The 72,089-nt window shown below is 41.9% G+C and overlaps 2 protein-coding genes across 3 annotated transcripts in view; both read right to left on the reverse strand.

Annotated features, from left to right (window-relative positions):
* Positions 1-14,103, reverse strand: part of PTGER3 (prostaglandin E receptor 3) — a 26,732-nt gene extending 12,629 nt beyond the window's left edge. The window contains exon 1 of one of the 2 annotated variants that reach the window (XR_009763576.1): positions 7,877-8,079. Coding sequence is in view for 1 of the 2 variants with exons in the window: in XM_061633420.1 (XP_061489404.1) it covers positions 13,035-13,949 (915 nt within the window). In the remaining variant the exon portion in view is untranslated. Of the gene's footprint in view, positions 1-7,876; positions 8,080-13,034 lie in introns of those variants that run through there. The other variant, XM_061633420.1, reaches the window with a different exon arrangement.
* Positions 14,104-24,743: 10,640 nt separating this feature from the next.
* ZRANB2 (zinc finger RANBP2-type containing 2) lies at positions 24,744-49,754 on the reverse strand. The gene is given in 11 exon segments (XM_061633421.1): positions 24,744-26,698; positions 27,156-27,300; positions 27,302-27,317; positions 31,266-31,346; positions 33,019-33,194; positions 34,395-34,532; positions 40,927-41,003; positions 43,849-43,931; positions 44,909-45,017; positions 45,116-45,168; positions 49,466-49,754. Coding segments are annotated over 11 exon segments (1,086 nt in total). The 5' UTR covers positions 49,522-49,754; the 3' UTR covers positions 24,744-26,546.
* Positions 49,755-72,089: the final 22,335 nt, after the last annotated feature.

Consider the following 72,089-nt stretch of genomic DNA (forward strand, 5'->3'; position numbering starts at 1 on the left):
GCACTGTAGCCTACGGGTCGCTAAACATTTTGAGGTCTTAAGGTGTATATGCAAACCAGAGAACCACGCACATTACCATCTATTCTGTGGGCTACAAAAGCTTCTTTCAAGCCTAATTTCAGCAGGGAAAAGGGTGGGGAAGGAGATCCTGCAGCCCCAGGAAAAACCTGCAGGCATCTCATTGGCAACCCCTCCTGCAGCCCACATTTGGAGCTTCTTTCTCCAACTAGCACATTGATGCTGAAAGGGGACCAAATACTATCTATTATCAAATGGCCATTTTTAGTTTTCAGAACCATTTTAAGGGGTAAGCTGTGTGTCTGCTGCTCAGTCTGTTTCTACTGATGACTGGCAACATCAAGGGCCCTACAAATTATTCGTATGGATGTTTTTCTTTAAACCAGACAGAGGGCTCATGACTACTTTACTCAGTAAAGTAGGGCATATGACCACCCTACAATAGGCAAGTTTTTCAGGCCATTAAGTACTGCCCACACCAGCTGCTGCTGAACTTTTTCAGTCTCAAGACTTCAAACTAAAAGAATCAATGCTTTGACCCTCTCATTTCACATGATAGGCAAGGGTATAGGCCATGATTACAAGCAAGTAGGATAAAGGACCAGATTTCAGGGGGAGGGGGGATACTGGCTGTTAAACATCTTATCTATTTAAATAACTTTTAAAACATTACCCCCTATGTAAGGGGTTGATCACTGTACTCTGCTAGTGAGGGCGTCCTGCATCTTATCGGGAGGTCAATTCTGCACAACATGGGAAGTGGACCTTTGATGTTGTGGCACCGAAACTTTGGAATTAAGATGTTTTTAAGATGATTTAAGATGTTTTTAGTGTTTTGTCTCATTTGCCACCCTGGGCTCCTTCTGGGAGGAAGGGCAGGATAGAAATGTAATAAATAATAATAAATAATAACATAATTAACTCACCCATGTCATGAAGTTTGGTTGTTACGTACTAGGGATTGGGGAGAAATTTGATCAGTTCACATTTAAAGCCAAATTTATCAAATGTGTACTTCTGAAACAATATGAGAACTAAAACACAGACATCCTCTGAAATTTGCACTTATTCAAATGTTGAGATGCAGTTCTCTAATGAAACAATGTTTACAAAAAAATATATGTTAGGGGAAAGTGCGCATAAAAATGAATATATTAGTGACGAGAACATACAAAAATGCATTAAATTAGAAGAAATCACTTGCAAAAATATGCATTAGTTAAAACTGCATACAAAAATGTGTTCATTAGGAGAAATTCACACTAGAATGATGAAAACATTTAATGAGTGTTTTTTTAAAAAAATGCAAATTGCTGCAGAAATGTAGAGAACTGAATTTAAGATTGGAAAAATGACAAACTGAAATTGATAGATCGTTCAGTTCCTATTACACATTCTTTATGAACAGGTCACTGTTGAGATCTGTATTTTTCTGTACTTCATTTGCATCTGGTCTCACTTTTAGGGCCCAGGATGTAACAGAAGGGACAAAGCCACTCTTTGGTTATGAACCTAAAGGAGGCTGTCGTATTTATGTATCTGAACATAGCACAAATATCTGGCATACCTAATATATGTCAGCGTGTAAAAATTCATACTAACCACAAGGCAATGAACATAAGAAGAGTCTTGCTGGATCAGACCAAAGGCCCATTTGGTTCAGCAACCTGTTATCACAGTGGCCAACCACATGTCTATGGAAAGCTCACAAGCAGAACATGGATGGCAACAGCACTCTCCCCGCTTGAGATTCCCAGAAACTGATATTTAGAGGACGTCTTACACTGGCTGATTTCCAAGCCTTACATGAAGAAGTAATACAGTGAAAAGACTTTTCCAGCACAATGAATCCCAACACCATTTGAGTCTATCTAGCAGAGATGGGGAACCTGTGGCCCTCCAGATATTATTGGGCTACAACTTCCATCAGCCTCATCCAGCTTGGCCAGTGGTCATGGCTGATGAGTGCTGAGTGCAGCAACTTCTGGAGGGCCACAGGTTGGTCACTGCCGCTCAATAGGATATCCTTCTGATCTTCTTCAAGAAAAGACCAAGACTACTTATGTCAAACCCCTACACCTGCATTTCCAGTTATCTTTCAAACATCATTTAATATGCTTGATAAAAGTGCTTAAATCTAATCCAATAGTTGGCAAATAGTTTAGTAACATCAATTCCATCATATTCATTAGTTCTGCACGCTAAACCCTTTGGAAAATTAGGGTTGTAACACAGTTTGGTCAACTGGCAAATGTGATTAATTTATCAAAAACCCTATGAGTAACTTTTAAAACTTTTTAGACCAAAGATAAAAAACCCACAAGAACTAACAAGTAGCCCTCCCCACTTCTCTCACCCACAGTAGTGTAGTGGCAAATTCAGAAGTGCAGGGACCCAGCCACGCTCCCTTTCTACTGTCCATCGTCTCCTTTATTCTCTGTGTCATCTCTGGGTCCACAGTACACTATGACAGACATTCCTAAGAGCCAATCATAATGAAAAGGGAGCGTGTATGTTAGCTACTGAAAAGAGGATTTTCAGTACAGTAGCTGACTCACCTGCTCTCACTCTGATTGGCAATGACCAAGGCTCTGACAAGGACTCTTCTCAGTGGGTAACACTTCCCTTTCATGATGATTAGCTTGTATATAGGGTTCTGGCTGGAACCCTGCTCCCAAAAAAGCAAGGGGTCTACAACCCCCTCAACCCCAGATGACTACACCCCTGCTCACCCATGAGGGAAAGTGCAAAATGGTGCTGGCTGTGACAAGTGTGTGTGTGCGTGTGTGTGTCTCATCTAAAAACAATGCACACCCTTTTCTTCAAAGAGTCATTTTAATATGTAAATGTATGCAGAATTCATTCACAAAGCCAACTGACAAAAAAGATCATATGCTTAATCAACTAAGATTTAAATCATTTTATAGAAGCTCTATGGAAATTTTTTTGTAATCTCTGTGATGCACGTTTATTCTGAAATTTAATACGTCCAAGTCATCTGTTGCTATCATCTGATTTATTACCCCTTGCTTATTTCAGCCACTTCTTCACTTTACAAACCACTCATTTACCCAAGAATCTCCCTGGGCCAATCTAGATGTGAGCCCAGAGCCTGGAAGATTACTTTTAAAAAGTAATAAATTACAGTTATAGTTACATGGCCCAAAAAAGTAGTAGTTACTGTTACAATTACAATTGCTCTGAAAGTAACTAATTACTTTACTTTTACTCAAAAGTAATCACTACAATTACATTTTAGTTCCTTTTAAAAAAATGCCTACAAGGTGCTGGCCTTGGCTGCTGCACATCTAAGTAGCCTAAAACAACATTGAAAACAAGAACACACACACAGAGGGTAGTAGAATATTTTTTTTTATCTGTAAGATTAACAGAATCTCACATCCTCCCACCCCACCTCCAGCAATGGTGATACCCCAACACACATATAATTCACTTGAAATGCTGCTTTTACAATACATTTCTGTTATGTTTCAAAAGAACAGGATGCTCAAAGAGCACATCAGACAAAATCTGCTCTGGGCCAGGACAAATCACCCCAGGAAAGAGGAGGGTGTCCTCTACAAGATGCCAGTACGTCCCACCTGGCCCACAAGGTTTGCTGGGTGCAGGGCAGGGATAAGGGCATCTATCCAAAATTGCACAACCAAAATTGACAAAAAGATGCAGAAAAAAATAAGAAACTGAGGGTGCCCACCCCACAATCTGCTCTGGGCCAGGATAAATCATACACCCAAGGAAAGTGGAGGATATCTTCTACAAGATGCCAATGCTTCCCACCTAGCCCAGAGTTTCTGTTCGATTCAGGGCGTGTATAAGAGCATCTATGCACAACCAAAAGAGACAAAAAGCAAAGCAAAGAATAAATATTTGGGGGTGTTCACCACAAAATCTTCTCTGGGCCAAGATAAATCAGACACCTCAGAAAATGATAGGGTGTCTTCTATGCTATGCCAGTGCTTATGGCCAGTGCTTATGATCTATGTGGATTTTTAAAAAAATTATTGGTCTTCCCTGTTACTTACTTTGTTATAGCTCAATTATTACTATTATTTTTAAAAGCCATTGATGTTGGTGACAGAAGGACTTGCTGCAGGGTCAACAAACAATGATTTCTTGAACATGTAATTTCATAGATGATACTCTAAAGCAGCCTTTCCCAACCAGTGTGCCTCCAGATGTTGTTGGACCACAACTCCCATCAGCCTCAGCCAGCATTGCCAATGGCTGAGGCTGATGGGAGTTGTGGTCCAACAACATCTGGAGGCACACCGGTTGGGAAAGGCTGCTCTAAAGTATGCATGGATGGCATCTCATAGAACACACTCTCCCAGATGCATGGAAGTATGATAGGTGGTGCCCCAAATCATCTTTTAGGATGGGCACTCCCGTTTCTGATTTTCTTTCCTCTACATATTCACTATTTTTCTAATACATATATGCCCTTGTTTGTAGCATACATACAAAAGAAGCTCTGAACTGGGTAGGAACCCTCTCCTGCATGCATGGATGTATGACTTGAAGTGGCCAAAGCATGTTTTGGGGTGGGAATCCGCAGTTCCTTATATACGTTCTACATTGCTTGTTGTGCATAGATGCACATATCTGTTTCATGTGTCCACAAGAAAATCCATTCTGGGCAGGATGCAGTGGCATCTCGTTGAGGACACTCTCTCCTTTGCTCAGGTGAATGATGTTTCATGGCCCACAGCAGATTTTGGAGTGGTCACCCCAAATTACATATTTTTCTCTACTTACTCTTCATTATTTTAGTTCTGCACAGATGACCTTATGGGTGCCCTGCACCCAGCAGAACCTATAGGCCCTCCCCCTTCCTGGGATGTGTGATTTGTCACGGCAGCAGGGATGTAGTTGTCCAGTAAGTTGCCCCTTACTTTTTTGGGAGCAGTGTCCCTATGTCACCAGCATCATATGAGCTGATTGGCATGAAAGGGGAGTGTGTTAGCCACTGAGAAGAGTCTTCTAATATGCTTCCTTGTCATTTCCTGCTGATTGGAGCCAATCAGAGTGAAAGGAGGTGAGTCACCCACTGAGAAGACTCTTTTCAGTAGCTAATACTCTCCCCTTTCATACTGATCGTCTCCTAGGAACATCAGTTGTTATGGGAGTAGGCATTAACAAGGACCTCATTCTCATCCCAGGAGCAAAATAAGGGGAGAGGGGGGTCTGGCTGTGGCTGATACTATCATGAAGGGACCTTGCACATCTGAATTTGCCACTATACTACTGCCTGGCACAGTGCAGATTTTTGGGTGGGCACCCCCAGTTCCTTATTGTTTTCTGCATATTTTTGTCGCTTTGGGTTGTACATATATTATTATTATTATTATTATCTAAAATTTATTAGACGCCTATCTGGCAGGTGAAATCTGTCACTCTAGGCGACGTACAACAAAAATGAAATACATATCAAAATACAAATTACAGCCTACTAAAACAGATTATAGTATATAAATAAAACAACGTAAATATCAAAATGAATTTTGATCAGCCAATCCACATCCAACACTGACTGGCTATAACAGATATCCCCACCAACTTAATCAAAAAGCCAGGTCTTCAGCTGCTTCCGAAAACATAGAAGTGATGGAGCTAGGCGGATGGCCACTGGCAGGGTATTCCATAATAGGGGAGCTGCAATGGAAAAGGCTTTGGACCTAGTGCCGGCTAGTTTAGCCACTCTAATTGAAGGAACCAGGAGAGATCTAGCTGCTGATGATCTGGTACGACCCCCTTCTCCAAGAAGAGAAAGTTTATTCTTCAAGTAAATCGGACCAGCATCAAAAAAAGACTTAAAAGTTATAACCAGTATATATGCCCTTATCCCTGCCCTGAACCCAGCAAAAGCTATGGGCCAGGCAGGACACACTGGCATCTTGTAGAAGACACCCTCCCCTTCCCTGGGGGGTATGAGTTGTCCTGGCCCAGAACAGACTATGGGGTGGGAACACTCAGTTACTTATTTTTTATGATTTTATGACATCATTATGCATTTATGAGCATTTCAGAAGCCTGATAATTTTGATTGAATAAATTTGTTGTTATTCTTGACGGGGAGACTCCCCAGATCACCGCGACATATGATATGGGGTACATATATTTTGTACATATATTTTGGGGTTTAGAGACATGTTAACTATGGCTTGGAGTTACTGTCGCTGTGAACTTGGAACTGGGAACTAGGAACCAACTTCAGCATCATTATGTTATCTGAGACTGATGGGAGTTGTAGTCCAACAACATCTGGAGGGCACTATGTTGAAGACCCAACTGTCTTCCCACCTACCCATCTGTTTCAAATACATCCAGAAAAGTATATCTCTTAAATTCTATGTCTGACAGTGCGTTCCTTTCAGAGGTAAAAATTAATCTGCAATCCTATATACTTATCCATTTAACCCAATGAGGTTTAATTTGGAGCATATATATATAGGACTGGACTCTACCAGAATACATTTCAGGGACTATACTTTATTAATGCTGTACCAACTACAACTACCAACTGCTGCTTATGTACATATATTGTCTCAGCCTAAGCTACCTCACAGGGTTGTTGCAAAGATAAACGGGGGGAGGGAATGGCAATGGTCATGGCATTCACAAATCAAAAATAAATCTGGGAAGGGGGGTACACACAAGTAATAAGATGTCTGACAGATAGAATGTTAACAGGTGAAGCTTTCTCCATAATTGTATTTCCATACAAAAAAGGCTTACTCCATTTAATTTCTACCTGCCCACAGCTGTCCATAAGAGCCTGATCTCCTGCAATGCCACCCCTAAACCATGCAAAGAACTCAAGTTAAAAAATAAATACCACAGAATTTGGGCATTTTTTTTTAATAAAAGAATATCTGTAACAGTAAGAAATACGACATTCTCAGGCAAAAAGAAGTTATGAGACAGTAGACATAAAAACCCACACACAAAGCATTGACAAAGAGCAACAAAAATACTCTGAGCATGAGCATTTTCACATTTTAAATTTTTACTCATCATTGTTTTTGCTTATTTATTGACTTGGGACAGTCCCTAACTCTCAGCCTAACCTACTTCACAGGGCTGTTGTGAAGATACAGAAGGCAGAATTAAAATGGGAGAAAAAGGAAACTAAGGCTGCAATTCAATACATGTCTACTCAGAAGTAAGCTTTATTGGGTTCACTGGGACTTACTCCCAGGTAAGTGTGTACTCAATACACACTTGCCTGAGAGTAAATCCCATTAAACTCAGTGGGACTTACTTCTGAGTAGACATGTATTGAATTGCAGGTTAGTCCTTGTATTACATGCATCAAATTTTACTTGCCTTAACCAGATTGATGCATCTTTGTGCTATAAAGGGTCATATTTTTCTCTCCCCCCCTGCAAATTGGTACAGCTTCATCCAGTCCTCATGTTGCCTAATTAGTGCAATCCAATACCCAATTTGATTTACCTGGGAGTAAGCTGCATTAAACATACAGAGACTTACTTCTGAGTAGACTGGTATATATTGTACTGTAAGTCAGCTATACAGTCATTTTTAACAAGTGCCTGTTTGGAACTCTTTGTTTTTGCCATGGGGAGAAGGATTTACACAAAAGAGCTTCCAGGGAATATCTTCCTTACACGACGAAGATGCATTCTGCTTGTTAGGAAAAGGAAGGGCAGGAAACAAAGCAGCAGCTCTTTAGGACTCTGCTGCAACTTCTGCCTGCCACCCTGAAGCCCTTTTGGCTCTGCTCTGCTCTCTCCATTGGTAAGAGAGGGAGCTTTGCGCACCAAACACACACACACAAGCTTTGCACGCCAAACACACACACATTGTTGTCTCTCACCTCTGCAGCCAGTTCTTCATGCCCATTTTACTAATGCCTCCTTGCTCTCCAGCTCTTTTCTCCCCCACTCCATTTTTAAAACAATTGTTTTCTCAATCCCGTTTCGCTCCTCACCTCCTCTCTCGTCATACAGAAGCCCAATTGGAAGCACATTGTTTTTATCCACAAATCAGAGGAGCCGAAGACTTCCCCTGCTCCCCCCCCCTAACATCGCTGGAAACATTAAAGTTACAGCTCAAAAGTAATGAAGTTACTCCTCGTTCTATTACCAGCAAAATGTAACGAAGTTACCCATTCATTACTCATAAAAGTAGTGAATTACAAGTAACTCGTTAATTCTGATGAATTACTTCCAAGCTCTGTGTGAGCCTAGGGTCCCCTCTGTTCATTTTACTTGGAGGGTTGTTTTTAAAACAATATAAATAGAATCAGTTTGGTTTGGGTGTGTGCTTCTGAGAGAGAGATGAGTGCAGGGATCAAATCCGGTGAGGAGACATTTAACCCTTCCTTTTTTCTGTGTATAGTTTATCAGGGTTTTTACATTATTACAATAAAAACAGTAGAAACCCTTATTCTCTCCCAGCTCCCTTATCTCTCTCTGCTCTCATACCTCCCCTTTTCCCCAATGTTCAGTTGTTTGGTGTGTTATGTAGTGTTCAGGTTCATATGCTCAGATAAGAGTTAAGGTAAAGGACACATCATGAGAAGACATGATTCACTAGAAAAGACAATAATGCTGGGAAAAACAGAAGGGAGTAGAAAAAGAGGAAGGCCAAACAAGAGATGGATTGATTCCATAAAGGAAGCCACAGACCTGAACTTACAAGATCTGAACAGGGTGGTTCTTGACAGATGCTCTTGGAGGTTGCTGATTCATAGGGTCGCCATAAGTCGCAGTCGACTTGGAGGCACATAACAACAACAACAACAAAGGACTGTCAGTGTTCTGTTGGAGTCCCAGATTAACAGCTGTTGGGTTGGAGCAGTCTTGATGAAAATCCCTTCTCTGAAGCTGGGGATTTCCTTCCAATGCAAAACACATCTTCAGAAGAAAGATTGTCCTCAGAATTGCAGCAGGAGAAAAAAGGGTTAACTCCCCTGTCATGCCTGCTGTGATCCACACAATTGTCACCCCCTCCCCCATCTGATTCTATTTACATTTTTCCTCCCCATCTGATTCTATTTACATTTTTCCTCCCCATCTGATTCTATTTACATTTTTTTTTAAAAAAAATGCTGCCTGTTAAATGCATATCAATACCACTTGTGTTTCCTTAAATATGCCATGCCTACCTGAGTTCAAAAGGGTTTTATCTCAAAAAGAGGGACACAAAAAGCAGTTAGTGGTATGCCAACGGAAGGAGGAAGTCGAATCTCCGGTAAAAGGGGTCGAGGTCCACTCAGCATTCCATCCTTCCGTGGTCAGTAAAATGAGTACCCGGCATATGCTGGGCGGTAAAGAAAGGCCGGGGAAGGAACTGGCAATCCCACCCCATATATACGTTCTGCCAGGTAAACGTCGCAAGACATCACCCTAAGAGTCGGAAATGACTCGCACTACAAGTGTGGGGACACCTTTACCTTTTGCCATAATAAAATACAGATGTGTTATCAGAAATCCTTATTACAGCAGCATAAACTATATATGAAAAACTTGGTTATATGGCAAGGGAATATGCCCAAAGTGACGCACTTGTCCTTAGGTGTTTAAGAGGCAATTGCCACAAGATCTTCCCAAACCAGGAACTCCTTGATAAGTGAGAAAGCCTTCATCACCTCAGATTAGAAACTGGCTGCAAAGGCAGACAATCACCCTAGACATATTGGGTATGTGGACGTAGACACCGGTAGATAGAGCAGACATCTCTATATGGAAACTGTGCGTGCATGGATGCTGTTTGCTTGATCTCCAAGGTTGATATGGGAGCTAGGGCTGTGCATATGTAGATTTGCCAGATCACTATCAGTCTGTTCAGTAAGGGAAATGGAAAGCTTAGATTAAGTCACTTCTCACCATTCTCTGCTTTGACAAACATCTGCTTGGGGTAATTGCCACAAATCTGGGTGGCTTACACAAGAACAAGGTTTTGCGAAGCTGGGTATGATCATCATTGCCCTTAGTTACACCCAAAAGTGTACACTCAGCTATCTATGTAGGGCTTCATGCACAAAGCTAAACAAGACAACCAGTGTGCTGTAGTGATTAAGAATGTCAGAGTAGGATTCAGTACACATGGGCTCATCCATGAGGCTCACTGAACAGCCTTGGCCCAGTCACTATCCCTTAGTCCAGGGATGGGGAATCTGTGGCCCTCCAGATGTTGCTGGACTACAACTCCCATCATTCTTGGCCATTCTGTCTGGGGTTGAAATCCAACAACATCTGAGACAGTCACAGGTTCCCCTTCATTGTCTCAGCCTAACCTTTATTTCTATTAATTTATTTACTTTCTTACATTTATATCCCACCTATGCTGCAGCAGCATCATAAAGCTAAAAAGGGTGGCGGAGAAAGAACCATGTCTTCTGCCCAGATCATCTCGGGACAAGGCAAGCTAGCAAAGTAATAAATACAGGCAAATAAATACAACACACACTACTAGTCATAAGTGGCAAGGGAATAGCAGTGGTGACATTTTGTTCTTCTTGCTCATCTAAACATCCCCCAGCAGCTATTTTTTCCCTTTTTCTACTGTCATTGGTGGCAACAACTCCTTTTGGAGTTTAAGCAATGAAAATTCAGCCCTCTCTTTGTGCTGTACTGGGGGGGGGGAGAAAAATATTTGGCTTAACAGTGATTATATTTACTGGACTGCATAAACAGACTAAAGAAAGACTTCAAGGCTGAAACATCTATTTGCTTGGCTAGCCTAATGTAGAACTAAAGTGCAGTCAAACTAAATCTGATGGCGACAAACTCATGTATCAGAATCAGGCAGTGTACACTGATTTCATAGAAAAGAAGAATTGGAAGGAGCCTATAAGGCCATCAAGTACAACCCCCTGCTCGATTTCTATAAAGGGGGGATTTAAAATCCATGAGTGCGGTGCATGACCATGGTGTCTCTCTCTCCCCCACACTATTTTTCTCCTGATGAGGTTATGAGACCAAAAATAACCTGTTTGGAGTTGATAAGAGTTGAGGGTTAAGTAGTTTTATTTGATCATTATCAGTCAAATGTATATCCTGCCTTTCAACCAAATGGTGCTCAAAGTGGCTTAATGGCAATAATGTGCAAAGTAAAACACAAAAGAGTCATATGCATGAAAACAAGATAGATAAAACACATCTATAAAATCAGTAAAGCTGATAAACCCAGCAACCAGTTAAACCAATTGCAGCATACTTACAAATGGCCAGAACATAACAAGTCCATTTATGAAGCCGAAGACCAGTCCGAATATAACAGTTTTGCCTGTCATTTGGGTGGGATAAGGAGAAGGTTTCAGTACCCCCTCCTTTCTTCCACCCCTGCGACACTTGAAGTTGCTGCACCCCTTCTTTTACAGGAAACAGCTGCAATCACACCACCTTAACTTCTAGGTTGCCCTAGGGATTCTGTCACAGAGGATGGCAACTGATCTGTGTCACTACCTGGCACTCACACACTCCCCCAAGTTCTTCTAGTTTATCAAAAGGGCTATAAGTCAACCGGGTACTCCATGTTAACTGAAGCTCTGAGTTCTTATACTTGGGTGATTGAAAACATGCACACTTTTTTTAAACAGCTAGAATTAGTCCTGTACATTCTCTGTGTCTTATCCTCTCTATACAGAGAACTAAGAAACAGAGGGTCACTCCTGTTTTTCTGGACAGCTAAAGGTAGTTGATAGCTCTCAGTGGTAGAACATATGTTCTGCATACAGAAAGTCCCCAACAGAATCTCTGCCATTTCCACTTTAAAGGTACAGGCTGCAAGTGATATGAAAGATATCGGAAATCAGCTGTCAGTCAGAGTGGGAAATATTGGGCAAAATGAACAGGTAGCCTGACCTGGTTTAAGGCAGCTTTGCTATGAGAGAAGGATGCTTGTGGTGTGTACATTCATCCTCCATTCACCTCTGCTGAAAAAGCTTTTTAGATTGCTTCACATGCCTGAAGAACCCATTTGACCAGAAACACCAGTGGGACAAAAGAAACGCGTGTGTCAGTCTCTCTCAAGCCACTTCCAACTTTCTTTAAAACTATAGTTCACCTCTAGCCTGGTGCAGCCAAGAATATGCAGAGTATTCATCTCTTCAAAGGACTTTAAGAAATTGGAAGGTAGGAGAGAAATTTTCCATATGAAATACCTGCACAAAGTGCGTAGCATAAAATCCACTCATGAGCTCCAGCTAAGCTTTGTCAGAATGGGATCTCTCTCTCTCTCTCTTTGGCCCACTCACTTTCTAGCATTAAGATAAAACTTGGAACATTTGGTAGAAGTGATCTGCTGTCATCAGTGGGCAGAAAGTAGGAGCTCGATACCCTTGTGTTGCTTATTTTTCCTCCTGGCTTCTCTTTGTGGTCAGCAGGGGTGTACTTATCTGAGGTCTTGGCGGGAACTTACACTCGTTACTTTTTTGGGAGCAGGGTCCCAGCAGAGTCCCTATGTCTCCAAAATCCTACCAGCCAATCAACATGAAAGGGGAGTGTGTTGGCCACTGAGAAGAGTCTTCTAACATGCTTGCTTGTCCTTTCCTGCTGATTGGAGCCAATCAGAGTGAAAGGAGGTGAGTCAGCCTCTGAGAAGACTCTTCTTAGTAGGGAACACTCTCCCTTTTCATGATGGTTGGCTCCTAGTGACTTCTGTTGTTGTGGCAGAAGGCAATAACACTACCCAGTAACAAAAAAAGGAGGGGCATAGCTGTTACTATCATGAAGGGACCCTGACTTCTGAATTTGCAACTATAATACTAGTTCTCAGATATTCTGAATTTTGGGCAAAGGTTCTGCAGACTGGAACATTATGGGTTGATTTACATTTACCCAAAATGAATGGTTTGCATATATTTTATTTTGAGCACATATTTTTTAAAGTTCTCTTTGTGCAGCTCATTCTCCCCACCCCCAAAGAGGGTGACAAGGCAGTCACCTAGTCTATTGCGAAGTCAGTCAGACCCCCACATGTTCACACCCACCCACTAACCCACCCACACATACAGATTGGCAACCTACCAAGAGTGGGGACCAGCAGGCAAAGAGAACACACATGATCCCCAGTAGCTGGATCAAAGTTTCCATGGTAATTCTGCCCCACTGCCTCCTGGGCTGAGATGCTGAGCTTTTGGATTGACACCGACACACCAAGGCAACAATGGTCGCCATGTTGCACACCACGGTGATGGCGAGGGAGAAGAGGCCCAAGAAAGCAAACGTCGACGCAAAGATGACATTGCCCACCCTGGAACCTTCACGATCCTTTGTGCTGATGAAGCACCAAGTGCCCGGCCACTGGAGGGTGTACTTCCCAACACCAACAACGGGCAAGAAAGCAAAGGCAAAGACAGACAGCCACACGCTGAGGAGGACCGACTTGGTCACCCTGGTCTTCATATGGCCAGAGTACCAGTGGGGAGCTCGGATGGCCAAGGTCCTCTCGATGGCCATGGCGCTGGCAATGAAGAGGGGGCAGAGCCCAAAGACAGTCATGCTCAAGCCAAAGAAGGTGCACAGGTGCAGGGAAGGGTCAACCACTAGCCACTTCCTGTCCGCAGAATAGACTGAGATGACAATAGGGCTGGTCAAGAGCTGCCCCGTCAGATCCGTCAAGGCCAGGGACCCGATGCAGAGCAAGAAAGACTTCTTTCGCTGGTTCTCCCTCTTGTGGTAGGCTCGGTACACCAGCAGCATGGCCAGCCCATTGCCCACCATGCCCGTGATCATCATGGTCAGAGGGAAGACCACCGAGACGGAGCCGCACTCCGCCGGGGCGGAACTGGCGTTGCCCTTCTCCTTGGCCACGGCGGGGCTCAGGAGAGCCATGGGCGTGGAGTTGAGTCGCCCTTCGTAGCAAGTCATGTTGCTTGCTGCTGGGAAGGCAAAAGGACCGGCCATGGCACCAGGAGCGGGCGGGGAGCGATATATCTCCATCCCATCGTGGTGCGCCTGGAGCCGGCGGGCGACAGTGGGCAAGCGAGCGAGCCGCCGCTCATTTTAAAGGCAAAGGAGGCGGACCCTGCAGGCGAATCAGCTCCATCGATCAATTCCAGGCAGGGGGGCGGGTCTGCCTGCTTTCCGAGCACCGGAAGCGGGCGAGAACGCGGGATGGCTCGACCTTCTGCAGGTGCTCAGTGCGAGCAGTTTGGCTTTCTTCCTGCCCTTGAAACAATGGAGCGGATCCCGCTTTGAACTCGAGGGAGATGACGCCGCCGCTAGAAACAGGGAAGGAGTGGTGTGAAGCCCCGTCCCGTGGATCTTCCATCTGCCAGGCTCCGCGGCGAAGTCTGCCGATTCGAATCCTACCACCAACATTACGGGCACAGCCACATCTGCCCTATGGTTATAGTTCTGTTCTTTATCTTGGATCTGCCCTTAGAAGGCGAAGGGGTAGGGCGAAGCTAATTTGCTAATTTCCACCGCTCGTTTATACACCCACTCGCCATTTTTCTTCATCAGTGAATGACTAGATTAATTGGTTAGGAAGCGTGGCTTCTCACTGCAGCTGCAAACCAGTAAAAGAAACCTGACAATCGCAGTTTGAGATGGAAAACGAGGAAGAAAAATATTATTCAAGAGTAGAGGCAATAATGCCATCTAGCGGAGATCTTCCGTCAAGGTCTTGGTCCCCAAAATATATAGGCACGTGCTGATCTAGGGCTTTATTTCACATAAGCTGCAAACTGGCGCCCAACTCGCTCCTGCTCAGTGTTATATTCACGAAAAAGTCAGTGAACCAAGACAGACACCATTGTTTCATTGCATAAACAGCACGATCTGGGATTGCACAGCTGCATTCACTCACAGAGAACAATTTAAAGGCAGTGTGGGTTTCTGTACCAACAATGGTCTTATCTAGGTGGCACTTGTGATTGCTCTTCTAACAGCAACAAAAACATACTTCATAAGGTGCGTTCACAAACACTAAAGGTAACTTGTGGGCTACATAATATATGACCGTCAGCCCTTTTTATTACTACTATACAAAATCAAACAAGGATGAAAAGTGAAAATTTCAAGTCACAGGTTTAAGGCATTTAATTTTACTTGCGTTTTACACCCACACCTCAAATGTATACCTGAAGTAATATTAATAAAACCACCGTTCTGTCAAAGAAGCTTCCATCTGTATGTTTTCCCTTTTTTCTACATCAGTCATTCCTGAACTTTTCCCCCTTATAGAGCATTTGAAAATTGCTGAGGGCCTTGTTGGAACACTTAATGATTTTTCTGCCTGTTGTAGCAATTGTAATGCGCTGTGCTAGATACTGTATTGTATTTTTATTGCTTCTTTTTCTCGTACACTGTATTTATTGTATTGCAATATAAGAAATAAAAGCAGCAATAAAAATGCAATTAAGATCAATACAAACACTTAATGTGATGGAGGTGGCATCTCCCATCTTCAGCAAATCCAGACACGCAATGGCCACCTGAATGAAGCTTGGGAACCTCAGGGCTGCATCTTGGTGCCACGATGTAAAGGCTTAATCCTGAAGACACACATAAGACAAGACAAAAGCTTTATAAGATGACCCATAAAGTTATTTATTCATACATATAACCTATAAGCTGCCCTGTAACTGGGCAGTTTACAAGAATTAAAACGAGTTTCCTATACTACATATTTTCAAGAAATTCTAGAGAGATATTCAGAGACTAAACATAAACCAGAATCGCCCCAGTCCTTACACATGCAGGATGGAGTATCATGCAGAGAGATGCAGCTTGGGTCTGTTGATTCATTTCATGATATCTGGATTTCATACTTTTAAAGTACAGGCTTTAAATGGTAGAACATTATTCTAAAACAGCAGTATTTATTAGTTGTATATTTTTCTTTATTACTAGAATCATTGTAAAAAAAATTGGGGAATATCTAGATATTCAGAGCCTAAACGTACAGTTTCAGCTGGGAACTGCCACTGGCCATATTCCTCTATGGATGCAGAGTGGTATCATTCTAACCCTAGGGAAGCTAGGATAGTTTTATATACGCACGCGCTTCAGGAACCACAAGTCAGCAATCTTGACAAAAAAAGTGGAGCAACCAGTTGCAAAGCATTTTAACATCGAGGGTCACAGCCTGTTGGACTTTTCCATAACAGCAATAGAGATGCCAGCAGATCCAGCAGCATTGGCCAAAAGGGAGAACTTTTGGATATACTCTCTGGACACATTGGGACCACATGGCCTGAACCTGGAGGACAGCACCACCACTACTTAGCTTCTGCAAATGAAGCTCCTCTGAGCATTCCATCCTCAAAGCTCTGTAACTGCCACCTTGGTAACAGCATTTGTATGTTAGCAGCTGATGAAGGCGGAAGCTGAAACATTTTGTTAATATAATAAAAACCTCTGTTTGGTTAATCACAATTATGTTTATATATATATATATATATATATATATATATATATATATATATATTGCACTGGTAGTCAGAGATTAATGGCATATATAGGAAGTGCCATTATACGACTGCAGTGGAGCTGTAGACCTTTGCATTAACACATTTAACAGAGAATCTTGCTTCACCTGTTATAACTTGGTCATCAAAGCAGAACACCATATGTAGTAACCTATTACAAATTAAAATATGCTTGTTTTAATATTTTATAAAGAACATTCATATCAGGGCATGTAGTTTGAGCAGTCATTTCCCAAGAGAATCCTGGGAAATGTATGCCATTTTAATTTTTTAAAATTATTTTTACATTTATATCCCACCTTTCCTCGAAAGAGCTCAAGGTGGCATACAAACACCCCCCTCCTACATTCTGATCTCATTTGAATTAGAAAAAGTATTGATTTTAATGCATGAGTCTTATATCATTGGTACAGAAGAGTATGCCATCAGCTTTCCCCCCTAAAACAAGTGCACCATCTAGCGATCTGTTGAGCTATGACTGTGGTTAATTTAACTGTTCTGAAACCAGTTGGTAGACAGTGAAATCATGCACCAGAAACTTCATGATCTTAAGACCAAAACATAGTTTAGAGCAATTTAAATACTAGTATTTCAATAGCGATACTGAAATCAAATGGGACTCTTTTCAACAAGCAATACATTATTTAAAAAATAATTTTAAATGTTTTTCCTGCATCAAGAGTTATGTAGTTTGGAACAATGGCATCAGTGACAAACACCCCTTTGCAATGGCCTGCATTATTGATGTTGAATGACCCTTTGTAATTCTCAGTGTTATCACCCTTAGCTCCAAATAAAAAAGGACAAGATCTTTGCTCATATAAATTTTGTTTGCATAGACTGCAATAGTAAACATTTATCCTATCAAAATCAATAGTTCAAAGTAGGAATGGATAGGACCAAACTATATGTGTCATTTTGAAGTTCAGTATCAATTCCTGTTTGTGTATTACCTAATAGTCCCATAATGTAGACAATACTTGCATTTATATAGTTCAAGAGTGTACATTCTCAGTGGTAATTACAGTCCTTAGTAATAGTCACAGTCCTGCAAAGAATGACAGTATTATTGTTCCTATAATGGAAATGGGTGCAAGCGTCTCAGTGGGCCACTGAACAAGTTCATGGCAAATCTGAACCAACAACATCAATCTCTTTGTTATACTTCAGTACTTTTTATCTCATTATGGACCAAAAAGGTAGGATATAATTCAATTCTTAATTCACTCTCCTACACCTTTGTATATATAAAGCCACATGCCGATTACTCCATCACTTGCAGTAGATTGCTGTTTTGCTCACTCCACCACTAGGTAACAGAATATATTTTTTAAAATGGTAAGATTAAAATGTTATTCTTATAAAGTTCATTGAATGACACTTTAAAAATAGATCCTAGCAGTGGGGGCAGATCCTAGCAGAGTTGAAAAAGTTAAAGTTAGCATCAAAAATATAAAATATTTTATGACATCAATGTCAGTAGCTAAACAAGAGAAAATTCAAACATACCAGCTTCTCTCCTGTGAAAAAACTATTTTGAAGGATTTTGCCCTTAGAACAGGCCCGAAGCTAGGAAATACAAACTTTGAAATTTACCTTAGGCTGCCTCCCACCCAGTTTTGTGTAACCTTGTTGCAGTCAAACCTCAAGGACCATTCTTTCCGTTCCCTGTTGGGTGACAAGAGTAGTGGTCCAAAACTACTTTTAGGGGGGTTGTGGACCTAACAAAAAAAGTTTCACAAACCAAATTCATGAATGATTGCTCCTTTGGCTGCTGGTGGTACTTCTTTATAATGTCCAAAGCTGCTGCTAGCCATTTGTCCTGCTACCTAAACAGTGCACTGCATAAATGTGTGTAACACTGATATATATATATACCAGCAAAAGTCATATGACTTAAACTTATGATTTTAACAAAGATACGCATAGCTGTAAATGAGAAGAAAGGATAAAATTACTGCAGAAGCCATGTACCCCATTTAACACATGCTGTTAATAACATCTGTAATAGTGATCCAATTGGCAACTTTAATTTAATGGAGTAAAAAGCTACTTTTAAAAAGGCAACATCCTGTATCTCCTTAGTAAGCTGTAAAAATATGTCTAAAGGAGCCTTCCTTATTCCAGCAATACCAGCTCTGCCTGGAGGGTACTATCTAACTCCCAAGAAAATTAGGTTGTATGTTTCTTCTACAAGGCTACTTTTTCCTGGAATTATCCACTTTCATTTTATTGTTTTTAAGAAAACTCAGTAATTTATAAATATTTACCAATGATATCAGAGTCAAATTTTCCTCAAAATAGCAATAAAACAATTCAGAGTAACAAGCAATAGCAAAAACCAGGACATAAATGTTATGTAGGCAGTAATAACCTAGGCCAGTGTTACCCAACCTCCCTTTGCAAAATCTTTTTGTGCCCAATGCCCCCTCAGATAAAGTATATGCCAATGCTTCCTATTCTTCCCTTAAAATATGAGTAATGCATAAAAGGTATTTTCAATGATTATTACTGATCATTTTTATCATGCCTTTTTATTGCACTTAGATTACACATTGAATTCTTAGCATGATTTACATACATAATTATAGAAAAGTAAATAAAATGAGATTTATTATAAAGTTTTGGCTAACTTCACAATATCTGGAGTATACTTGGATAGTAATAGTCTTAAGTCACCACGACTAACAATATTCAAACGGTTTCGATTCTTCGCTAGTATGCGATTCACTGCACTAAATCCTTGTTCAACGAGGTAAGAAGATGGAAAGGCAATACAAAAACATAAGCAAAAACTAATTAAGTCCAAACAGTATGAACCAATAGAATACTCTGTGTTACTTAACAAACCCATTCAGTTTACTGGCATTGTTTTGTTAAACAAGTTCATTTAAACATCACAGAAACAACGGGTAGCGAGTGTGTCCCATTCCTGAAGAAAACCAGCAAATAACTGTCTGCGTCACCCGTTTGCACACGGCACTCATCCGTTGGAAGAATGCGCCCTCCACCAATACACCCAGCTTATCAAACACTCTCTCATGATTGGTTCCAACACCCCTCAAGACAGCATCGGAACATTACCTAGTGCTGGGGTGTGGCTAATATCTCCATTCCTTGATATGACACTGGCCGCTATTCAGAATTTCTTTGCTAAAGAGCACACACTATTTATAGTGTTATTTCCATGAATTGAGACTATTAAATACATTCTAACTGGGGAGAAAACAGTTTAAAAATTAATGATTTGTGTATTAAATAAAATTAAACTTAAATGCTTCACCTGTCACATGAGACCGCCAAATGTCAATGCACCCCTGAAGTTTGTAGTCATGCCAACACCCCCCTGAAAGGCTGTAACGCCCCCCTGGGGGTGCTACTGCCCACGTTGGGAATCGCTGACCTAAGCGCTTTTACAGAATTATTCAAAGTATAGGCAAATATATAAAGGAATGTTCATAAAACATTAAATAGAATACTTAAGATTTTGCAAGCTTTGTTAACCCTCCAACTTACTAGTCACCCTTTTCAGATAGTTAATGAAGATACTAGTTCTTCAGTAGAATTTCATCTTTGTGTTAATAATAAAGGAAATACCTCACCTTTTGCTACTTCATCTTTTCTATTCTGAGATCAGTATCTTGTCCTTTAACAGCAAACTCTGGCAGCCTAATGATTTGAAATGAAATGGGGCTACACATATAGAAAAATGATGCTTTTTGCATACTGGGGTGGGGAGGTCCAAGGTATGCAGAAATACCTTTTTGTTTTAAGTCACAGATCATAACTATTTGCATTCCGTGTGCTCTGTCCTTGTGAATTGGGAGGGGAGAGCACGCAAGTCAATTTCTTTTAACACAATGTGAAAACTGGCCTCCACTCATTAGAAAGTAGAGGGTAGTAATTCTTTCACCCATTTTTCTGGCATAGGCTACTGGCACTGCTTCTCCTTTTGGACATTGCCCACTTTAGTGGGCCCTACGCACCGAGACCACAGAGAACACATCAACCTCCCAAGACTTCCAAAGTATTGAGGGCACTTGAGCCTGTAGATATGAGAAATTCTGGAGTAATTTGCCCTATTGTCAGATGAAACTTAATAGTTCCTTTAGAATCTTTTTTTTTTTTTTGCCTCCCACACACAGGGCAGAAGTGAGAGCTGTTTGTGCAATACAATGGAGAAATCCAAGATTTTAGCATAGTTGTGACTGGAAAGCAGGCAAAGAGGAATTCAAGCACTTCCTCAGTAAGGTCTTATTTCATGTGAATTTGGGGTGGGGGTGGGGAGAGAAACCTTAAAACATTTGTAATATTAAACATTACACCACACTGCAGGGATGATCATAAACCAGTCTCTCAGCCAGAGTCCTCTCCCCACCTCCAGACACATAAATTGAAGGGCAGTATTGGCATTTTGTTTATAAAAAAAGTATAGTATTCCACAGAACTTTTATGGTTTCAATTTGGAGAGAAAAATGGAGAGGATGAGTTGGCCTGATCAATCTCATAGCAACTTTTAGTTAAGTATCTTTGCAATAAGGGTAATTATTATTTATTATTATTATTATTTATTAAATTTATATACCGCCCGACTAGCGATAGCTCTCTGGGCGGTGAACATAAAATAGTATAAAAATACAATGAATAACAAAATAATATTAAAATACAATCAACAATACAATAAACATTATTAAAATTAGATCAATGTAACTTAAAATGCTTCAGAGAATAGGAAGGTTTTGACCTGGCGCCGGAAGGAAAGCAGAGTCGGCGCCAGGCGTACTTCCTCAGGGAGACTGTTCCATAGTTCGGGGGCCACCACTGAGAAGGCCCTAGATCTTGTCATCACCCTCCGGGCCTCCCTGTGAGTTGGAACCCGGAGGAGGGCCTTCGTAGCAGAACGTAGTGCACGGGCCGGTTCATATCGGAAGAGGCGTTCCGCAAGGTATCGTGGTCCCGCACCATATAAGGCTTTATAGGTTAATACCAACACTTTGAATCTAGCCCGGAAACATATTGGCAACCAGTGCAAGCTGGCCAGAACAGGTGTTATATGGTCGGACCGCTTGGTCCTTGTCAGCAATCTGGCCGCCGCATTTTGCACTAGTTGTAGCTTCCGAACTGTCTTCAAAGGTAGCCCTACGTAAAGCGCATTACAGTAATCCAAACGTGAGGTTACCAGAGCATGTACCACTGATGTAAGGTCCTCTTTACTCAAATAGGGACGTAGCTGGGCTACCAACCGAAGTTGGTAAAACGCATTCCTAACCACCGAGGCTACTTGAGCCTCAAGTGAGAGGGAAGAGTCTAAAAAGACTCCCAGACTACGAACCCGGTCCTTTAGGGGGAGTGTAACCCCGTCCAGGACAGGGTATATATCCACCATCCGATCAGAGAACCCGTCCACCAACAGCATCTCAGTCTTGTCTGGATTGAGCTTCAGTTTGTTAACTCTCATCCAGTCCATTGTCGAGGCCAGGCAACGGTTCAGCAAATCGACAGCCTCACCTGAAGAAGATGAAAAGGAGAAGTAGAGCTGCGTGTCATCAGCATACTGATGACAACGCACTCCAAAACTCCTGATGACCTCTCCCAACGGCTTCATGTAGATATTAAAAAGCAGGGGGGACAAAACTGACCCCTGCGGGACCCCATATTGGAGAGCCCGCGGTGTCGAGCAATGTTCCCCAAGCACTACCTTCTGGAGACGACCCGCCAAGTAGGAGCGGAACCACTGCCAAGCAGTACCTCCAACTCCCAACTCCGCGAGCCTCTCCAGAAGGATACCATGGTCGATGGTATCAAAAGCCGCTGAGAGATCAAGGAGAATCAACAGAGTTACACTCCCTCTGTCTCTTTCCCGACATAGGTCATCGTACAGGGCGACCAAGGCTGTCTCAGTGCCAAAACCGGGCCTAAAACCCGATTGAAATGGATCTAGATAATCAGTTTCATCCAATAGCACCTGGAGCTGGCCAGCAACCACCCGTTCCAAGACCTTGCCCAGGAATGGAACATTCGCCACTGGCCTGTAGCTGTTAAAATTGTCTGGGTCCAAGGAAGGCTTTTTCAGGAGTGGTCTCACCACTGCCTCTTTCAGACAGCCCGGGACCACTCCCTCTCGTAAAGAGGCATTTATCACTTCCTTGGCCCAGCTACCTGTTCCATTCCTGCTAGTTTTTATCAGCCAGGAGGGGCAAGGATCCAGTACCGAAGTGGTTGCACGTACCTGTCCAAGCACCTTGTCCACGTCCTCGAGTTGAACCAACTGAAGCTCATCCAACAAAACAGGACAAGACTGTGCTCCGGACACCTCACTAGGATCTACTGCTATAACTTGAGAGTCTAGGTCCCGGCGGATACATGAGATCTTATTCTGGAAGTGATCGGCAAACTGATTACAGCGGGCCTCCGATGATTCCACCCTGTCCGGAGGGTTTGAGTGGAGAAGCCCCCGGACAACTCGAAAGAGCTCCGCTGGGCGGCAAAGAGATGATTTAATAGTGGCAGCAAAATGATGTTTTTTAGCTGCCTTCACTGCTCCTACATAGAGCTTAGTCGAAGCACTAACCAGCGCATAATTGTATCCGTCGGGAGTTCGTCTCCATTTCTGCTCAAGCCTCCTCCTATCTTGCTTCATCGCTCTCAGCTCCGGAGTATACCATGGAGCTGTATGAGCTCTACACAGGAGAGGGCGTGCAGGAGCGATCGTGTAATTAAGGGAATACATACTATAAGTTAAAAACCCCACTTTCCTCCCTTCATTATATGAAGTTACAGGAAAGAGAAAAAAATCTTCCCTTTCCCCATAAACCTCATCCCAATATTTATTAAAGGAACATTTATATATTGCTTGCTCAGACAAAAGAACTCTTTAAGTGCTTTACAAAATATATAGGAATAAAGACTTTTGGTTTTAAGGGTTGCAGCCCTTTTGTGCTATAAAGCAAAATAAGCAAAGGTTTAATTAGTGTGTGTGCGTGCATAATCTTTTACTCCCACCATGAGATCTAAATCGCTTCTAAAGGCCGCCTGCAGCTCTGAAAAGGAATAACCATTAGAAATATATTTTGGAAAACCATTTCTTTCAGCCTATACCTTGTAACCATGTGCCACCTGTCAGGCAAGGAAGATCCTAATTGCAGTGGAATGTTACAAAAATCCAGCTATTGATTACAATGTATTAATTTGTTCTAAATCAATTTTTTTTACACCAGGTTTCCTTGTTATTTTCTATTTCCTGGATGTAACATGGTGTTAAAATTACTATGGTCATTTGGCGAAGGTGATTTATTGAATTACTCATGAGCAATTTCATCACACAACCCTTTCTCCACTAGGAAAGTTGTTCACTTTTTATTCTCAGTCCTATTAACCAATTGAACTATGAATGCTTGAAAATGGGAAGCTGGGGATTTGTTCATACCAACAGGATTATTTCCTGTATTCATTACTTACAAAAGGGATTAGAGATTCTGGTAATTATGTTACCAGATGTACAAATGGGGGGGGGGAAGGACCTAGTGACTGATATTGGTGCATGCAAGAAAATTCATTTTCTCAAAACCATTAAGAGAAATATTTTAGGAAAGCATGCTTTCTTAAATCTTAAGACTAGACAGCAAACTTTTCTAAAAGGTAACACCCAAGTAACATACATTAAGACTTCTGCTACTGGTTACTATTATGATGCCATCACAGAACTCTTTCAGTTTTGGCAAGTGAGCTTTGCTTTCAGCATGTAAATTTAAATTGATAGTTAGCTAGTTAATCTACTGAAGAGGCACATGACCCAAGCCCAACAAGACGAATAGTGCAAATAATATTTCACTCTGGTCTTAAGGCAGTTATTTACATTTACTCCCTTATTTATAAAGACTTTTACCTTAAATGTGTATTTCAATTTATTCTTCAGGAATTTGGAGTACCATTTTACTCCCTTAGAAAAGTGCTGATTACTCCATTTCATATTTAGATTTTTAAATACAGCAAGAAAATGATTATGGATAGCATCCAACATCCCATTCACATTTATTAATGTTGCTCTGGAAGTCAAATAATCTAAATTGAATATGGAAAACAACTTTAAATAAACATCAGGAACGTGTTTGGCCCTATTGGTGATCTAAGGGTTGTATCTGACTAAATCATACTCAGAATAGACTCCATTTAAATTACTGGGCATGGGTCATTAATTCCAATCATTAAATCCACCCATATGAATGTAAATGGGACTAACTAATTTTTGAAATTATTCAGACAGAGGTTACTTAAAACCCAAATAAATGCACACTTCATCTTTGTTTGACATGCTTTATTTACATATGTCTACAGAATTATATCTTCATAAAACAAGCCAGTACATTTTACTCCAAGCCAAATGAAACCCATAATTTTCCCGTAGCCAGTTCTAGCCTATAATTTGCAGAGTTTAAGAACTTGTTAGGTACAATACTTAGAAATACAAAGCACAAGACTAACTTAACATGTAGCATCTAGCAAATCAGATTTTCACAATTTTAGACAGACTTTCAAGAAGTCAGAGGCAGTTACAAGAGACTATTTGTTCTTGTGCAATCTATGCTAAATTAAGCAAAAAGAAAATAAAAAGAAGAGATACCTAAGAGAAAGCAATACAGGATTATAGGGCATTTTTTCTGCAAAATTTATCCAAAATATTGCTACAGCGAAAACATTTTACTTTGTCTTTGATCGGTCCAATTTTTTAAAAAGATGTTCATAAGAGAAAAACATAAAGACAAGTTCTGCTCCATTTGTCGTGCAGTTTGCTTTACAAAGCACATGGTCCAATATACAAGTAATTCAGGATGTACTGCTTCTTTCCTAGAACCACTAATCTCCCTTAACATACTTACCTTGGGATCTCACTGAAGACGACACAGCAAATGGAGCTTAAGAATGGTCAGTATTTTAACAAATATTTGCTAGTAAAACAAATTTCATGAAGCATTTTAAGCCATACATTTACATTAGTCCAAAAAGATCGTTTGCAATGATTTGTTTAAGTAGGTATTTATACTTTAGAAGACTCGCAGTATTTGCTGGAAGTTACAAATCTGATGTAGAGTCTTCCAGTCTGAAATGAGTTTTGTTTACTGACTTACAGAAACTGATTTTGATATTACATATCCACTCCTTTGTAAAAAGTTTCAGACAAATTGAGTGGTATGGCTCTTAGTACTTTGTTGTATCTTGATAAATATACACTAGTTGCTCAATTTGTTGCAGGACCCAAAGATTCCACGTGTGCAATTGGGGGTGGAAGGGGAGAGGGCACACCAATGTTCAGTTTTGGTAGCACACTCAGGAGAGTAGTTCAGGAACAGCTTTTGGGAGGGGATAAGACAGATAGGAAGAGATGCCTGAAAAGCCCCAGTGTGAATGAAAAACTGCATTTTTTCCTTTGGATGCTAACCATGCATTTTGAGTTTACTGCCACAGAGCTATTAATTAGCTATAAAGCGGCTGCCAGGAACACCTCTGAAGTTACATGCCACCAGGAAGTACTCACAGATGCAGTATCAGCACAAAATTGTACCTAATTTTTGTGTGCGCACTCAACAGTCAAGAATCAATGCAACGTAGCTTACACATCAATTTGAGATCTTGCCTACTGAGAGGGTAATTTAGTCTCACTTAGAAACCACAACACTTAAATTAACTTTCTTATCTCTCTGATATATCTCCTGCTTTGCGTGTGAAGACATACTATAGTAGTTTTTAATCTTTGGAGGTGGGGTGGGGAGAAGTGAACTAGACCAGTTTAGGAGCCAGAGTGTACGTTAACATCAATTGTACTGTCTCCTGGATAGTTCTGCAACTAGCAGGTGTGAAGGCTAAATGACAAATCAGGATGGCAGCATACCATGCAGAGTTCTTCAACAAGAATTAGAGCCTTAGAACCAGGAAGAAAAGAACCAGTCAAATCAAGAAGGGACAGGCACTTTTTTAAAATAAGAAAAAATAAAGTCATACTACTCACCTTTCTGGGGTCAATTTATGGCTTAAAATATTTCATTACATTTTGTTTCATTAATTAAATAGCTGCAGTTTTCCATTAAACATGCACCTCTAGCAGGATTTAGCACTTCTGACCAAGTAAGACACCAACTTCTTTAAAACGTCTCATGCACTGGACTATATTTTGTGTGTGATTGAGCTTTAATATATTATTTCTTTTTAGAACTTTTACGGGATCCAGAATGAGAAGATCCAGATGATGACCTGCGGTGTCTGCAAGATAAAAGATGGGAGAAAGCATGCAAACAAATAAGTAATGATTTTCACGGGGGGGCAGCGGGGGAGGGAGAGAAAAAATTTAAATAGGGCATGATACGAACGGGGAACATAATTATTTGAATTTCATATCTGTATCATGACTGCATCAAACAGTTCACATTAATACAGAAAAGATTATCTTCATTTGTAATTGTTTAGAAAAACAATTTCATAAGTGCATCAGAACTTAAAACATTTTTTCTGATTTATTTGTGACAAGATGTATTAAAAATGGTAACTAAAAATGTGAGTGTATGTTTTAAAAGAAGAATCAGCTGGGTTGACTGAAATCTACAAAAATGAAAACAGCTATCTTCAAACACACACAATACTTAAACATACTGTTGTTTTTGTAGCCCATTCACAGTTAACATTTAAGGAACAACCATTCTTATTCTACAGAAACCCAAACCTTTCAGGTGACCGGGATTTCGTTCGTCTTTTTTTGCGATCACCAGATGAAGATCTAGATCGGCTTCTCTTTCTGCTTCTCTCAGGGGAAGACGATGAACGAGAACTTGAGTAAGATCTTTTTCTTGGGGTTGAAGAACCCCTGACGGATCTGGAGCTGGATCTTTATTAAGAAATAAATCAGACTTAATCCTAGCATAAATATTGAGGAAGCAACAATCTAATAGATGTATCAAATCCAAAACACACACTGCAAATATAAAATGGGATTAGATTAGTGCATAAATACTTACTGCTATGTCAATAAGAATTCAATCTTAAGAGCAGAGTTTCTCAATATAGTAATGTGGCCAAATCATTCACAGGTTGACAAGAACGGACCATATAATGACCAAGACAAAAACAGAAGCCATTAATGGCTTCATGTCATTGTTGCTTCTCAGCAACAGCAGACTAAAGTGAGAGATGAACATATGAAAAGCCATACATTTATCACACAAAAAGACCTGAAATTTAGTTCACCCAGAATAGTTACACAATTCCAAACCAGAAAAAGCAATGATATTTCACTTCAACTCTTGCTGTGAATAGTTTTGGTGGGGAAGATTACCTTAATCTTTTGGCTGGTTACTATTGGAAACCAAATACTAGGATAATCAGTCCTTGGTCTGCTCCAGTAAGGCAACTTCTTCAACAGTGCACTTTCTCTTCCCCTTTTCTAACAACCTCTGTGCCCCAATTCATATGCAAGACTGGGGCTTTGGCTCAGCTTCCCATTTTACAGAATGGTCAAAGAGGACAAAATGTGTACTGGTTATTGGAATTCACAGCTAGTTAGATGAAATAAAATAAAAAGCTGAACCAAAACCATAATTACCATGCTTACATGGGCAGTGAGAAGTAGTCTACTAGCACTATGGACCAGCCTCTGACGTGGAGGCTATAATGGTATGGATATAGACCAGAGTCTTGAGTCTCTGCACGACATCTGCATTTCTAAGGAAGCAGATATGGGCAATGGTTTAAAAGCAGACTGATTTCCATTTGTGAATAAACACACTTTGCTGCCAGACAAAGACTTGCTGTCTGCCTGCTCTAACTTTCATTTACTAGGTCAAAACTCTCTTGATCTGTAAAAACAACACAAATACTCAAAAAAATATTTCTCAAATGTATTCAAATTTTCTCCAAAGTCAGTCCTACTGACTCTAAGATTTATCCCTTAGTGTGGACTGGATTCAAGTCCTGCTCATCAAATAATTCTGCAGAGAATGTCAATACAAAAGTAACATTTCCATGTTATTAAGATAGGGGATAATGATTATACAATAACAACTGGTAAGTAACTCTGTCAAGCTGTAAGATACTAAGGGAGTATCACTGTGATACTCCATGTAACAATGCTGTGCAGAGCACCCTGAATCTCACAATTTCACTGATGGGGGAAAACAGAGTTCTTTCCTGCTAAATATTCTTTCCCAACTCAAAATGGAGAATTTGAGAGCGATCCAGTTGGTGCTCAATGAAAATCTGCTTACGCAACAGGCAGGGCTTCTGGTTTCTTTTCCCCTCCTCCAGCCCTTAGGATCTGCTCAAAAGAGCCCCCCCAATCCCCCAGAACAAATTTTGGAGATGCACATGGGACTGGAGGACGGGAAGGAGATGCTACATTGCATAAGCAGATGTGAAGGCAAGCTGCATTGGATCCAACCCGCTGTGTCTACGAAGCAATTGCAAATTTAAGTCTATTTAATTTAAAAATTCATAAGTCACAGTTTCACAGAAAATATAACAAGGCTGCATACAACATAAAAACACAACACTATAGTAACATAGTAAAAAATTAGTGCATCTATACAAAATGGTTGGTTAAAAAGTCCAAAGGCCTGTATGAACAATAGATTTGAAAAGACATCTGAAGAAAGCAAAGAGGACACCTGACAGACTTTTATTTGCAAGGAGTTGTACAAGACAGGCCTGTCACACTTAAAGCTTGGTCTCTGGTAAGAATCAACTGGACCTTAGGGGCATGGGGGACCCTCCTATCAGAATATCTCAGTGACTGAGGTGGAACATAAGAAATCAAGTGGTCCTTAAGGTATTTTGGGCCCAAGTTGTTTAGGGCTTTGTGAATTAACACTAGAACTTTGACTGCAAATAGGCAGCCAGTGCAGCTCTCTCAGCAAAGGTGTAATGTTGCCAGTAACCAGTTCCTGCTGGCAGTCTGACCACCGCATTCTGCACAACATGATCCATTGTTGTTCCTGTGCCACAGGATATAGCCCAATCTCTTTCCCCTCACTGTGTGTGTGGGGGGGGGGGAGGAGAAGTGCGCGAGAGAGCGCGCGAGAGAGCGCGCGGGGTGGATAGGGGGTCTGTGCACACATTCCATATACTCAGTCAGATCTCCCACTTGGCTGGGCAGGATTTCTGAGGTGGAGAACTCACATAGACCTTCCCTCCCTTTGTCCTATCTGTGAAGGGGAAACAGAAAAATAGGGCTCTGTTGACTGAGATTTATCAGAGAAGAGGCTTTAGATATATTGGTTCTGCATTCTGAACTACTGTTTTAGTTACAAATAGTGTGGTGTAGTGGTTAAGGTGCTGGACTATGACCTGGGAGACCAGGGTTCGAATCCCACAGCCATGGAGCTCACTGGGTGACCTTGGGCCAGTCACTGCCTCTCAGCCTCAGAGGAAAGCAATGGTAAACCACCTCTGAATACCATTTACCATGAAAACCCTATTCGTAGGGTCGCCATAAATCGGGATCGACTTGAAGGCCATTTCTATCATGTTCTCACTCTATTAGGATATGGCAAGAGAGATTCTCGGTGAAGTTCTAACTTTTTCACATGGGAAAAAAGTCACCACAAACTAATAATATAGCCTACTACAGTAGGGCCCCGCTCATACGGCAGGTTCTGTTCCAGACCGCCGCAGTAAAGTGAAATCCGCCGTAAAGTGGAATGCATTGACTAACATTGTCTAAAATGGTGCCCGATGCCCAAAAAACACCATAAAAGTGGAACCAACACCGTAGCAGCGGGGCCTTTCTGCAATTGACAACCGCTGTATCGGTGGAATGCTGCAAAGCAGAGCGCTGCAAAGTGGGGCCCTACTGTACCTGGAATTCCTCATTCTTTTGAAAGGCAATCAATCAATAAGAGTACTGAGAAGTTGGCCACCCTCTGCTTCAAGACTAAATTTAGACCAAAATCTACATTCAATCTTGAACATACCATATATGTGAAACAGCACTCTGAACCTCTACAGAGGCTGTAGGCTGCACAGCACAGACTATGCACTCTAAGGGTGCAATCCAACTTGCATTTATGCTAGGCTGAGGAGAGTTGGATGCAGTGGATCTCCAACTGAGCTGGCTGGGTCCCAGCTTAGCCAGGCTACGTGGACTAAGCCTGGCTGAGCTGGGACCCAGCCAAGACCAGCATGCGGAGCTGGTGTAAGGCCTGAAAAAGAGACGTATCAGCAGCTTGTCAGGGGAGGGGCCAAAATGGGGGGACTTAGGCCAAATCATGTTCTAAGTATTCCTGTAGGTCCCAATCCAGGCAAAAGTTATGCCAGAAAAAAGGTTGGCCTAAGAAAATAATTGCAACAGAAGTTAATGGAGAGGGTTACTGCCCAGTAGGGGTATTTGGGAGAGCAGACTTATATTTTCTGGTCCCTGTGCACAGCTTCCAGCTGAGCTGGCGTTCAGACAACACAGAGGCTCCTGAGTGGCAACTGGATGTGGCGGAACTTTATGCCGGCTTCTCTCATGCTGGCACCACTTATGCCGGCTTCCCCCAGGTTGGATTGCTCTGCAGATGGCACATCAAAGTTGCAGTTTGGATAAAATTAAATTGTATATTTTTTAAATGGGAATACAGGATTATCATTTTTAGAGCTTTTTACATCATTGAGGTATTTTTATGTTACAACTATTGTAACAACATTTCATTTAATATAAATTCCCTTTACTATTGTTATTGCTTCAATGAAAGTTATTTGTGAGAACCAAATAGTCATAATAAAATAGTAATTTCTGAGGGTCTTTTCGTCTCTCTCTCTCTCTCTCTCTGACAAGCAGAGAGGTTGCTACCTCATTCACCTTGATTTCGACCCACGAGATCTAGAACGTTCTCTGGAAGTGGAATGAGATCTTGACCTTGAACTGGAAGAGCTTCTTGACCTGAAACAACATGAAGGATTTAAATTTATTGGAACAGAAAGACGAGAATCAGATGGAAATCTAATTTTTAGTGGAATTCATATCTGAAGTGAAAATAATTTTATTTCCTTCACAGCATTTCAATAAAATAAAATGGTCAGGATCCAAAAAGGTACTTGAGCTCACTGAAGTGGCATGTGCTAGGACAGCTGAAATGACTTTTTCATTTGAATATCTAATTCTCATACAATGTCACAAGCTGGTTCTGAAACATCCTTCAGTTTCAAAAGCAGTTTGCTATGTAGTAAAAGGGGATGCCATTAGAGAAAGACAAGCCTAAGGCCCCTTTGGACTCTCAGGGTTCTTTGGATCCTGGCCAATAGAAAGAAGATGAAAGTATCTTAAAATATTAAGAACATCATCATTAATTTCAGTGTATAAGTTGCATAGACAAAAATTCAAAAAACGTTACTTTTAAACACTAAAAGGTAGTAAGAATTGTTCTGTTCAAAAGCAGAAAACGGCTAACTTAAATCACATAAAGAAGCTAATTTCCAATGTTAAATTTGTGCTTCAAATGATATACACTAGAATGTTTGAAAGCAAGGTTTAAAGAGTCGCAATTTTGATATACCAGTGAACAAATCCTTTTTAAAAACATTGTTTTCAGGAAGGGGTGGAGCAAGAAGCCAGGTACGTATGCAGAAGCCAAGCAGGCCTCTGGATTTTCAGTTCCCAGATTAAAATGTGTTCCCATAGCATTGTTCTACCTTAATGAACAAGATAATTTCAACATTCCATTTCCACTTGGGAAACATATTTTGTAGAGGATTATTTGTTGCCCATGAAGAGTTTATTCTCAAAGAACATAGCTACTAGGAAACACATTTAACATTAAAATTCTGTCCAAGACTGCATTTGTGGCTTAATCAGCACTCAAAGGTCATACGAGTTTCAAAAATAATTTACCGAACTACATTGCCCCAAAGTTTCAACCAACAAGCTGAAATATTTTAATTAAATATTTTTATTTAAAAACAATTCTACTATAATGATGTAGACTTCTCTCACATTTCCATAGTATTATTCTGTATAGTGGGCAATGGCCATGTAAGATGATCTTGAATACACAGAGTATTGAATGCTGAAAACAATTAAACTTTTGTTAACTGAAATGTCAACTGTTATCCAGGCTATAAGTCACAAATAATGGTTTTGTTTGCCAGATTTCATACAGCATTTCCATAAGTGATCCGCCATGGAAAATTGAAGGATACTAGTACTTCTGATGAGGCAAAAAGCGATGCCAAATATTGGGTGCATCACAAACCTGACCAGCAAAAGTGATTGGCTGTTCAAAGAAACCCTATGTTTGCTTAGAGATATAAATAAAATTGTAAGCTACAGTTTATTTGGTCAGGAAGAAAGTGTTCAATTCCAAAACCAAATCTTCCATTTACACTGTCTATTACACTAACATGTACCCTAAAATGTATAGTGATCATCTGCAATTTTTTTCAGTTTAAGCACAAACTACCTGTGCAGGCTGTATATGTAAGATTTATTAGATTAACTTAAACTGCAAAAAGTTAAAAATTAAAAAATTAAAAAATCAATTACAAAAGAGATGTAAATAAAGAAAGTTAGATACTGACATTTTGTCTGGCGTTACCCTTGACCTGTACCCGTTTACCTGGACCTAGACCTTGAGCTTGAGTGGGAGGATGAGCGAGATGAAGATCGTGAATGAGAAGATCGAGACTTGGAACGGCTGCGTCTACTTGCAGTTTTCTTCTTTTTGGCAGAATCTTCTTCCTCACTAGCATCAAGATTATATTTTGAGAGATCAGCATCATCTTCATCTTCATCCTAAAAAAAACCCCGAGTTCTTACTCTTGTTGTACACAAAGCATCACAGGAAGCACTTCATTTACATATGTGTCTTTGTCCTATCTCAGAACAATCTAATACAGCACACTTAAATAATTTGCTACACTTACCTTCATTTACTAACTGCCAAAATAAACTTTGGCCTTCGTCCAGAAAAACCTGGATCAGACCCTTACTTAGCCACAAGGCTGGCCAGGTGACCTCTCAAACATTTTACCTCACAGATGTATGGAATGGAATAATTGTATTTAAGTTTCCCCCAGTTCCTAGGTTCACAAACCTCACTTTGTCTAACAAGCCATGGCTTAGCATTATGTGGAAACTATTGTCTGCTTAAATTCTGTTTTGGAAGCTGAATCCATGATGGTGCAAACATCCCAAAAGAAGCATCCTCCTAGTAGACCAAGGTCTGGAGTTGAGCAAACCCAGGGTCTAGTCTAGAAACACAGCCAACTTGCCTGGGATGTTGAGAAAGACAGCCTGAAATGGCACAGCTTGCCACTGCTAACACCAAGAAAAGAGGCAGGTATCATCTCATTGCATTACAGGCAGTTAAACATTCATGTAACCATTTTCTGTCCTATTGCAGTTGTGAGATGTGGCCATTGTCCACAGGCTGCTTGAGTAGCATGTGCATGGTTGCAAGGTCTTTAAGATGCGTTATTGTTACAGCTAATTCATAACTAATGGGATTGCTCTGTTGTACTTCTGAAACAGTTATAAATATGTTAATGGCACACTATGTTGTTTTGTTTTAAAAAACTGTAGGGTCAGTTCTTCTAGGTTTATATTCTGGGGTACTGTTAATCCCAATGACTTCTTTGCAAATATACTGTTTTACTGGAAAAGGAATGTTCAATAACAACATACTTTTAAAAGTCACACATGGCATCATACTTAACATCTTCTTCAGATTTTTTTATGGCTTTCTTGGAATATATCCAACTACAAAATTGGACTGAATCAGTTTAACTGGAAGGTTAAGGAAAACAAGGCCTTGTATGTTGTTTGCCATCAAATACAGGCAGAAAGCACCAAGCAAGAGGATGAAGACTCCACTGGCTTCTCAACTTGCTGCTTATATTAATGGTCTATGAGTTCTTAGCAGCTGTTAAAATTAAGGCTCAGCTGTATGAATTTAGCAAAGAAGAAAGCAAAGCACAGTAAGGATTGTTTTACCTCATCCAACTTATATTTAGACAGATCTCCATCCTCATCCTCCTCTTCTTCCCCTTCAGATTCCTTATCTTCAACTTCCTTTAAGATAGATGCAGGACCAACAGGCTTCCCTCTGTATTTTTTCTTTTTACGACCAAACTACAAAAGGGTGCATTGTACTCCATAAGAGAGTGAACACAAAGCAATCACAGCCACTGATTTAACTGAATATCCTTACATTAAGTTTATTACAGTAGTTCCCTATTACTACTTTAGAAAACAACAATTATTTAAGAGTTATGTAAATCAGTATTTATAATATGGAATTATAAATCTTTAACAATCTAGGCCAGGACTCAAAGCAGCAACATGCATACATGGGAGACAATCACTTGGGCTTCATTCATTGTTTCTGCAGCAGCTGTTCTTACTGCTACAAGACAAGCTATTACTGACTTTAAAACATGGCTCTCTCTTTAGCACTGCAAGTGAAAACAAAGACTGAATAAGCAGTTTACCTTTTATGTGTGCATAATTAATACTGGATCCTGGCTCAAGTTCAAAATGAAGGAAGCAGTTTACCAGGGAATATATATAGATATGGAGCCAAAGACATTCTATGCACACACTACAGACATCATGCTCTAAGCCATGTGCTCTGAAGGGCTCCATAGCAGCTTGACTGGAAGGGGTGTGGCCTGATAGCTATTAGCTTAAGGGTGTGGCCTGAGAACGGCTGAGGGCAACAAGCAGCAGCTGTGTGTGCTGGGACTTTCATTCTGTTTCCTGACTCCTAACTGAGCAAAGCAGAGGGAGCTGTCTCAGTTGGTCCACAGTGCACCACATACCAGTGGGACTCTGAAGTTTACCCTTAGTAAACTTGGGCAGGACAAAGCACAGGCCACTCCAAAACAAGTAGTCAGCAAGAAACGAAAGGTAGAAGAGAGTATAAATGGAAAGGATACTCCAGTGGTTGTGACCTGCAAGGTGTGTGCCATGTTTGTTTTCTTGCCTGAGAACAACATGGCGTACACATGCAACAAGTGCAAGCTCATGGCACTGCTGGAAGAAAAAGTGAGAGGCCTGGAACGACAGGTGGCCATACTGAGGACTGTAAGAGAAGATGAATAGTTCTTAGACAGAATGCAGGAACAACAGGAAAGAGAAGTGGAGGTGGAAGAGCAACAGCATGTGGTAGCAGAAGAGGAGACTGCTTTGGAGAGGAACAACGAAGTGGAGGAAACTCCGTGGGAAAGGGTGACAAGAGCAGAAGAGCTAGAAGACACCCTTTACCAGTGGAACTATGGAACCACTTTCAACCACTTGAGGATGAGACAGGAGAACAGCCTGTGGTGGAAGGAGACAAGCAAGAGGCTGAAGCTCAATCAAGCAGGGGCAATGAAACCATGCCCCACAACAAGAAGAGTACTAGTAGTGGGAGACTCCCTACTGCATGGGATCAAAACTCAAGTATGCAGAGAAGATCCGTGGACTCGCCAGGTATGCTGTCTACCAGGAGGACGGATTAGAGATGTGACGGAAGGGTGGCCATCACTCATCAAGCCCACCAACAGGTATCCCTTTCTCCTCATCCATGTAGGAACAAATGATACTGCCAAACGGAGCTATGAAGAAATCACATCAGACTTTGAAGCTCTGGGAAGGAAACTCAAGGACTTTGGGGCCCAGATAGTTTTTTCATCCATCCTTCCAGTACTTAGAAGAGGAGTAGAAAGGGAAAGAAAAATACTCCATGTGAATGAATGGCTATGAAGGTGGCGCTGATGTGAGAGATTTGGATTCTGGGACCATGGGCTACACTTCCTGGAAGATGGACTGCTGGCAAGTGATGGGTTGCATCTTACAAGGACTGGGAAGAATGTGTTTGGCCACAGCATTGAGAAGTTCATCAAGAGGGCTTTAAACTGAATCCTAAAGGTGGTAATGACTGGTGAAGGCTTGTGCACAGTAACGGGAACAGAGAGATCGGCTCTAATAGGGCCCAGTAACAGTCCTCAAAAAAATGTAGTAAGGAAGCCAAGCCACAAATCACATGGTCTTCGATGTCTGTATACTAATGCACAGAGCATGGGAAACAAGCAAGGTGAACTTGAACTCTTAATACAGGAGGATAATTATGACTTGATAGGTATAACTGAAACTTGGTGGGATGACTACCATGACTGGAATACAGCAACTGAAGGATATACACTTGTTCAAAAAGAACAGAAGGAGGTGGAGTCACGCTATATGTTAAAAATATATATCCCTGCGCAGAAATACAGGAAGATGAGCTTGGTAGATCCACTGAGAGTATCTGGATTAAAATTAATGGGGCAACATGATAATGTAACTTTTGAAAAGCAAATTGCCAATGTTTTGAGGAGACATGATGTAGTAGTAATGGGGGGCTTCAATTATCCCAATATCTGTTGGGAGACAAATTCTGCCAAACACAGCCCCTCCAAGAAATTTCTGACTTGTGTTGGAGATAACTTTCTCCTACAGAAAGTGGAGGAAGCATCAGAGGATCAGCTATCCTGGACTTGATTCTAACTAATAGAGATGATTTGGTGGATGAAGTTGCAGTTACGGGAATTCTGGGGGGAAATGACCACACCATACTTGAATTCTTGATTTTAACAGAAGCAAAAGCTGAGAGTAGCCATACATGTACCCTGGACTTCAGGAAAGCTGATTTTAATAAACTCAGAACAATTGTAAGTACGGTTCCATGGCAAGCCACCCTAATGAGAAAAGGAGTCCAAGATGGGTGGGAGTTTCTAAAAAAGGAAATTCTAAAAGCACAATGGCAATCAATTCCAACAAGAAAAAAAAAGGGGAAAACAGCAGAAGAAGCCAATGTGGCTTCACAAAAAGCTTAGAGATGACCTGAAAACAAAAAAGGACACATAAAGTAGAAAGAAGGCCAGGCCACAAAGGAAGAGTACAGGCAGGTATCACGGAATTGCAGGGATGGTGTCAGGAAGGCTAAAGCTGAGAATGAGCTGAGGTTAGCGAGGGATACTAAAAGCAACAAAAAAGCTTTCTTCACCTACGTCCATAGTAAAAGACAGAGAAAAGAAATGGTGGCACAACTACTCAATGAGGATGGCAATATGATAACAGATGACAAAGAAAGAGCAGAAATGCTCAATTCCTACTATGACTCAGTCTTCTCCCAAAAAACAGTCTATGACCCTCCCGGGAAACATGAAATAGAAGGGGCAGGATTGGTGCTTGAGATTGATAGACAAACAGTCAAGGAATACCTCATCACTTTGAACGAGTTCAAATCGGCAGGGCCTGATAAACTGCATCCTAGAGTATTGAAGGAACTGGCTGAAGAACTCTCAGAACCGCTGTCTATTATCTTTGCGAAATCATGGAGGACTGCTGAAGTGCCCGATTACTGGAGGAGAGCTAATGTTGTCCCTATCTTCAGGAACTGGGAAACTGAACTACAGACCAGTCAGCCTAACATAAATCCCTGGAAAAACTCTGGAGCAGATTATAAAGCAGTCAATCTGTAAGCACCTTGAAAACAATGCAGTGATCACTAGGAGCCAACATGGATTTATGAAGAATAAATCCTGCCAAACTAATCTTATCTCATTTTTTGATTGGGTAACCTCCCTTGTAGACTGTGGGAATGCTGTGGACATAATATATCTTGACTTCAACAAAGGTTTTGACAAAGTGCCCCATGATATTCTGATTAGCAAGCTAGCTAAATGTGGGCTGGATGGAACAACTATCAGGTCGATCCACAGTTGGCTACAGAACTGTACTCCGTACGCGATAATGGACTGGATGAGAGCAAACAAACTGAAACTCAATCCTGACAAGACTGAGATGCTGCTAGTTGGGGGGCCCTCGGCTCAGATGGTTGATGTCAGACCTGTCCTAGATGGGGTTACACTCCCCCTAAAGGAACAGGTCCGTAGTTTGGGGATCTTATTAGATCCGCTTCTGTCACTTGAGGCCCAGGTAGCCTCGGTGGCACGAAATGCGTTCTACCAGCTTCGGCTGGTAGCCCAACTACGACCCTATCTGGACAGGGAGAACCTAGCCTCAGTTATTCACGCTCTGGTAACCTCTAGATTGGATTACTGTAATGCTCTCTACGTAGGGTTACCTTTGAAAACGATTCGGAAACTTCAGCTAGTGCAGAATGCTGCGGCCAGAGTTCTTACTGGGACGAAGAAATTCGATCACATAACACCTATTCTGGCCCAACTGCACTGGCTTCCAATATGTTTCCGGGCCAGATTCAAAGTGTTGGTCCTTACCTATAAAGCCCTTAACAGCACTGGACCGCAATATCTGATGGAACGCCTCTCCCGCTATGTTCCTACCCGTTCACTCCGCTCGACGTCTAAGGCCCTTCTCCGGGTCCCAACCCATACAGAGGCCCGGAGAACAGTAACAAGATCTAGGGCCTTTTCGGTGGTGGCCCCCGAATTATGGAATGCCCTCCCAGATGAGATACGCCTGGCGCCTTCTCTGTCATCTTTCCGGCGCCAGGTAAAAACCCACCTCTTCACCCAGGCATTTTAAAGTATTTAAGCTTTTAATCTTTTTTTTTTTTAGTTTTCTTTCACTTTGTTTATATAATGTTTATATTGTCTGCGCAATACACACTTGCTGTATTTTAAATATTGTGGTTTTATCATGTTGTACACCGCCCTGGGAGCTGCTAGCTATAGGGCGGTTTAGAAATGCAACTAAATAATAAATAAATAATAATAACTGTACTCAAAGAGTGCTTATCAATGGTTCCTTCTCAAACTGGGCGGAAGTAACGGATGGGGTACCACAGGGCTTGGTCCTGGGCCCAGTGCTCTTCACAACATTTTTACTGACAACTTGGATGAGGAGGTACAGAGCATGCTTATCAAATTTGCAGATGATACAAAATGGGGGGGCACAGCTAATACCATGGAAGACAGAAAGAAAATTCAAAGGGACCTTGATAGGCTGGAGCATTGGGTTGAAAAGAGAGCTTGGAAAAGTTACTTTTTTGAACTACAACGCCCATCAGCCCAATCCAGTGGCCATGCTGGCTGGGGCTGATGGGAGTTGTAGTTCAAAAAAGTAACTTTTCCAAGCTCTGGTTGAAAACAACAGAATGAAATTCAGCAGAGATAAATGCAAATTTCTACACTTGGGAAAAAGAAACCAAATGCACAGTCATAACACGGGGGATACTTGGTCAGCAATACGACATGTGAGAAGGATCTTGGAATTGTCGTTGATCACAAGCTGAATATGAGCCAACAGTGTGATGTGGCTGCAAAAAAGGCAAATGCTATATTAGGCTACATTAACAGAAGTATAGTTTCCAAATCGAGTGACGTATTAGTTCCCCTCTATTTAGCACTGGTTAGGCCTCATCTTGAATACTGCATCCAGTTCTGGTCTCCGCACTTCAAGAAGGATGCAGACAAACTGGAACAGGTTCAGAGGAGGGCAACAAGGATGATCAGGGGACTGGAAACAAAGCCCTATGAGGAGAGACTGAAAGAACTGGGCATGTTTAGCCTGGAGAAGACTGAGGGGAGATATGATAGCACTCTTCAAGTACATGAAAAGTTGTCGCACACAGGAGGACCGGGATCTCTTCTTGATTGTCCCAGAGTGCAGGACACAGAATACAGTAGGGCCCTGACTCATACGGCGGGTTACATTCTGGACCCCTGCTGAAAAGCGGAACTCATTGAATAGAATGGCGTGCGACGCCCAAAAACCGCCATAAAAGTGGAACAAGAGCTGTATGAGTGGGGCTTTAGTCTAATTGCGTCTAATTGCAACCGCCACATTAGTGAAGCGCCATAAAGGGGGGCCCTACTGTAATGGGCTCAAGTTGCAGGAAGCCAGATTTCAACCAGACATCAGGAAAACCTTCCTGTTAGAGCCATACAGCAACAGAACCAATTACCTAGAGAGGTAGTGGGCTCTCCGACACTGGAGGCATTCAAGAGGCAGCTAGACAGCCATCTGTTGGGAATACTTTGATTTGGATTCCTGCACTGAGCAGGGGGTTGGACTTGATGGCCTTATAGGCCCTTTCCAACTCTATTCTATGATTATGCTTTAGCATCTATCATACACAAAAGAGCTGCAGAATGAATTTACATGCAAGATTTATGCCTTATTTTCTCACTTCGATGAAAACTAAGGTTTTGTGAACATAAAGGCTACTCATCCAGAGAAAGCTTTTGATCCAGTAGAGAATTCTGCTGGCAAAAGGCGTGGGAGGGGATAGAAAATAACTTTCTCACATTTCTCCTTTGACAGGCAGCCTTTCCACAGTTTTGGAGGTTAGTAAGCAACCTGGAATCCTACAATTTGAGATCCCTACCCCAACCCCATAATTTAATCTTCATTGGGACAAATTGCAGTATGTCTTTTCTAACCAGTGAATTCTTTCTTTAGTGCAAATGTAGGAAGCACAACTCAGATTTAAAGAACTACTTTTAAGCATCAGGACCAAGCTTACTGCTATACTCAATTCTGACAATTGCCTATTCGCTAGATACATGCCACCTACCTCATCATATTCCCCATCTGACTCTTCACGTTCTATATATTCAACATTTTCTCTTTCATTAAAGCCCCCACCATATCCTGCAAAGAGAAGTTTCCAAAAATGTCAGAAGATCAACTTAAGCACACAGAACACTATTTTTCTTCTTCATACTTTGCTTCTTTCTAAAGCAAAAAGTAGAGTGGTCCCTTAGCCCCAGCTACAATTCTTCTAAGTCTGTGTTGGAATTACTTTTTAAGATGTTTTTAAATATGCTTTAATATGTGTTAGAGGCTTTTTAGTATTTTTGTTTGCTGCCCTGGGCTGCTTCCGGGAGGAAGGGTAGGATATAAATTTAATTAAATACTAATACTAATAATAATAATTTCCAACACCACTCAGTGCTAAGCTGTGCTCAGTACAAGTGTTGCTGTTGCCCTCCACCAGTACATACATACTCCTTCTAGCCAGAGAGCAGGGAGGTTGCAGATGCATTTGCTCTACTCAGTGGACAGAGATGGTAGCTCTCCACATGCTGAGCGCTTTTAAGAACAGAAAAATAATGGAGAGGGAGGATGAGATGGTAGAGAAAGATGTTCTTCACAGCACTATGAAGATAATCCTCTGCCCTCTTCTAGAGCTTGGAACTGGGGGCTTCTCACAGCTGTTTCCTCCCCTATCTGTCATTTCAGTCACCCATTCCCTTGTAAGTTAATAAGAAGCTTCCTCACTGGCATCTCTCAATTTAAGGAAGTATTCAAAGTTCAAACCATCACTGGTATATTCTGCACAGTGTTTGTACTTCCCCATTCCAATCTGCATGGTCTGACAGGGGCAGTAGCTCTTACACTGAACATTCCTTAGTGTTGAGAGCGTGGAGGAATTAAGTGTGCATGCTAAGCACTGGTTGGTGCTGGAAAGAGAGGTATAACAGAACATGTAGCTCAGCGTTACCCAACCTTTTTCGACCCAACGCCCCTTTGCAAAATCTTTTTGTGCCCAACGCCCCCCTCAGATTAAGTATATGCCAATGCTTCCTATTCTTCCCTTAAAATATGAGTAATGCATAAAAGGTATTTTCAGTGATTATTACTAATCGTTTTTATCATGCCTTTTTATTGCACTTAGATTACACATTGAATTCTTAGTATGATTTATTAATATACATACATAGTTATAGAAAAATAAATAAAATGAGATTTGTTATAAAATACTAGTGTGATCCTTGAGCTTGATGAGTTTTGGCTAACTTCACAATATCTGGAAGTCCACACAGTATGAACCAATAGAATACACTGTGTTACTTAACAACAAACTCATTCAGTTTACCGGCATTGTTTCGTTAAACAAGTTCATTTAATCACAGAAACAACGGGTAGCGAGTGTCCCATTCCTGAAGAAAACCAGCAAATAACTGACTGTCTGCGTCACCCATTTACCCACAGCACTCATCCGTTGGAAGAATGTGCCCTCCACCAATACACCCAGCTTATCAAACACTCTCTTGTGATTGGTTCCAACATCCCTCAAAACACCATCGGAACATTACCTAGTGCCGGGGCGTGGCTAATATCCCCATTCCTTGCAGGGCTGTTAAGTTGGTATGTCAAACCTTCGACTCCCACTCTCTATTTTTCTACTGTCCGACTCCGACTCCACCCAAAATTGCTTCCAGATCCACAGCCCTGGAAAGGGCTGTAAATGTCTTTTTAAATTGGAAGCTCTCATAGGAGCATTTTTATCACTGCCTGAATATGCACTGATCTTGGCATCACAGCATTTGTCTTCATCTGGGTCCTGTGTCATACACTGACACACAAAATGTTTTCTATCTTGAGTTATGGTGAAATGCTCAAGTACAGCTGACTTCATGGGAAGCTTCTTTGACATTTTGAATTTATATTTTAACAAATTTGTCAATCAACATTTATTTTGAAGCCGGAGTTAGTACATTTCTACCGACTCCACCCAAAATTGCTTCCAACTCTGACTCCACGACTCCAACTCCACAGCCCTGATTCCTTGATATGACACTGGCCGCTATTCAGAATTTCTTTGCTAAAGAACACACACTATTTATAGTGTTATTTCCATGAATTGAGACTATTAAATACATTCTAACTGGTGACAAAACAGTTAAAAAATTAATGATTTATGTATTAAATAAAATTAAAATTAAACGCTTCAACTGTCTCATCAGACCACCAAATGTCAATGCCCCACTAATGAATGCCCCCTTAAAGTTTGTAGTCACGCCAGCGCCCCCCTGAAAGGTTGTAACACCTCCCAGGGGGGCGCTACTGCTCACGTTGGGAATCGCTGATGTAGCTCAATGGAAGGATGGTGACTTGCCATGCATGGCAGAGGGGCAAGGGGCTCTTGCCATGTGTATGATAAGCTGATTTGATGACAGGTGCTGCTATCTAGTATTTAGAACCAAAACCAGCTTATCATACAACGATCTTGTGAATCAATTTGTATAAGGGGACTGGAATATGGACAAGTCTCCTCTCCTAAGTTCTTTCAACAACAGCAGTATCCCACCTGAGATAAGATGCCGGGAAAGCTCTCGGAGAACCCAGAGCCCACTTCATGAGTTACTTTTTTACCAACATGGCCCACCAAGCTGTTCCGGGGGGCCTTTCAGCAGCTTCTAGTTTTCTTTCCAGGTCTAGGTACCTTTTCTGAAAGCCACAAATGCCAGGGCCAATATGAGTACCTCAGAAACCTGACTCCTAATTGCCACAACCCTACAGAAAGAGGCTAAAACAAAAGCAAAACTAAACAAACAGAAATGTGTAGAACCTTTCAGCAGCCCAGTTTCACTAGTAGTGAGTAGTTTCACTTTCAAACTTCTACCTGGATTTATTGCAAAAGAATCTCACAGAAAAGATAGCATGTATTGTACACTTAAAGCATTCTTTTAGAAAATTTGAAAACACTTACCTGTCCTTTCCTCAAGTTTTGCATATTTTGGAGTGTTGCACATATTGCATTCCGATCTCCTGGCCCAATTAACATTACCACATCTTTGGGGAGAAAAAAACAACGTGGTTGATAGTTTAAATATAGGAAACTCTACTGGTTCAAAAATTAACAAATTAAGCATTAGGTAATATTTGAAAGTTTAAAATTTATTTTTAATTCCATGACTGACAAGAGTCATTGCAATAGCTTCATTTTTTAAGCAAAATACACAGAACTAACAACAGTGATCTCCTTTTAGAGGGAATATATTAGTACAGACTCGTTTGTGCAGTGTAAGAAAACATAAGCAATAACTTTTTTTCTTCTACTGGGATTATTTCTGAGCAAAGTGCAACTAGGAAAAAGGAAACAAAACCCTGTATTTTGACTCAGCAGGCAACTATTCTGATTTCTTTTTGCACATCAGCAAGATGAAATGGGCAGAAACACTGTTTTACCACATAAAGACTTTACTGCAATTATGCAGTTCTCTTAAAATGCCAGTGAAAATAAGGGGAAACAGATGCTAATCACCTGATGCCACTTAACTCAGATGAAATTAATAAGTGTAATGCTATGTATTCAAAATGTTCAGGAAGTGCCTTTTGATAGGCACCACATGCCTGTGCTGTTATCTCTGGCTATATGGAATCCTTTAAGTTGGAATTATTTTCCAATATGAATTGCAAAAACAATGCTTGAGAATGAAGGGGAGATTTAAATAATTAGGTGTTGTTAACTAAAAAAATCTAGTTGAATGTTTAATATTTTTATGTTGAATATTTCTATAAAGCATGTCATCAAATATGATAGTAGCACAAGATTAACACTGCAATCCTATGCACACCTCCCTGGCAATAAGCTCCTCTGAACACAATAGGACTTACTTCTGAATAAACATGCATAGGATTGGATTGCATGAAGAATGGGAGAGACATTTAGATAAAGGAAAGGAGAAAAACAGTCAGCTGAAAAAATGACACACAATGACATGTTTCGTAGAAACTAGAAATGAACTGGAGATTCAGGATGAACATACGTTTTACACTGCCAGTCATTAGCACTGAACAGACCACGGCTCTTTTCAGCAAGTGTTTTCCCTATCTCAGTTCCTCCAGCTTTCATCATCTTGGCCTCTGTGGTTTTTTCTGAAAGGTCAACAAAAGCAAGAATCAGACAATTTCTTATAAATTTAACATTTTGCAATCCATTTCCCTCTCAAAAGAAGCTTAATTTATATAGGTACCTCGACCACATCTGTTGCAGCTGGTTCTTCTAGCAAAGTTAACATTTCCACACCTGCAAACAAAGGAAACATGATTTGAAGAACTATTTTTTCTAAACAGGATACTAAACATTAATTCCAAAGTCCTACTGTTTGATGAAACTTCTTCCCAGTCAGTATGCTTAGGATTGCAGCCTACATTTTAAAACAAGATTTCAAGACACAAAACTAAAGTCACAGGATATTCATGGCACTTGTATCCCATTAGCATTCTGAATATTTTCCTCCCATGCAAAAGGAATGCAACACGGCACATTAATAACTAACTGGAAACTTTACAACTACTGTATAACTTGATGTTCAAATACTTTAGAATGATAACCATTACTGAAATTGAGTTTGTACTACTGGCTTGTTTAGCAACCCCAGCCCAGATGTTCATCAAGCTACCAAGGCATGAGCAGCTGAATACAAGCCAATCAGAAGAGGAACAAACTGACTTCCGGGAAGGGTGACTTCGCCTGTGCCTGCCTTTGAGACGAGCTCTCGTCTCAGAGGAAGCTTTTTCAGTTTTAAAATCAGTCAGAACGTTTTTTTTGACTGGTAAAGTATTTCTCCCGGGCAGGGAGAAACGTAGAGATTAACCACAAAAGCCTGTGTTTGTTGGGAGGACTGGATTTCATTAGTTTATGAGAGAAGGTTCAGCCAGCAGTGCCGGACGGACTTCCAAACAAGCTCTAACTGATTAAGCAACATGTTTATCTTTTCTTTAAAGAAAAATGGATTTTAACAGGCAAGCATCCTTCTTTCTATTTTTATCATCTGGTTTAAATTGTTGCAGCAAAAAGAGATTTGTTAATGAATCAGCTATAAAGAATCCCTGGGTGAGTTATAACTCTTCTCTTTCATTCACGAAATTAAGGAGGAAAGAAATTGAAAAAGCTTATCTTTGTTATTATTGCAAAAAGCTGGCCTGGAATTGTGCATTTTAAAGATACAAACGGATGAGGGATTTCTATTCCGAGGAGAAAATAAATAAATAAATCTGATTTATGAACTTTGGAGTATTATATGTCTGGGACTATTTTTTTGGTCTATTTCATTTTGACGAATCTGCTTGTTTACAATGCCACTAACTGTTTTGATGCTGTGAACTAAATTTGTTTTGCATTCCTGAACATATAAGAGATAAGGCAGGCTGTGCTGTCTACACTGTGATGTCATCAGGCTTGGAATATTAACCCAATTGTTGCTGGAATAAGAAGTGTTGTTTTTTTTCTTCGTGGTTTTAAGAATGGCAATCAAGAAAGTGGCTGAGATCCTGGAAGTAATTATGTTTCAGAAAATAATGGATGAGATTGAGATAACGAAACAAACCCTGAGACAGGGTAGACAGGAGATGAAAATTGAATTTGGCAAAATGAAGCAGGAGCTTAAAGAAATAGGGGATCTTGTGAGAGAGGAGGTTGATGAGATCAGAGATACAACTGGACAAGCATTAGAAGATGAAAAAAGAAAAATTAAAGGGAAGATGCAAGCCCTGGAGATTGGAACAAATGTGGAACTGGAAAAAGACTTGGAGTTTATGGATATTAGAGATAAAATTTACTGTTTGGAATTCAATGTTGTCTCTGAAGAAATTAATGAAGATATTAGAGATACAGTTATCAATGTCTTGGATAAATTTCTGGATTGGAATGATGTGATGGAGCTTGACATAGAAAAAATCTATGGAATTAATTACAGATATGTGACAATGGAAAAACTCTCAAGAGATGTGCCAGTGCATTTCGTAAAAAAGAAGAACAGAGATATAACTTTACAACAATATTTCAGCAACACATTCAGAATTGATGGCAAGGAAATATTTGTGATAAAGGAAATTCCCATCAGACTCTTATTATATGACTATGGCTATGACAGCAAGATTATTATGGGATATTGATAATGGAAGAATGGTTACTGAAATTACTGGACTTAACAGGATTATTGAAGATGGAATTAACATTGATAATGGAAGAATGGCTATTGAAATTATTGGACCTAACAGATTTGATGAGATGGATTAATCGACATGTTTATTTGGAGAAAAATTGATAGATATATTTCTCAAGGAATTGAAACCTCTCTTTGACTTTTTGTGGAAAGAATAAAGTAATGTTTATGAGATTTGATGATTAATTAAGGTAACTACTGGAGGAAAGTGATTTTGTAATATAATTTAAGAGACAGGTTTGTTATATATTGTAGATCTATAACTGATCTGCGACAAATCGGAAGTCAACATTTTATTTTATTGTTTAATTATTTTTGTTTTGTTTTGTTTTGTTTTTGAAAATTTGAATAAAAATTAATGATAAAAAAAAGAAGAGGAACAAACTGTGGTTTGCTTGCTTGCTTGCGAGTTGTCTTGGGGTTTGTTGAACAAACCATGGTTAAAACAAACCATAGTTCAGTATTGTTTGAACACAGGTAAGGACATTTTAAAGTATTTTTAAAATATATACTATAAATGTTTAGCATTTGTTGACTATTTTAAATGCTATCTGATACATGCATAAGTGGGCAATCCAAGTGCACATGGTTATTAAAAAATTGGATAACATGGTGTTCCACCAGTGTCTTTTCAAGTTCTCAACTTTCTCATTACTTAATGATACGTTGGTTGGCTGTAATAACAGATACTCTAGTACTGTTACTTTAGTATTTGTTCAACAGAGACCAGTACATCTAGCTTCACTTTTTGCAGACATTACCACTGTAGCTAGCCCACAACTTTCAACTGTTATGATAATTTAAGGCTGCCAGCTTATTTCCTAAAAAAAACCTGTCTGAAATATCCACAGAACATTGTGTCTCTCATAGCAAACACCTGCTTTGCTTCTCAAGGCAATGCAGCAGACTTTAAATAGAAAAATACCAACCATGAGGCTGCAAAGGTACAGCCCCACTGAAAGTAAGCCTCACTGAGTTCATCAGCAGTTGCTTTGAAGTAGCCCTGCACAGAATGGCAATGCAGAAAAGGTTGACCAAACTCATGCAAGTAAAATGTAAATATACAGCCTTCAAGTCGATTCCAACTTATGGCGACCCTATGAATAGGGTTTTCATGAGGCTGAGAAGCAGTGACTGGCCCAAGATCACCCAATGAGCTTCATGGTTATGCGGGGATTTGAACCCTGGTCTCCCAGGTTGTAGTCCAACACCTTAACCACTATACCACAGAGTCTGGAGCATTTCTGCTACAATGGAAAAGGTACACGTACATGGCTATTTAGTTTAGAAAAAACTAAGTAAGGAACGGGCACATGATAGAAATGTATAAAAATGACAGAGTGTTGAGAAAGTGAACAGAGATGTCTTTCTCATTCCCTCATAAAGCTAGAACCCAGGGCCATCCAATGAAACCAAATGATAGAAGATACAGGGTAGACAAATTGAAGTACTTCTTCACACTGTGCACAGTTATACAGAATATGCTTCCACAATATGTGATGATGACCACCAATTTAGATGGTTGCAGAAAGATATTACACATTCATGGAGACTAATGAATACTGCACATCATAGCTAAATACTACCTACAAAGACACACAATTTCTCTGAATACCAATTGCAGGAGGACAACAGCAGGAAAGTGGCTTTGCCTTCACCTCTTGCCTGCAGACTCCAACGGTATCTGGTTGGCCACAGTGAGAAACAGGATGCTGGACTAGACAGGCCTATGATATGACCCAGCCAGGCTCTTTAAAGCTGCTGAATCTATACTACCGTACACAAAACAAACCAGGTTCAAATCTCTACTCAGCCACGAAACTCACTGGGTAACCTTGGGCAAATCTCGCCTAAGCCTACCTCACAGGGTTGTCAAAATAAAGAGAGATCCAAGTAGACCACCTTGAGTTCCTTGGAGGAAAGGTGGAATAAAAAAGCAAAAAATATGTAAATAGTCACTCAACCCTTCTTCACCCGCAAGCGGGAACGTCGCGCTGGCCCTTTCAAAGGATGCGTGGAAAAGAAAGATCGTGAGGGGCACAAGGCATAAGTACGGCCTTCATCCCACTCCCCTCGGGTGCCACTTCACAAAGGGCAGTAAAAGTGATGGCGAAGCGGATCCAGCAGAGGTTCTACCCTGCGGTGCCCCAGCAAACCGAGGGGAAGGACGGAAGAGAAGATACTGTAAAAGAGCAGACATCACCCACCGCCACCCTTCCCCTCACCATCCTAGCCCGCATGGAGGTCGCCCGCTCATTCACCTCCTGCCACCGATCCAACTCAGGGCAAGGCCTCACCGCTACCCCCAGCTCCCTCCACAGGCCCAAGCCTTTAGCCAGCCGCCCGCCCGCCGCTGCCTCCTCCTTCGCCGCTCACTTTTTGTCCGGGCAGATCCAATCCCCGTCGCTGACACGGAAATTCTTTGTCGACATCTTGGAAAAGTAGGAACGGTAAAACAACAACACGCTCCCTTTCCCCTCCGCTCGCGGGAGTGACACGAAGCGAACTGGGCTGCGGTAGCGCCAGCACCAGTAAGTCGGCCTCGGTGACGGCTGAGGACCCCAGGAGCCCTACGAGTGAAGGGATGTCTTTGGGGTCCGCCTGCTCCGCCGTGCCCGACTCGACACCTCAATCTTTCTTTCGTAAGCGCTACCTACTCGTGCCTTCTGACTTCGCGGACCGGGAACACTTCGCTCGCCACCACACGCTCATCAGTTGTTCAAATAACTATCAGGCATTAAAGAAGACGACCCTAACACGACTGTGGCGGGAAAGAGACGAAGTGAGAAGAGCGACTCCTGGCGTGTGGAGGACCTTACAGGGCTCGAGGAAAGATTCTCCGAGAAATGATGGGAGGGCGAGAACCGGCGGCGTAGAACTCAGATAGATTTGGTCGATAATGTTCTGGCGGAAGAAAGAATCTGTTTTCTTGGGAAAATAATTTACCCTGTTTCGTCGACTTCTTCTGGTTTAGGTTGATTAAGGCATTCTGGAAATGAGCAAAGGAAGAGTTGAAGTGACTGGTGATTTTCTCTAAGTACATGAACTGGTGTTAAGACGGAGCTGCATAAGCATATATCTCCTATGTTTTGTTCAAAAAAATATGTGTCAGGTCTCTTCTCACAGATTTCCAGTTCAGGTTTATTTCCCTTTTCCCAATGTGTATATACCTGCATTGGCTATGGTGTCCTATATACAGATAAGTTCTAAAACTGTTAACTGTCACTTGGGTGTGGGGGTTCTTGGCCCATAGGTGGGATGGAATGAAGTTCCTGGCTTTTCTTTTAACGGTAGGCAAGAGAGATGCTTAGGGGCATAATGTCAAAACCTTCCCTCAACCCTCTGGTGCTCCTGTTTCTGCTCTTAGGAGCCTGCGTCGAGTCCAGGGGAAAATACTCTGGCAGTGGAAGGAACACTGAAATTATTGTTACGAGTTTGGGGGGTTGAGATAGATGATTTCTATAAGTCCCCTTCCAGCCTCTGATTGGGAACCCTGTACCTGGAGGTGGGCTCTGCAGCAGAGAAACCTGCTGTGCTGGTCAGACGATTCTCTTTTGTTAGTCTTAATAGTGCTCATTAAGTGCTCATTAACAGGGCCAGGGAGATCCCATTGTAATTGAAACTCTTCAGGAGCCACCCCCCCTTCCTGGGGCCTTAGAGTGGCTTGTGTTTTGAGTAGAATGGGAGAAAAGACTGGAAACTGGAGACAGGTAGAGACGCTGGCTCTCTGCACCATGGCTTTAGAATGCCTCCTGTAAGCCTGCTAGAAAATGCAAAATCTATTGGACTGCTGATGCTTTCATAGAATCATAGAATAGTACTGTAGAGTTGGAAGGGGCCTACAAGGCCATCGAGTCCAACCCCCTGCTCAACCTCTCCTTCTTAAGATAAGGTTTGAATGTGTGTAAATAAACCATATTTCCTAAAGACACCACAGTCTCCGCTGACCTTCTTTCCAAGGAAACCAAACCCTGGGAGTGCAGGGACCCCTGGAGATCTCTCACCACTCAGAGACTGGGTGGTGCGCAACACTATGTATGCGGGGACAAGTAGGACCTGCAACAAAGTGTTGTGTGGTATGGAGTGCTCCTGTTCTCCCAGTCATTCATCCATACCCTCCTCCACAATGCTCCATCGCATCCCTCCTCCCTACTTGGTTTTCTGTTCCATCCGCCCCATCACAGCCAGTCGGTATTCCACAACAGCAGTCCAGCAGTTTTTGTACTTCTTTCTTGGTGTTCCCTCAAGTCTCTTGATACCTCCCTCTTGTGCATGGATGTGTTGTTTCAGCCACATAAGCATTGGCACTCATGCTGGAGCATCAGAAATTAGAGGGAGTGATGCCAGTTCTCCCATGCTGCATCCTGTCTACTTTATCTGGCAACATCTACTGAATTCCCAATGCAAACTGGATTCCTAGTTACTTGTGGTTTTCATGTAGATAGTGTTCCCATTTTCTTGACAAATATTAAAGAACAGGCATGTGTTTGGAACTGTATTATTATTTATTATTATTTATTAAATTTATATCCTGCCCTTCCAGTAGGAGCCCAGGGTTGCAAACAAAAACACTATAAAACATCATAAAAACATACATTAAAATATATTAAAACAAAACATCTTTAAAAACAAATAAAAACATATTTAAAAACATATTAAAAAAAAAACCTTTAGAAGCAACTTAAAAAGCAATTCCAACACAGACACAGTAGTGACCCAGAGGATTGAAATTGTTCTGTCCTTTTCTGTACATTCTCTGCCATTAATATTTAGTATCTCCTATTATTTCTGAGTTATTGCTTTTTTGCAGGACCAGTGATATAAAAAACATAATTCTGCCATGTGTTTGTTTATTGTCTATTTCTGTGTTCGTTTTAGTATTTTTATTCACCTTTGCTCATATGTTGTAAACAAATAAGGAAATAAAAGTCACAGAAGGGCTGTCTTATTTATCTGGAGACTGGTTTAAGGTCCACTGTTTACAGTCCTTTGTTTTCTGGACCTCAAGACAAGGTAACAGAAATCTGATTCTTTATGATCACATGGTTATAATATAACCAGACATTGCTAAAACAGAACGTATTATGAATGGAAAATTTGGCTTTTTCTGACAAAGGAATTGACTGTACCAGGCTGTCATTTTAACTGACAATTTAGGCAATTTTGTCCTAATAAGCTCAAGGATTTCTTAAGCATCCTGAAGGTAAATAATTCCTGACCTTGGGAGCCAGGGAATGGATAGAGTGAGCTCAAACACATTTGGCTGCTAGAACTGCAACACAGATTATGTGATTATAGCATTGGTTCTTATGTATTGGTACTCCAACTGCTGCTGTCCAATCAAAGAATCACACTGAACCCCATGCTTCTTTACTACTCCCTATCCTAGAGGCTAGGGCTGTGAACACACTGGTTGCCTAGAGCAAAGTGTTTCCATTGGCCTCACCTAGAGGGGCAACAGGTTGATCTGCTGATCAGTTGCGAAATCTGTTTGGAGCTGAATTTTTTTTTAAAAAAAACACTCTAGCTGTTCCCACCAGATTTTACAGTAAAAAGGGGCAGGGTTTGACTAGTGTCATGTGCCCCCATTTTTAGAAAAGCAGAACAGTAAGTGTGTTGCTAACCTAGAATTAGACTGTGGGTCAACTCTATAGGTACATCTGCAATCACATTGCTATGGCAATGGCTGTGGAAAAGCTTAGTATGCATTCACTTAAGTCTGTCAGGGTTGGTGGCTCCCATGTATCTATATAGCATTGGACAACATGTCTGTGTATTGGGCCATGTATCCTAGAAAAGACCCTTACACCTTTGCCACACTGACTTCTACTTCCTGCTAGGCGTGCTATCACTTGCTGTTTGTTCATTTATTTGTTCATTGCATGTTTTCGTCAAGATATGGACTGACCTGACAAAGATCTTTTCTTATATTTGGTCCTGGAATGATGGTCAAAAATATTCCTGGTGACCTTTAAATGAACTCTAGACAATGCCTGGACATCTATTGGGATAACTCAGAGTATGTTCACGCCATTGCCACAGAACAAACACCATGGGTACCGTTAAGGGGAACAAAAGATGTTTGTGAACCTCCAGCACTTTTGAATCTTGGACCTTGAAAAATATGACCAATCAGTCTGTTATGGCACCTTTTATTTTTTTGCAACAGCCTGTTGGCTGCAGGTGCACCATGGTGGAAAGGAGAAGAACAGCACTGTGGGGTTTCTTCTATGTAAACATGCTGCTGTCCTGTATGAAGATTCTTTACCCTAGCCCTTACGGCAGGGTTAGGGAACCTGGGCCCTCCAGATATTGGATTCCAGTTCCCATCACCTCTAGCCAGCATGGCCAAAAGTTGGGAATGATGGAAGTTGTAATCCCTGAAAGTGGTGTTGATCGGACCGCTCCTGAAAAAACCCACCCTGGATCCATTGGTCTGTGACAATTACTGACCGGTCGAAAATACCCCCTTTTTGGGAAGGTGATTGAGAGGGTTGTGGAGCAGCAATTGCAAGTACTCTTGGATGAAACATTATCTTGACCCGTTCCAGTCTGGGTTCAGGCCTGGTTATGTGACTGAATTGGCCTTGGTTGCCCTGATGGATGACCTTTATCGGGAGAAGGACGGGGAGTGTGACCCTGTTACTCTTACTTGATACCAAGTAAGGCTTTTGATACCATTGACCATGGTATCCTTCTGGGCAGACTTGGTGAGATGGGTATCAAAGGCACTGTTTTGCAGTGGTTCCAATCCTATCTCCAGGGTCATTTTCAGATAATAGCATTGGGTGATTGTCTTTCGGCCCTCTAGTAGTTGTGCTGTGGGGTGCCACAGGGTACCATCTTGTCCCCCATGCTGTTTAACATCTATATGAAGCACTTGGGAGCAGTAATTGGGAGATTTGGGGCGAGGTGTCAGCAGTATGCTGACGATACCCAGCTCTATTTCTCTGTAACGTCTGAATCGGGAGAGGCCATGCATCCCTGCACCGCTGCCTGGACTTGGTGGTGGGCTGGTGGTTCCCGAGTTCAGATAATTGGTCAGTTGTCTGCTTTGGATGGGGTCGTACTCCCTCTGAAAGTGCAGGTGCATAGTCTGGGGATGCTCCTAGATCCATCTTTGTCACTAGAGGCCCAGGTGGCTAGGAGTGCCTTTTACCAGCTTCGACTGGTAAGACAGCTGCAGCCTTTTTCTGGACCAGGATAACCTAACCACTGTTGCCCACGCACTGGCAACCTCCAGGCTGGATTACTGTGATGTGCTCTATGTGGGGCTGCCCTTGAGAAAGCTGCAGCTGGTGCAAAAGGTGGCAGTGAGACTGCTCACTGGGGCAGGGTATTGCCAACATATCACCCTCCTGCTGAAAGAATTACACTGGCTGCCCGTTTGCTACCAGGCCAAGTTCAAGGTTCTAGTTTTGGTGTACAAAGCCCTATACCGCTTGGGACCAGGATACCTGAAAGACTATCTTATCCCTTATATACCCAGTCGATCACTGTGCTCTGCAGGTGAGGGCCTCCTGCAGATACCATCTTATCAGGAGGTCTGTTCTGCAGAACATAGGAAACGGACCTTTGGTGTGGCGGCACCTACCCTATGGAACTACCTACCCTTAAATATTAAGCAGGCGCCATCTCTGTTATCTTTTTGGCACCTATTGAAGACCTTCCTCTTTCAACAAGTCTTTTAAGTTGAGACCTTATCCCAGTCTGCTTCTGTGTTGGAATTGCTTTTTAATATGTTTTTAAACCTTTCTTTTAAACAATATGTTTTTAATCTTTTTTAAAGATATCTTCAAAGCTTTTTAAAAATGTTTTTAAAGATGTTTTGTTATAATGTATTTTAAGGTCTGTTTTTGTGATGTTTTAAAGTGTTTTTAGTGCTTTTGTTTGCTGCCCTGGGCTCCTGCTGGGAGGAAGGGTAGGATATAAATCAAATAATAAATAAATAAATAGTCCACAACTTCTAGAGAGCCGCAGGTTTCCCAGCCCAGCCCTATAATATATATATTTTTAAACAACAACAGCAGAGCACAGCCTTACTGCAGAAGCAGCTTGTCGAGAAACAAATGCTAAATAATAATTTTAAAGGATATGACTAATACACAGTTTCATGGTAGTCTAGCAAAAGTTATGCATCACTGGTCACAGAATGGCAGTCTTGTGGAACTATACCTCATAGAAAAGGTTGATGCCGCTGTTAGCCAGTGCTTTTCTCCTGACAGCACAACTTTGTAGCACACTGAATAATCAGTCCAATTAATAGAATGTTTAATAACAGTATAATTTTATTTTAGAAGTTGGAAGAGAAATTAAAATAAGGCAAAGTACATATGTGCAAATCTAAGAGGAGTGCAAATTGCAACGAGCTTCAACCTGGTCCTACAGAGTGGATTGACATAAGTCACATGATTGTTTTGTTGACCTCTCTGGCTGAGAGACCTCAGGGACAAGTTGCCAATTTCTTGATCACAAACACAACTAAAAGAGTGTGTTGGTTTCAAACGCTTATTAACAAGACCCACATTATCATATGTATTGTTCCTGCTGATACAGTAGGTGGCACTTTAGCAGTACACAATTTCAATAACTGATGGTGATGGAATATTAACTTAGAGGGTTATCTTTTATTAAAGGTGTAAAAATAAATGTTTTAAAATATAATTGTCAGGTCTATCTGGCAAAATATAAAATGCATTGTCTCCAGGCATGAGTCACGCTGAGGTTTGAAAGGCAAAATTAGCCATAATGATGTCATTTTAGAATGCAAGTATGATAAAATGAATTGGAAGGCCGCACTGCCTCGCTGTGTATTTTCCTCTTGATAAAATATACCATTGATTTTTGACTCCTGCAAGGCAAAAGCTTTGATAGGTCTCTTCAAAATATAATGGTCAAAGGAACAGAAAATAATAAGTGTCCCAACAGAGTAATAATTACATTTATACTGTCAGTTCATATGTACTTTTACAATAAGTAAAATATTTACACTTCAGAGTGAGACCAGAATGCATCCCATATTTCCAGCTATAAAAGGACTTAAAACAGCTTGCTAGCTTTACCTTTTTTACAGAAGTTCAAATGTTTTAACATTTCATACGTGTTTTTGTCAGAATTGGGACACTAAGGCACATATCAATGAGATGCTGAGCATTTCCTCAGAGCAAGGAATTTGGGATTCCATGAAATCTCTTCTAGGTTGTGCCAAGCACAGGACATGACCACTGAATTCAATATCTGCACAGTCTTTAGCTGTGCCTCCTTTTTTGAAATGAACTCTGTAATCTTCTCCTCAAAGGGTTTCTAATGTGATGAATTATCCTAGAATAAGAACTTGCATAAGATATGACTTTTATGTGTGAAACAGGCCTCACAGATCCAACTCCATAATTGTAAGCTGCTCCCTCCCAATGCATTTAAGTGACTGGTCATGTTGTCAGTCAGGAGCAATTGAATACTCAGGTTGTTAGGCAATGTGGAGGCCATGCTTTTTTATGATGGTAATGACTGGTAAAGAGTACCATTATCTTTTTTTTGCTGCTGCTAATGGCAGCCATTTTGTGCACTTTTATCAAGATATGGGTGCTGGCACCTCATTTTTTTACAAAAAAAAATCACTGTGGAGAGGCATGTATGAATCACCCTGCCTTCATCCTTTGAGAGTCAAAGCCTCCTGATGAGATAAGGGGCTCCTGTTTCACCCTGGGATAAGTGATGGGGTATGTTGGGCTTTCATTGACAGGGGTACATCAAAAGGCCTGGGGTCCATGCGCCTGGCCCTTCTCTTCCTTTACACCTAAATAGATGCACCCGCTTGATTTTTCAATTCACCATTATTTATTAGGGACAGGGTGTTACATCGCACTCTATTTCCTCAGTGAATACAAACCAGCAGTTCCTTCTTGGGGCACCAGGTAGGTTTAGTCTGAGGCCTTGCCCATGGCTTGCCAACTACTCAAGCTCTCAGCTTCTCTCTGCTGAGCTCTGGCTTGGCTAGTACTCCAGTCAGGTGCTCTGGGCTCCATCCCTTCTCTTCTGCCTCAGTTATAAGGAACTCTGAAGCCTTGCTGTAAACATCTGTCTCTCTCTTTAGCTGTTCCTTATCTGTCTTATCACGTCCCTTGCCAGGGAAGAGAAATGACATATCTTGAATGACTGCAGGCTTGCCTCCTAGCCATTCTCTACCAGCATGGCCTGCCGGCCAGGGCCCTAATCCTGCATCTATGCAGGAGGTAGTAGTGGTCAGTGGGGTGGCGTTGTGCAGCTGGCTTCTGACTGGCAGGCATTGGTACTGCTTACTGACAGGGAAGGGGGAGATGCAAGGAATACAGCATGGTGCAAGTGTGGCAGCGGAGCCAATCTAGTGCTCTTGCTGCTGCAGCACTGGCACCATACTGTGCTTCCCACACCTCACCCTCTTGGTAAGGGGCAGCGGCACTTGCAGTTCAGAAGCCAGCCATGCAATGCAATCCTTTGCCACCCTGCTGAGCACTCCTGGCAGGAGGAAACACAGGGGGCAGTCCCGGGCAGAAAACCTGGGACTGGGTAACTTGTGTTATTGGAGTAAAACTCCCATCATCCCTGACCATTGGCCATGCTGGCTGGGGCTGATGGGAGATGTAGTCCAGCAATATCTGGAGATCAACAGATTCCCCATCTTTGGTATAAACAGTGTCAGAAATGTTATCTCTGGTGGGTGCAGTTTAATACTCAGATACAGTACCCTGTGACTGACCCAAATGAGTCAACGAGGAAATGTGCTGTAAGACCCTGAAATTCCTGGCTCATTGATCTTGAGCAGAGGTTCCCAAACTGTGGTCCGCAAGCTTCATTCAGGTGGTCTGTAGCATGTCTATGGATTTGTGACTGAAGACACACATCCATTGCATTAAATATTATAGTGATTTTAAGTGTATTTTAATTGCTTATTCTATTTCTTATGTTGTATTTTGTTGTCTCCTCGCTGGATCGTCACCTTGTAGTGGTGAGTGGGCTTGCGTGTTCCAATGAACCCTGTGAGCGATGCCGTCGGGAGTCATGTACTCCCAGCAGGGTCACCCATGCCGGTAAGGTCAAGGGAGAGGAACCAGACAAAGAAAGATCCAAGAAAGTCCTCAATGGCAGAACAGGCGGAGGATAACACTGTGTATGTTACAACGGCTGTGAAGGAGGATGAAGGCTGCAGCAGATAAAGGACTTCCAATCGTCATGGTACCCATGCCATTGGATCAAAGCCTTTTTCTGTCAAGATTGCGTGTTGATAGTGGTGTGCTGATCTTCCCACATAAAACAAATTCACGCACAGGCATCTTCCATAACAAAAGTGCCATGGCGATTGACAAATGGCGACGGGGGCAGGACTGTGAAATCCAGAAGCCCCTAGTCATGGTCTGGTACAGCGGCGGTGGATACAGATTCAGAAGGATCCATTGTTAAAGACTATATTTTGGAAGACAATCTTAGTCATGAGTGATCGTCAAGAAGAAGAAGAATTTTGTGGTATTACAATTTGTCTTCAACGAAATACAATAAAATACAATATATAAGAAACAAAAGAAGCAATACAAAATACAATTTAAAAAATCATATGGCATCTACCACAGTGCATTACAATTGCCACAAGAGGCAGACGACCCTCAATAGTTTTCAAGTGGTCTGTGAGGAAAAAAAGTTTGGAACCACTTATCTAGGGGTTATTATTGGTGGTCCCCCATTTGTGAAACACTCTCCCCAGAAAGGTATGACTGGCACCATCATTATCCATCTTTAGGTGCCAAGCAAAAACATTTCTCCCAGGCATTTGTTTCTTAACTTTGGAAGGCTTTTGGAGGGCTTCTGTTATGTAGCCTTCCTAAGATGGGCTATTTCACCACCTTATATATTGCATTTTTGAAACTATATACTGTATACATATATAAAGATATATAAATATATATTTTTAATTTTAATTTTTATTAATTGTAAGTTGCTTTGGGTGCATATATTTGTGTAGAAAAGCGACTAACAAATTTAAATAAATAAATAATAACAATCATTCAATTTTAATTGTATAAATAAGGCCTAACATCTTGTACCAAATACTTTACTCTGACACTACACCATGGGCCAGCTGTTCAGATTGCCAGCTTCTCCAGAACAAATAATGATTCATTCTGATCCCCTGAGAAGTCTGTGAACCAGCCATCAGAGTCTGGTGGCAAAGGTGATTCCTCACAGTTCAGGAGAGTGGAAGTAGACTATTGTGCCTTGCTCCACACAGAATGGATTAGGGTGTGGATCTGTCTCATTAGAGCTGCAGTAGCTGGAGGACTCTGCCTCTGAAGAGTCCTGGTCTGGGGCCATGACAAATAGTAAACTACTGTCATAGTGAAAAATCCATTTAATTTTAGTGCTTTTGGAATTGGGAAACACTCGAATCTGGCATTGATGGTAATTTTTTTGCCCATGGATAATACGCTTATTCCTTGAACTGTCGTAAAAACCTTCTCATGTGTTCAGTAAATATGTGAGGGCAGTGAAGTGGGCTATGATTGCTGGCGATGTACCTGATGCAGATTCAGGTACTGAACATGGCCCCTTCTGGCCATACATCTGGCAATAATGAGGTGCCTTGCATATGCACAATATAAGAAAGGAATCCTTCATACCTATTGCGTGCCCTGTATCAGGGTTCTTGAAAGTATGGGAGACCTGGGCACATGTACTGTCCCTATCTTCATGAATCTGAATGCACAGCCATCAGGAGCATGGGCAGTAATCATGTTGGCATCCAAGAGGTGTGATCAGCATGTACAACTGCCTTTCCCCCTCATACATCAATGAACGACTGATGGTCACACCTGACCTACAAAAGGTCCAGCCTGATGTTAGGACTGCTGCCTATCCACTCCTATTTTCCTGCCTGACACTACATGAACTAATTTATTTTTAAAGCCTCATATCTGCGGCCAGTTTTACTTTGCTAATGTTACCTTTTATCTATTGTCTTAATTTTTGCACCTGACTAATCGGAAATAATTAAGAAATTCTCAGTTCAGCTGCCATTTCATTTTTTATGAAATCCACATTTTACAAATTCACATTTGTTTTGCAAAAAATAATAATGGCTTTTGCTTTGTGTATATTTGATCACTCCTGGGAATAGCTCGTGCTTGCCTATCTGTCCCGGGGGGGGGGGGGAAATATTTTGGTGACAATAGACCCATTCAGTGTCATCTAAATTTCACTGTTTGGGAGAAAACAACATAAGGATTAAAATTCTCTGAGATGATTTTTAAAAGGGAAAAAAATGACAGCATTTAATAAGCCCACTTTGTTTCTGTTCCAGACTCCATTTGCTTTAATGGGAGAGGATAATCCCAAATCCACAGGGAAAACACCCTACCAAGGTCTATGCTACATCTCTTAAAGGGGATGGTGGTGGTAAAACAGGCTTTCCTAGTCCAGATTCAGGTCTTTATTGAGAGAGCAGTTGCATAAACATACAAACAATAATCCACAATGTACTGTTACAATGACAGCAATTTTGTTGATTCTAATGCAAGTATGGGGAACCTGTGACTCTCCAGCCAGCCTGACCAATGGTCAGGATGGTGGAAATTGTAGACCCGTAACATCTGGAGACTGTTCTAATTGATGGGTATTGGCAACATAATGTATTTGTATGTTAATGCCAAAGGACATGCTTATTTTAAGAAGGACCAGTGAAGACGTTACCTTAGCAGAGGCTGTAAAACTGCTTCTCTGTGACTGGATCCCACCTCACAACAGTAATATGCAAAAGTATCCATTCAAACATATTGCCTAAACCACAACTGGCGTTTTCCATCTAAGGGGCCAATGAATAGTGGTACTGGTGTAGAAAATACCCACATGATCTGGGCGAGGACTCTAGCTTAGTGTAGAGCATATGGCTTGCATGCTGAAGGTTTCATATTCAAACCCCGGTGACCTTAGTTAATAATTTTGGGTAGCAGCTGATGTGAAATACTTCTGCCTAAGATTCTGGCAAGCCACCACCAGTCAAAGTAGACAATATTGGTCTGGATGGACAAATAGTCTGACCTAACAGAAGGCAGCTTCCCTTGACTGGCACTTTTGCACTTAACTGAATGGGGGAAACACACACAGGAAAGTGATGTTATGGCAGCACAGAAGTTGCCAACAAGGTGCCCTCCAGATGTTGTTGGACTACAACTCCTATCGGCCCCAGCCAGCATGGCCACCACAATGGGGAGGAGGGAGTGGCAAAGTCAGCGGGGAGATGAAGAGGCACGGCGGTGGCAGCTGTGGTGGCTCAGACAGAGGCAAAAAGTCTTCCTTCAGAAAATGGAAGTCTTGTCCGAATGAAGAAAATAAAAAAGGACACAAACTCTGGCAAAAGAAATGCAAGAAGACAATAAGGGATGCTAAAAAAGAATTTGAGGAGCACATTGCTAAGAGCATAAAAACCAACAAAAAAAAATTCTATAAATACATTGAAAGCAGGAGACCATCTAGGGAGGCGATTGGACCCTTGGATGATAAGGGAGTCAAAGGCGTATTAAAGAACGATAAGGAGATTGCAGAGAAGCTAAATGAATTCTTTGCATCTGTCTTCACAGTGGAAGATATAGGGCAGATCCCTGAACCTGAACTAACATTTGCAGGAAGGGATTCTGAGGAACTGAGACAAATAGTGGTAATACAATATTTATTGTATTTTTATGTTGTTTTATGTTCACCGCCCAGAGAGCTATTGCTAGTCGGGCGGTATATAAATTTAATAAATAAATAAATAAATAAAAATAACGAGAGAGGAAGTTCTAGGCTTAATGGACAATATAAAAACTGACAAATCACCAGGCCCGGATGGCATCCACCCGAGAGTTCTCAAAGAACTCAAAGGTGAAATTGCTGATCTGCTAACTAAAATATGTAACTTGTCCCTCGGGTCCTCCTCTGTGCCTGAGGACTGGAAAGTGGCAAATGTAACGCCAATATTCAAAAAGGGATCCAGAGGGGATCCTGGAAATTACAGGCCAGTTGGCTTAACTTCTGTCCCTGGAAAACTGGTAGAAAGTATTATTAAAGCTAGATTAACTAAGCACATAGAAGAACAAGCCTTGCTGAAGCAGAGCCAGCATGGCTTCTGCAAGGGAAAGTCCTGTCTCAGTAACCTACTAGAATTCTTTGAGAGTGTCAACAAGCATATAGATAGAGGTGATCCAGTGGACATAGTGTACTTAGACTTTCAAAAAGCGTTTGACAAGGTACCTCACCAAAGACTTCTGAGGAAGCTTAGCAGTCATGGAATAAGAGGAGAGGTCCTCTTGTGGATAAGGGATTGGTTAAGAAGCAGAAAGCAGAGAGTAGGAATAAATGGACAGTTCTCCCAATGGAGGGCTGTAGAAAGTGGAGTCCCTCAAGGATCGGTATTGGGACCTGTACTTTTCAACTTGTTCATTAATGACCTAGAATTAGAGGAGTCAAGTATCTCGAGGTTTCCGATTCCGGTGGACGACGCAGGGTGAGCTTCTGCTTTTATTTACCTTATGATTAATTGCTTTTATCCTCATATTTTAAGACGAGTGATTTTGAGACAAACAAATGTTATACTAAGCTCACTAGCTTTCAGCTTACTGACCGGAGAATTTTCCAGTGGCTAAGTGCCAATTTTAGCCAGCGTCCTTGGAAACCCTGGAAACTATCAGTTAGTCTGATAGCTAAGAGACTTGCTGTAATTGTCCCTGAATGCTTTTAAGTTAGACAATGGTGCTAACAAGGAAGGAGAGGAAAGCCCTCGAATTCCCTCCTCCCTTAGAGAGCTTGCCTGAAAAGGGAAAGAAAAAGAGGAGACGGGGAGTGTTCCAGTTGGAATCGCCATCATCTTGGCAAGCTAAAAATCCACTTAAAGAGCCAAAGGGGCAGCTAAAAATAACGAACTTTTTTACAACTATATCACAGCAGCATACCGAAAGGGACAGGTGGCAAGCTGCAACTACCCCTTTGGACTGGTCCCTTCCTCTTAAGGCTTATGCACATAGCTCAAAGAGAGACCTTTTGGAGGTGGATTTGGCCACCAAAATAGCACTGGCAGAAAGCCAAAACTTAACTAATTTAGGTTTTTCTGAACTTCCGACTGATAACCCTTCTCAGGAGACTACTGACTTGATGCCTGGATCCCACTTGGAGCAAAACGCCTGTATATCTAAATCTCCGATGGTGGACTCTATTCTATTAAAGGGACAGCAAAAAATTACAAAATCTTCTTTAGCTGTCCCCCGTATCCTCCCTGAAAATCATCCTGAAAAGGTTAAAGGGCCTGAGTCACTACTTTCCACAGAATGGTCTATGCCACTTAAAGGCTTCTCTTATAACTATAAAGGTGACTATTTAGCAACGAATTTAGCTGACGAATCAACGATGGTGGAAGGACAATTTTTAACTAAGGAACCTGCAGCAACCAATGGAGCTTCTGATATTATGGACAAGTTAGTTACAATCTTACAACAGGATCCCGCCGCCAACCCACAACATAAGGGCACTGCCACTCCAAATTTAACCCAATTACATCAAATTGCTAACTTCACCCAGACTTTGGAAGTAGATGCACCCCATGATAAATCTGTGGAACAACTGACTCAGGATTTGGAATTATCCATCAATCATACATCGTCAAACGGAGTTATATCTGATTTATCTTTAAAAGGGTGGTTACATATGCTGTCCTTGGAGTTGGAGTGCCTTAAGGCTTTTATGAAGGAATGTAACTCTTTGCTAACAACGTTAGTCATTGCGAGACGTAATGAACAGCATAGTGCTCCTTCTTCCTCTCAGGGGCATTTGGCTAGCTCTGGAGCCCCTATGAATCCTATTCAGAATAAACCCGTCAGTGTTAAAAAGAAACACCCGGCATTCCATCCAAAAAAGTCCAAAAATGTGAAGTCTCAAAAAACAAAACGGAAAAGCAACATGAATTACAAGAGACTTTTCAATTTGTTAGAAAATACATCGCTGACGCGAACATCGAAATTAAGCTCTCCCCAAATAAAACATCCTGGAAAAAAGAGCCTGGAGAGGCCTACTCAAGAAGGTCGATCTAATGATTTGTTAGAAAATACATCGCTGACGCGAACATCGAAATTAAGCTCTCCCCAAATAAAACATCCTGGAAAAAAGAGCCTGGAGAGGCCTACTCAAGAAGGTCGATCTAATGATTTAATACAATCGGAGAGGGAACCCTTGTCTGGAATCCATATATTGACTCCTGCGCTTGACATACCCCAACAAGATCCTTGGCAAGATGTATTAAGGGAGGCGTGTATAAAACATCAAACAACTTCTCCATCTTCACACCCTCAATGGAAACTTATATTGATAAGAAATAAACTAGTTTTCGGAAATTACCCCAAACCGTGGGGCTTTGTAAGCCCTTCTGCTAGGAAACGACATCTGACCGGCATCCTGAATAAGATGCTGATATCTCCTGTAAATAGGAATATATGTTGCAATGACATCAGTCAAGTAGATTATTTATACTACTCTAACACTAGAGCCAGAGCGGTGGTTACCTTTTCCTCCTATGAGCTAGCTAACCAAATATGGCTTAATAAAGATTCATTGATAAAGCTGGGTATAACTACGCTTCGCTTTTTTGAAAATGTAGCACCGCCCTTGGACCTAAGAAGGTATCTGGTTAAAATTCCAATACATCCAGTCCCACAAGCGCAATTTGACTCGAGTCCGTTGATTGTTCTAGATGACCAAGTTAATCAAGAGGAGAGAGAATCTTCATGCAACCTTTTGGACTCACACATACTGAAAAACCATCAAAGGAGCTTACTCAGCCCTCTCAAATTAAGTGGACGATCAAAAATTCCTGTAGGATTGTTTACTCCAAAGATTAATTTGGACCAGACGGCCTTGCAAAGGGAGTCTGTAGATTTAGATATTGATATTGGCAATCCAACTACTTTGATTGACAAACATTCATCGTTAAACAAGTTTTCCCGACAGGAGGTCCAGTCTGATGATCATCTGGAGGAGGAAGAACAATCGTTATTGCAGTCGTTTGGTTTACTGCCAGAATCTGAACGGGACAAAATTCTAGACAGATTTGTACAGCTTTCATTACGTCTTTCAGTAATTCATGAACAATCTAAGTCGTCTCTGCCCTCCAATCCAGATGAGATAAAGGAAGGAAATGGCGAACCTAAGTTACTCTTAGTACCAGGAGCCAAGATAAATCAAAGACAAAACCTTTCCTCTAGGTTTCCTGCTGCTCCCAGTTTGAGTTTTCCAACTGTGCCAAAACCCAGTCAGGATAAAATTGGTTGCACCCCTTCGACTGAACCAAAGGATCTGCGTGGGTCAGAATGACAACTTAAGTTTCTCTCATGGAACATCAAGGGTTGGGCTAATAAAGACAGTAAGGATGATTTATTTCCTTTTTTACAACAATTTACAATCATTTGTCTTCAAGAGACTTGGGTAACTTCTGAATCATCGATAGCTCTACCTGGCTTCCAGGCTTATCCAACACCAGCGACTAAACAAAATAGCAACGGCAGAGCTAGTGGTGGTCTTTGCATCCTCATCTCTGATGATTTACCAGCAGTGATTCATTTCTTATCGTCTCCATGCGAACACTTTGCCCAAGGTTTGAGGATTGTTAGTGAACTGACGGGCCCACTTATTATTATAAATGTTTACTTTCCTCCTCATAAAGCTAGGACTTTAACCTTAAATAATATTTGGGACCAATTATCTGAATTCCTTGTTCGTGTGGAATGCCAATATCCTGAACATGGAATGATTATCTGTGGGGATTTTAACGCTCGGATGGGCTCTGGTAGCATGAATGAATTCTTATTAAATCATGGCCCAGTCACGTCATACCCTTTAGAACTTAGGACTTCCCGAGACAGAACGTCAAACAAACAAGGGTTGAGGTTAATGGAATTAATCTCTGCCCATCAGCTAATGTGTTTACATGGCTCTCAGATAGATAAATCTAACGGTGCTTTCACTTATTTTTCCGGCCGGGGAGCCAGCGTAGTAGATTATATAATAATAATAATAATAAAATTTAATTTCTTCGTCGCCTATCTGGCCAATGGCCACTCTAGGCGACTTACAAAATTATTAAAATACAATTAATAAAATACAGTAATACAATATAAAAACAATAGATCTGCAACAACAATATTAAAACTGGGCAGGAGGCATTACAATTATCAATTAACCCTCCCCGGATACCCCGAAGGCCTGCTGAAAAAGCCAGGTCTTTAAGGCTTTCCGAAATACATTTAGGGAAGAGGCATGCCGGAGATCTTGTGGGAGGGAGTTCCAAAGAGTGGGGGCCACCACTGAGAATGCCCTCTCTCTTGTACCCGCCAATCTGGCTGTTTTTGTTGGCGGGATTGAGAGAAGGCCCTGTGTGGCCGATCTTGTCGGGCGGCATAATTGGTGGCGTTGAAGGCGCTCCGTGAGATAAACTGGGCCAAAACCGTATAGGGATTTAAAGGTCAATACCAACACCTTGAATTGGGCTCGGAAAACAACTGGAAGCCAGTGTAGGTCGAACAACACTGGTGTGATGTGATCTCGGCGGCGACTATTCGTAAGTAGTCAAGCCGCCGCATTTTGTATCAGTTGTAATTTCCGGACCGTTTTCAAGGGTAACCCCACGTAGAGCGCATTACAGTAATCCAAACGAGAGGTGATCAGGGCGTGTACCACCAGTGGGAGCTGATGAACAGGAAGGTAGGGTTGCAGCCTTCATATGAGGTGTAGTTGGTACCAGGCTGCCCGGCTCACTGCTGAAATCTGAGCTTCCATGGACAGCCTGGAATCAAGCACAACCCCAAGGCTGCGGACCTGGTCCTTTAGGGGTAAACTCACCCCATTGAACTTCAGGTCAATGTCACCCAACCTTCTCTTGTCCCCCACAAGTAGTACCTCGGTCTTATGAGGGTTCAACTTCAGCTTGTTCCTTCCCATCCATCCACTCACGGATTCCAGGCAGTTGGACAAGGTCTCCACAGCCAACTCTGGTGAAGATTTAAATGAGAGATAGAGCTGAGTGTCATCCGCATATTGATGACACTGCAGCCCAAATCTCCTGATGATTGCTCCCAGCGGCTTCATATAGATGTTAAATAGCATGGGAGAGAGGATAGAGCCCTGTGGCACACCACAATTGAGAGGCCAAGGGTCTGATACCTCCTCCCACAACGCTACCTGTTGGTACCTGTCGGAGAGAAAGGAATGGAACCACTGTAATACAGTGCCTCCAATTCCCAATCCCTCCAGGCGAAGCAGAAGGATACTGTGGTCGACAGTATCAAAAGCCGCTGAGAGATCGAGGAGGACAAGAAAGGTGGATTCTCCCCTATCTAATGCCCTCCTCAAATCATCAACCAGAGCGACCAAGGCTGTTTTAGTTCCGTGACCAGTCCTGAAACCCGATTGGTATGGATCCAAATAATCCGTTTCATCCAAGTGTGCTGACAACTGGTTGGCCACCACTCGCTCAATGACCTTGCCCAGAAATGGCAGATTCGAAATTGGGCGGAAGTTATCGAACACTTGGGGATCCAAGGAGGGCTTCTTTAAGATGGGCTTTACAATTGCCTCCTTGAAGGCTGATGGCATCACACCCTCTTTCAAGGATGCGTTTACCACCGCTTTGATCCCCTCGCCCAATTTCTCTCTGCAGCTCAAAAGGAGCCACGAAGGGCAAGGATCAGTAAGACAAGTGGTTGGCTTCACAGATGAAAGCACCTTGTCCACTTCCTCAGAAGGGAGAAGCCGAAACCGATCCCAATTTACTGGCTTGCAACTGGCCAACTCTGGTTCATCGACTGTGTCCACGGCGCGCGGGATCGAGCTCCGTAAGTGTTTGATTTTATCAGCGAAGTGTTTTGCTAATAGGTCACAGGAGGCCTTTGACTGTTCCAAGGGTTCCTGAGCAACTGGACCGACCAGGCTTCGGACCACCTGGAACAGCCTCCTGGGACAACACTCCGCAGACACAATAGAGGCAGCAAAGAAAGCCTTCTTTCCTACCTTTATTGCCACTTGGTAGGCAGCTACTGCTGCTCTAACCTGTGTCCGGACATCTTCGGAGCGGGATTTCCGCCACCGGCGCTCTAGTCGTCTCACCTCCTGTCTCAAGCTACGCAACCGTGGTGTATACCATGGAGCTAGCAGAGTTCTATTCAGGGGGAGAGGACATTTCGGAGCCACCTGGTCTAATGCCCTGGTGATCCCCACATTCCACTCCTTCACCAGGGTTTTGACTGGGTGACCTTCAGCAGGTTCCAATTCCCCAAGCGCAGTCAGGAATCCATCCGGATCCATCAGGCGTCTGGGGCGGACCATTTTAATCGGTCCTTCACCCCTGCGGAGGGGGCATGGCAACGAGAAGTCCATATTTACCAGGTAGTGGTCTGACCATGACACAGGAGTGGCATGAATCACTCCCAACTTCAGACCACTTCTCTCCTCTCCCAGGACAAATACTAGGTCGAGAGCATGACCGGCTACATGGGTGGGCCCAGTATTACTTAGGTACAGTTCCCAGGAAGCCATGGTTTCCAGGAAATCCCGAGAGGCTCCTATGAGAGCGGCCTCGGCATGCACGTTAAAGTCACCCAGCACTACCAGCTCTGGGGACAATGCCCATACAGCCGAGACCACCTCCAGCACCTCGGCCAGGGAATCTGCCGTGCAGCGGGGTGGGCGGTACACCAGCAAGATCCCTAAACTGTCCTTCGGGCCCAACCTCCAGTACGTGCAATCAACAATTTGAGTCCTATGGAGGGGAGGTCTGGCAAAAACCAAGGACTCTCGATAGATGACTGCCACACCCCCTCCCTGCCTTCCCACCCTCGGCTGCTGTGCGTAACGGAAACCTGGCGGACACATGGCCTCAAGAATTGGAGCAGAGGCTTCATCCAGCCAAGTCTCCGTAATACATGCCAGGTCTGTGCGCCCATCCAAGATCATATCATGGATGAGCGAGGTTTTCTGAGCCACAGACCTGGCATTACATAACAGCAGTCGAAGGTCGGTAGGAACCTTGCGTCCCCCAGTTTCCGTCTGGTTCTGAGCAGACCCGGAACATGGGATAGATATAATGCATCTGTCCCGTGTTCCCATATTCCGGCGTGGTCTGCTAGCAGCACCCTTCCAGCGCCTGCCGCCCACACTTCCTATGACTTGGCCCCTCACCTCCCTCTCCGGCTTGCACATGCCTCTATCCCTATCTGGTTCTCAGTAGGCCACCCATCCTAATAAAATTAGTCCGGAGACCCGCCTCCGTACCCTGGAGCAGCAGTATTACTAAATTAAATTGAATTAATTAAACCAATTAATTAATTAATTAAACTAATTAAATTAAATTAAATTAAATTAAATTAACTAAGTTAATACAAATCAATCCAATTCACATTCATACACATTCACACATTCATACAGCTATACATCCATACATCCATACATACACCAATTTAAAACAGAAACCAGGTTGTGATAGCCGGCCAGAATGGTAGTCGCAGCCGGCCACAGTAACAGGTCTGTAGAATACTTGGTCCGGGTCAGGCAATAAGGTCCTAGCCAACATGGGCGGGCAAATAACGGCAGCGACGACAGCACGATGGCGATGTAGACAGCGTCCCAACCAGCAACGCACCCCGCGATCAGGACGACCCACAGCAGCAGCGATGGCACCAAGCAACAGGCAAGCGGCACGACGACAGCAACACAGGGCCGTAACGTCCCAATGCCCCAGCAGTGGCCAGCCTGCAACGGCAGCCACAGCGCGCAAGCAGGAAGTCCAAACAAGTCCAAACAAGCAGACAGGCAGGGCACAGCCGCGGCGAAAGAAAAACAACAGGCCCTGGGGGCAGCACAACCCCCAACAGCAGCAAGCAAGCAGGGGCCGCAGCAACATAGGATGACGCAAGTCACACGCGACGACAACGGCGTCCCGACCACCGCAGCAAGCGACAGAGGGGCGGCGAGCCACAGTAGAGAACGCAGCCGCAGGCTGCAGCAAAACCCCGGGCCACAGCAACCGCAACGCCGGAGGAGCCAGCCCACGCCGAGATGGAAGCAGAACTGCAGGACCGCAATGGCAACGAGAAAGCACCGGCCGCGACAAGGAACACCAGCCGCAGCAACCGGTATGATATCAAAGGGAGGGAGACAATTACTAGCTCACCTCCTACATCAGTCCAGGGATGTTTAGGATGTTTTAAATCGTTTTAATTGATGTTAATTGATAAACGGCGGAGGAGCTCTAACTCCACAACCTCCTACTCCGCCACCATCTTTTTTGGCTATCTGGTGTCTGGTACATTACTCACGAGGGTGGATGGGTTTTTTGTATTGGATAGAATTGAAAGCGACCATTTCCCCCTGTTAACGATTTTAAATCTTTTGCATCCACTGATCTTACCGATACTACCAATCTCGGATCATCTTCAGATTGCAGACTGCAGAGTACGCTGGTCTATAAATTTACATTCCCTTATTTGTCAATTTTTTGAGTCATCTACCATTTCCGAAGTTAGGCAGGCAGTTTTGGAATCGAAAATAGATGTTGTCATAGCTTATGAACAAATTATATCTATACTTAAACCAATGCTAATTAAGAAAAATCGCCCTGGCACAACACAGCCCAGGGGCAAAAGTTGGTTTGATCAAGAGTGTAAAATAGCTAAGCGCCAATTAATTAAATTCACTCGTAATTTAATACGGGAGCCTACTTCCTTTAAACATCACCAACTTAGCAAGCTGCGCTCTTCATACAAATCATTAATTAGGCATAAAAAAGAAATGTATGCTAGTTTACAGTGGCAGCGACTTTATCAAGCTTGGCTGGATGGCAACGATAGCCTTTTCTGGGAGCTGGTTGCTGCCGGATCTGGTGTCTACAGACATTTTGTATCTAATAATATTACCCCTTTAAAGTGGAAGGAACATTTTGGTAAGCTATATGCTGCCCCAGTCAAACCTAGTATTGCTTATCCAGTTTACTATGAGCCTGTTTCCACTAATTGGCCCCCGGTTACCCCAGCCCATGTTAGAACACTTATTTCTTCATTAAAAAAGGGTAAGGTGCCGGGGGAAGATATGCCCCCCTCTTAACTCTTTATAGAATTCCCAGATTGGTGGGCACCCATCCTGGCTAAACTTTTTACAAAGATCAACAACACAGGTATAATGCCAGATGGATGGAAACAGAGCATAGTTATACCTATTCACAAAAAAGGTAAGAAGGAGGATCCAAACAACTTTCGTCCTATGAGTTTACTAGACATAGGGGCAAAGTTATATAGTAAGTTCCTTCTACAAAAATTGGAAGAATGGGAAGTGGAAAACCAGATTATTGCTCCGGAACAGGTGGGGTTCCGCAAAGGACAGAGCACATTAGATCATTGTGCCACTCTTTATTTCCTTGCAAGACAATCGGTGGCTGGCCCTACAAAACATCTATACGCCGCTTTTGTTGATCTTGCGGCGGTGTTTGACTCTGTTGATAGAGATCGTTTATGGACCAAGCTGTTGGGTACTAATATCAACAAATGTCTACTATATGTAATCAAAGAATTATATTCTAATAACACCCTTAAAATTAGAGTGGGTAACAACCTGACTGACCCAATAGCAGTGGGGAAAGGTGTTAGACAAGGCTGCCTGCTGGCGCCTACTCTATTTAATCTATATCTGAATGATATAGTACATGAAATGGAGGGTTTAAAATTTTTTCCACCCTCTGCAGGTAATAGAAAGATCACCACTCTTTTATATGCAGATGATATGATCCTCCTTTCTCTTACTCCTATAGGTTTGAGAAGGCTATTGTCAAAGTTAGACTGCTATTGTAACAACGAAGGCCTGCAAATCAATTATAGGAAAACAAAAATAATGGTTTTCGGCAAGAGATATCAAAAGCATAAATGGTCTATTGGGAACCATCCAATAGACCAATGTAGATCATTTAAGTATC

Source organism: Rhineura floridana, chromosome 6 (assembly GCF_030035675.1).
Source record: "Rhineura floridana isolate rRhiFlo1 chromosome 6, rRhiFlo1.hap2, whole genome shotgun sequence".
NCBI lineage: Eukaryota > Metazoa > Chordata > Lepidosauria > Squamata > Rhineuridae > Rhineura > Rhineura floridana.